This window comes from Cylas formicarius, unplaced genomic scaffold (genome assembly GCF_029955315.1).
Source record: "Cylas formicarius isolate icCylForm1 unplaced genomic scaffold, icCylForm1.1 PGA_scaffold_6__28_contigs__length_40554024, whole genome shotgun sequence".
In the NCBI taxonomy this organism is placed as follows: domain Eukaryota; kingdom Metazoa; phylum Arthropoda; class Insecta; order Coleoptera; family Brentidae; genus Cylas; species Cylas formicarius.
The window spans coordinates 1821-71867 of NW_026844347.1; the positions used below are offsets into that span (position 1 = coordinate 1821).

At 33.7% G+C, this 70047-nt stretch overlaps 3 protein-coding genes across 4 annotated transcripts; 2 read left to right on the plus strand and 1 right to left on the minus strand.

Moving 5' to 3' along the window:
* Positions 1-23198: 23198 nt before the first annotated feature.
* Positions 23199-30965, plus strand: LOC132704075 (enolase-like). Of its 2 annotated transcripts, none has more exons than XM_060673760.1 (5): positions 23199-23364; positions 24718-25091; positions 26847-27111; positions 29628-29982; positions 30782-30965. In XM_060673760.1, the coding sequence occupies exons 1-5, from the start codon at positions 23199-23201 to the stop codon at positions 30963-30965; spliced, it is 1344 nt and encodes a 447-aa protein (XP_060529743.1). The 2 variants fall into 2 exon arrangements, with proteins under 2 accessions (XP_060529743.1, XP_060529742.1); XM_060673759.1 differs by lacking the exon at positions 23199-23364 and adding an exon at positions 23694-23927.
* A 2799-nt stretch (positions 30966-33764) lies between these two features.
* Positions 33765-56550, minus strand: LOC132703294 (facilitated trehalose transporter Tret1-like). The gene is made up of 7 exons (XM_060672451.1): positions 56430-56550; positions 55943-56054; positions 55133-55268; positions 47801-48009; positions 39500-39629; positions 35386-35525; positions 33765-34649 (listed from the first exon to the last, which is right to left on the minus strand). The coding sequence occupies exons 1-7, from the start codon at positions 56456-56458 to the stop codon at positions 33870-33872; spliced, it is 1536 nt and encodes a 511-aa protein (XP_060528434.1). The 5' UTR covers positions 56459-56550; the 3' UTR covers positions 33765-33869.
* On the plus strand, positions 43547-44401 carry LOC132703295 (uncharacterized). The gene has a single exon (XM_060672452.1). The coding sequence runs from the start codon at positions 43706-43708 to the stop codon at positions 44237-44239; it is 534 nt and encodes a 177-aa protein (XP_060528435.1). The 5' UTR covers positions 43547-43705; the 3' UTR covers positions 44240-44401.
* Positions 56551-70047: the final 13497 nt, after the last annotated feature.

Below are 70047 nucleotides of genomic sequence, written 5' to 3' on the forward strand. Positions count from 1 at the left end.
CCAAAACTAACCAAAACTAACCAAAACTAACCAAAACTAACCAAAACTAACCAAAACTAACCAAAACTAACCAAAACTAACCAAAACTAACCAAAACTAACCAAAACTAACCAAAACTAACCAAAACTAACCAAAACTAACCAAAACTAACCAAAACTAACCAAAACTAACCAAAACTAACCAAAACTAACCAAAACTAACCAAAACTAACCAAAACTAACCAAAACTAACCAAAAACTAACCAAAACTAACCAAAACTAACCAAAACTAACCAAAACTAACCAAAACTAACCAAAACTAACCAAAACTAACCAAAACTAACCAAAACTAACCAAAACTAACCAAAACTAACCAAAACTAACCAAAACTAACCAAAACTAACCAAAACTAACCAAAACTAACCAAAACTAACCAAAACTAACCAAAACTAACCAAAACTAACCAAAACTAACCAAAACTAACCAAAACTAACCAAAACTAACCAAAACTAACCAAAACTAACCAAAACTAACCAAAACTAACCAAAACTAACCAAAACTAACCAAAACTAACCAAAACTAACCAAAACTAACCAAAACTAACCAAAACTAACCAAAACTAACCAAAACTAACCAAAACTAACCAAAACTAACCAAAACTAACCAAAACTAACCAAAACTAACCAAAACTAACCAAAACTAACCAAAACTAACCAAAACTAACCAAAACTAACCAAAACTAACCAAAACTAACCAAAACTAACCAAAACTAACCAAAACTACCAAACTAACCAAACTAACCAAAACTAACCAAAACTAACCAAAACTAACCAAAACTAACCAAAACTAACCAAAACTAACCAAAACTAACCAAAACTAACCAAAACTAACCAAAACTAACCAAAACTAACCAAAACTAACCAAAACTAACCAAAACTAACCAAAACTAACCAAAACTAACCAAAACTAACCAAAACTAACCAAAACTAACCAAAACTAACCAAAACTAACCAAAACTAACCAAAACTAACCAAAACTAACCAAAACTAACCAAAACTAACCAAAACTAACCAAAACTAACCAAAACTAACCAAAACTAACCAAAAACTAACCAAAACTAACCAAAACTAACCAAAACTAACCAAAACTAACCAAAACTAACCAAAACTAACCAAAACTAACCAAAACTAACCAAAACTAACCAAAACTAACCAAAACTAACCAAAACTAACCAAAACTAACCAAAACTAACCAAAACTAACCAAAACTAACCAAAACTAACCAAAACTAACCAAAACTAACCAAAACTAACCAAAACTAACCAAAACTAACCAAACTAACCAAAACTAACCAAAACTAACCAAAACTAACCAAAACTAACCAAAACTAACCAAAACTAACCAAAACTAACCAAAACTAACCAAAACTAACCAAAACTAACCAAAACTAACCAAAACTAACCAAAACTAACCAAAACTAACCAAAACTAACCAAAACTAACCAAAACTAACCAAAACTAACCAAAACTAACCAAAACTAACCAAAACTAACCAAAACTAACCAAAACTAACCAAAACTAACCAAAACTAACCAAAACTAACCAAAACTAACCAAAACTAACCAAAACTAACCAAAACTAACCAAAACTAACCAAAACTAACCATTGGTTTTCGCATGGTAATGATTAATAGGAGCGGATGGGGGCATTCGTATTGCGACGTTAGAGGTGAAATTCTTGGATCGTCGCAAGACGGACGGAAGCGAAAGCATTTGCCAAAAACGTTTTCATTGATCAAGAACAAAAGTTAGAGGCTCGAAGGCGATCAGATACCGCCCTAGTTCTAACTGTAAATATGCGAGCCAGCGATCCGCCGAAGTTGACTCGGCGGGACGCTTCCGGGAAACCAAAGGTTTTGGGTTCCGGGGGAAGTATGGTTGCGAAGCTGAAACTTAAAGGAATCGATGGAGGGGCAACACCAGCAGTGGAGTCTGCAGCAAATTTGATTCGAAAGGGGAAAACCCCGCCTTTCCCGGACTCCGAAGGGATGGACAGATTAGAGCTCATTCTTGATTCGGTGGGTGGTGGTGCATGGCCGTTTTTAGTTAATCGAGCGATTAATTTCTATAACGAACGAGACTCTAGCCTGCTAATTTTTACCGTCTGCGGACCAATATTTCTTAGAGCGACAAAGCGGCCTTTGGCTGCACGAGATTGAGCAATAACAGATCTGTGATGCCTTTGGATGTTCTGGGCCGCACGCGCGCTACACTGAAGGAATCAGCGCGCAGTCTCTGGGTGAGAGGCCCGGGTAACCCGTGGAAAATCCTTCGTGCTAGGGATTGGGGTTCCTAATTGTTCCCCAAAAAAGAGGAATTCCCAGTAAGCGCGAGTCATAAGCTCGCGTTGATTACGTCCCTGCCCTTTGTTCACACCGCCCGTCGTTACCACCGATTGAATGATTTAACGAGGTCTTCGAACCGAACCGCCGATATGTTCCGACGTCGTCGATGTGTTCGGAAAGTTGACCGTACTTAATCATTAGGATCGTTGTAGTATTAAAAAAATAACTTGTACATTGTACTCGCTGAGTCGATAATTTCTAATTATACGTACGAAGTCAGTGGAAGCGAAGACATTTCGGGTACCTGGACGAGCTAAAAGCGCGAGACCTAGCTTTGCGCTTACCGTCGACAAGGTGTGAAGGATTTTCGCCCGAGAATGTATATACATATACGTTAAAAGTTAGGCGCGGGTCGTCTGGAAATAAAAGTTCTTTCGGATAGACCGGCCCTAAAAATTAAAAGTTTGACTTCGAAGACCACTCTGCTCTTCCGTAGAGATACAAGTTGAAAATAAGGCGCAGGTCGTCTGAATACCAAACTTCGTTCGGATAGAACGGCCCTGGTCAGAAAAATTTTACTTCCAAAGCGAATGGATGCTCTTCCGTAAATATATATAATACGAGAGAAACCGCACTCCCGAACTAAGCCAAAAAGGCTTAAAATAATGTGCGCCGGTGGTCGCACCATTCCTTGTGGATTCTTATCAGTATGACGAGACCCCTGTAACAGGGAAAAATGACACAAAGGCATATGGCGAACGTAAAAGAAAAACTTTTGCGTTCGCCCTTTTTTTTAAATAGTTTTTTTTGAGACCTTACTTGCTTTTAGCGATCGTCGTTAGTACCCTCAATGTACTTAAGGTGACTCATCAAATTGGTGGTCCCTTTCTTCCGATAATAATCCTGCCCTTAGTGCTAGAGGATCCGCATTTCGAAAACAGAAAAATGTATGGCGAACGTAAAAGGAAAACTTTTGCGTTCGCCCTTTTTTTTTAATTTTTTGTCACCGTCGTTAGCACCCTCACTGTACTTAAGGTGTATCACCCTGTTGGTGTCCCGTTGCTGCGATTAAAGACCGAAAAATACATAGCGAACGTAAAAGGAAAACTTTTGTGTTCGCCCTTTTTTCAGTTTTGTTGAGACCTTACTTGATACAATGTACTTAAGGTGACATCCTATTGGTGTTACGTTGTTGCGATAATAATCCTGTCCATAGCACTTCGAAGGCAGAAAGATAGATATGCGTGCTAGTGCGAGTGGAAGGACCTTGTCAACGGACTTTATTTTGATATAGTAAATACGTTTGCGAGCAGTTTTTGTTACAATCTCACACCAACCATCTCAGTGGGCGACGATTCATTGATATATTTTTATTCTTGTTTTTTCGCTAAACGCATTTACACGGTACGCCCTACGTAGCAGTCGTCAATTGAGAAATTTAGTCGTTTTTATTTTTATTTAAATCGTCGTTCTTCTTCTTTTCTTTTATACTGTGCAAGGATGGGTTCAAACTTATTTTAGTACCGTGAATTTTGACAGCAACTTTTCAAGTTGTCGTTGGATTTTGTTGATGTAACTTTTCGAAATTTCGGTTCCAGAAACATATGAGTGTTGGGCATGTTTAGTGACTGTTGATTTCCCCTCGATCTGCCCGGTAAACTTTCTCATGTCGATTATCAAGTAAAGTTGCATTCCCTTCAATACGAACTATAGTTGAGTTCGTATTAACTTTAGAACCACGCAGCTACAATCTTCAGCCTAGTTAGCCGCCCGTTTTGTGTGTTACTTGCCAATGTTGCCACGACTACTACTCCGCCGTCCCTCTGCAATAACACTTTTGCTAAGTGAGTGCTATCCACTTATTGAATTTGAAATGCTGCCCCAAGGCAATCATTCACAAGTGCAGTGAACCAATGCATTGGACCACTTGGTACATTTTATCACCACGGGGATGTAGCGCTCCAGGTTAGGCCAAGGCACAGCCAAAATGAAAGCGACAGGAATTGCAAATTCGGAAATTTGTTGCTCGGACTCCCGCAAAGAAAACTTTACTGATGAAGACATCCCGGAACATAAAGAAAAAAAATAAAAGTCCTTTTCGGGACCTCTGTATATTTCTTTATTAAAAGAATTCGTTTTACATTTACCCACTACGCAGTACACATTGGTAGAAAATATAGACCTTTTTGGGCGGTTGTCCTTGCGCTTCAGACAGTTTTGTTTATTTTCTCTACCAGAAAACTCGGGTAAGATTACAAATGACCCGTAGAAGGAAAAGTGGTAAAAGGTTTGGGAAAAGGCGGTGCCAAACGACATTACAAAGTGTTGAGGGATAACATTCAGGGAATAACCAAGGGGGGCCGTTAGAAGATTAACCCGTCGCGGAGGCGTGAAATGAATTTCTGGATTAATTTACGAAAAACAGTAACTGAAAGTGAAATAATAAAACGGTTCTTTTCAGAATCACAAAAACACGTTACAAAGATAATTCGTTTATCGAGGATTATTCGCAACAAACAATTATTTTCGTCACATTAAGGCAAAGTTAGAATGTGCTTTTGGTTTTTATTTTCTTTAGTGTTATAGTGATTATTAAAATGAAAATGAAAGAATCAAGTCAATTTTGCCTAACAAAACCCCATGAAAATGGTAAACGTGCTTTAATAAAAACAAACTGTTGGCGGTTCCACGTAAAACAAATTTTGTAAAAAATATATCCGTTTAAATAAAACGGTATCTCAACTAGAAAAGTTTTCATCGCGGCCATTTTTAATTAGATTTGTTGTCAGTTTTCTTGGGCGGATCGCCAGTTGTAAATGGTATATATATATATATATATATATATATATATATATATATATATATATATATATATTCTCACGTATTGATTCACGGATGGAAAAATGTGATGACACTATATTCCGGGATATCATCCGTTCGCTCGTTGAACTCCGACTGGAATCCTGCATCCGACTGGAATCCTGCAAATCTTGCATCCGACTGGAATCCTGCAGACGTTTCGCCAAAATCTCACTTGGCATCTTCAATGCTCGCGCTCCGAAAACACTTCGAGTGTTTTCGGAGCGCGAGCATTGAAGATGCCAAGTGAGATTTTGGCGAAACGTCTGCAGGATTCCAGTCGGATGCAAGATTTGCAGGATTCCAGTCGGATGCAGGATTCCAGTCGGAGTTCAACGAGCGAACGGATGATATCCCGGAATATAGTGTCATCATATATATATATATATATATATATATATATATATATATATATATATATATATATATATATATATATATATATATATATACATATAAGTCCAATATATTTTTATAAATTTACGTACTCTATCCCCATATTTGAGAAAATTTTCTGGGCTAAATCTGTTTGAAAGTCGAACTATTTCTGGTGATGTGCCATGCGTTAAAATATAAGTCCATTATATTTTTATAAATTTACGTACTCAATCCCCATATTTCAGAAAAATTTCTGGGCTGAGCTGTTAATTAAAAAATATATATTTCAAGCAAAACAATGGCTGTTTGCAGTAGGTAGGTTTCGAACCTACGCTGCCATAGAGAATCTGATTTCAAGTCAGACGCCTTAACTGACAGACCAAGGCTAAATCTGTTTGAAAGTCGAACTATTTCTGGTGATGTGCCATGCGTTGAAATATAAGTCTATTATATTTTTATAAATTTACGTACTCAATCCCCATATATGAGAAAAATTTCTGGGCTGAGCTGTTAATTAAAAAATATATATTTCAAGCAAAATAATGATCGTTTGCAGTAGGTAGGTTTCGAACCTACGCTGCCATGGAGAATCTGATTTCTAGTCAGACGCCTTAACCGAGAGACCAAAGCTAAATCTGTTTGAAAGTCGAACTATTTCTGGTAATGTGCCATGCGTTGAAATATAAGTCCATTATATTTTTATAAATTTATGAACTCAATCCCCATATTTGAGAAAAATTTCTGAGCTGAGCTGTTAATTAAAAAATATATATTTCACGCAAAACAATTGCCGTTTGCATTAGGTAGGTATCGAACTTACGCTGCCATTTAGAATCTGATTTCTTGTCAGACGCCTTAACTGACAGACCAGGGCTAAACCTGTTTGAAAGTAGGACTATTACTGGTGATGTGCCATTTGAAATATAAGGGCATATGTATGCATATTATTTTAAATTTATGCACTCAATCCCCATAATTGACAAAATTTTCTGGGCTGAGCTGTTAATTAAAAAATATATATTTCAAGCAAAACAATGGTCGTTTGCAGTAGGAAGGTTTCGAACCTATGCTGATAGAGAATCTGATTTTTAGTCAGACGCCTTAACCGACAGACCAAGGCTAAATCTGTTTGAAAGTCGAACTATTCCTGGTGATGTGCCATGCGTTGAAATATAAGGCCATTATATTTTTATAAATTTATGTATTCAATCCCCATATTTGAGAAAAATTTCTGGGCTAACCTGTTAATTAAAAAATATATATTTCAAGCAAAGCAATGGCCGTTTGCAGTAGGTATATTTCGAACATACGCTGCCATAGAGAATCTGACTTCTAGTCAGACGCCTTAACCGGCAGACCAATGCTAAATCTGTTTGAAAGTAGGACTATTTCTGGTGATGTGCCATTTGAAATATAAGGGCATATATATGCATATTATTTTAAATTTATTCACTCAATCCCCATATTTTGACAAAATTTTCTGGGCTGACCTGTTAATTAAAAAATATATATTTCAAGCAAAATAATGGCCGTTTGCAGTAGGTAGGTTTCGAACCTACGCTGCCATGGCGAATCTGATTTCTAGAGAGACGCCTTAACCGACAGAACAAGGTTAAATCTGTTTGAAAGTCGAACTATTTCTGGTGATGTGCCATTTGAAATATAAGGGCAATATATTGTTTTAAATGTATGCACTCAATCTCCATAATTGACAAAATTTTCTGGACTGAGCTGCTAATTACAAAAATTATATTTCAAGCAAAACAAATGGTCGTTTGCAGTAGGTAGGTTTCGAACCTACGCTGCCATGGAGAATCTGATTTCTAGTCAGACGCCTCAACCGAGAGACCAAGGCTATATCTGTTTGAAAGTCGAACTACTTCTGGTAATGTGCCATGCGTTGAAATATAAGTTCATTATATTTTTATAAATTTATGTACTCAATCTCCATATTTGAGAAAAATTTCTGAGCTGAGCTGTTAATTAACAAATATATATTTCACGCAAAACAATTTGCGTTTGCGGTATGTACGTTTCGAACCTACGCTGCCATAGAGAATCTGATTTCTAGTCAGACGCCTTAACCGACAGACCAGGGCTAAATCTGTTTGAAAGTCGAACTATTTCTGGTGACGTGCCATGCGTTGAAATATAAGTCCAATATATTTTTATAAATTTACGTACTCTATCCCCACATTTGAGAAAAATTTCTGGGCTAAATCTGTTTGAAAGTCGAACTATTTCTGGTGATGTGCCATGCGTTAAAATACAAGTCCATTATATTTTTATAAATTTACGTACTCAATCCCCATATTTGAGAAAAATTTCTGGGCTGAGCTGTTAATTAAAAAATATATATTTCAAGCAAAACAATGGCCGTTTGCAGTAGGTAGGTTTCGAACCTACGCTGCCATAGAGAATCTGATTTCTAGTCAGACGCCTTAACCGACAGACCAAGGCTAAATCTGTTTGAAAGTCGAACTATTTCTGGTGATGTGCCATGCGTTGAAATATAAGTCTATTATATTTTTATAAATTTACGTACTCAATCCCCATATATGAGAAAAATTTCTGGGCTGAGCTGTTAATTAAAAAATATATATTTCAAGCAAAATAATGATCGTTTGCAGTAAGTAGGTTTCGAACCTGTACTGATAGAGAATCTGATTTCTAGTCAGACGCCTTAACCGACAGACCAAGGCTAAATCTGTTTGAAAGTCGAACTATTTCTGGTGATGTGTAATGCGTTGAAATATAAGGCCATTATATTCTTATAAATTTATGTAATCAATCCCCGTATTTGAGAAAAAATTCTGGGCTGAGCTGTTAATTAAAAAATACATATTTCAAGCAAAACAATTTGCGTTTGCGGTATGTACGTTTCGAACCTATGCTGCCATAGAGAATCTGATTTCTACTCAGACGCCTTAACCGACAGACCAGGGCTAAATCTGTTAGAAAGTCGAACTATTTCTGGTGATGTGCCATGCGTTGAAATATAAGTCCAATATATTTTTATAAATTTACGTACTCTATCCCCATATTTGAGAAAAATTTCTGGGCTAAATCTGCTTGAAAGTCGAACTATTTCTGGTGATGTGCCATGCGTTAAAATATAAGTCCATTATATTTTTATAAATTTACGTAATCAATCCCCATATTTGAGAAAAATTTCTGGGTTGAGCTGTTAATTAAAAAATATATATTTCAAGCAAAACAATGGCCGTTTGCAGTAGGTAGGTTTCGAACCTACGCTGCCATAGAGAATCTGATTTCTAGTCAGACGCCTTAACCGACAGACCAGTGCTAAATCTGTTTGAAAGTAGGACTATTTCTGGTGATGTGCCATTTGAAATATAAGGGCATATGTATGCATATTGTTTTAAATTTATGCACTCAATCCCCATAATTGACAAAATTTTCTGGTCTGAGCTGCTAATATCAAAAATTATATTTCAATCAAAATAATGGCCGTTTGCAGTAGGTAGGTTTCAAACCTACGCTGCCATGGAGAATATAATTTCTAGTCAGACGCCTTAACTGACAGACCAAGGCTAAATCTGTTTGAAAGTCGAACTATTTCTGGTGATGTGCCATGCGTTGAAATATGTCTATTATATTTTTATAAATTTACGTACTCAATCCCCATATATGAGAAAAATTTCTGCGCTGAGCTGTTAATTAACAAATATATATTTCAAGCAAAATAATGACCGTTTGCAGTAGGTAGGTTTCGAAACTACGCTGCCATGGAGAATCTGATTTCTAGTCAGACGCCTTAACCGAGAGACCAAAGCTAAATCTGTTTGAAAGTCGAACTATTTCTGGTAATGTGCCATGCGTTGAAATATAAGTCCATTATATTTTTATAAATTTATGAACTCAATCTCCATATTTGAGAAAAATTTCTGAGCTGAGCTGTTAATTAAAAAATATATATTTCACGCAAAACAATTGCCGTTTGCATTAGGTAGGTATCGAACCTACGCTGCCATTTAGAATCTGATTTCTTGTCAGACGCCTTAACTGACAGACCAGGGCTAAATCTGTTTGAAAGTAAATATAAGGGCATATGTATGCATATTATTTTAAATTTATGCACTCAATCCCCATAATTGACAAAATTTTCTGGGCTGAGCTGTTAATTAAAAAATATATATTTCAAGCAAAACAATGGTCGTTTGCAGTAGGAAGGTTTCGAACCTATGCTGATAGAGAATCTGATTTTTAGTCAGACGCCTTAACCGACAGACCAAGGCTAAATCTGTTTGAAAGTCGAACTATTCCTGGTGATGTGCCATGCGTTGAAATATAAGGCCATTATATTTTTATAAATTTATGTATTCAATCCCCATATTTGAGAAAAATTTCTGGGCTAACCTGTTAATAAAAAAATATATATTTCAAGCAAAGCAATGGCCGTTTGCAGTAGGTATATTTCGAACATACGCTGCCATAGAGAATCTGACTTCTAGTCAGACGCCTTAACCGGCAGACCAATGCTAAATCTGTTTGAAAGTAGGACTATTTCTGGTGATGTGCCATTTGAAATATAAGGGCATATGTATGCATATTATTTTAAATTTATTCACTCAATCCCCATATTTTGACAAAATTTTCTGGGCTGAGCTGTTAATTAAAAAATATATATTTCAAGCAAAGCAATGGCCATTTGCAGTAGGTAGGTTTCGAACCTACGCTGCCATAGAGAATCTGACTTCTAGTCAGACGATTTAACCGGCAGACCAGGGCTAAATCTGTTTGAAAGTAGGACTATTTCTGGTGATGTGCCATTTGAAATATAAGGGCAATATATTGTTTTAAATGTATGCACTCAATCTCCATAATTGACAAAATTTTCTGGACTGAGCTGCTAATTACAAAAATTATATTTCAAGCAAAACAAATGGTCGTTTGCAGTAGGTAGGTTTCGAACCTACGCTGCCATGGAGAATTTGATTTCTAGTCAGACGCCTCAATCGAGAGACCAAGGCTATATCTGTTTGAAAGTCGAACTATTTCTGGTAATGTGCCATGCGTTGAAATATAAGTCCATTATATTTTTATAAATTTATGTACTCAATCCCCATATTTGAGAAAAATTTCTGGGCTGAGCTGTTAATTAAAAAATATATATTTCAAGCAAAACAATGGCCGTTTGCAGTAGGTAGGTTTCGAACCTTCGCTGCCATAGGGAATCTGATTTCTAGTCAGACGCCTTAACCGACAGACCAACTCTAAATCTGTTTGAAAGTCGAATTATTTCTGTTGATGTGCCATACGTTGAAATATTATTCCATTATATTTTTATAAATTTATGTAATCAATCCCCGTATTTGAGAAAAATTTCTGAGCTGAGCTGTTAATTAAAAAATATATATTTCACGCAAAACAATTGCCGTTTGCATTAAGTAGGTATCGAACCTACGCTGCCATTTAGAATCTGATTTCTTGCCAGACGCCTTAACTGACAGACCAGGGCTAAATCTGTTTGAAAGTAGGACTATTTCTGGTGATGTGCCATTTGAAATATAAGGGCACATGTATGCATATTGTTTTAAATTTATGCGCTCAATCCCCATAATTGACAAAATTTTCTGAGCTGAGCTGCTAATTACAAAAATTATATTTCAAGCAAAACAAATGGTCGTTTGCAGCAGGTAGGTTTTGAACCTATGCTGATAGAGAATCTGATTTCTAGTCAGACGCCTTAACCGACAGACCAAGGCTAAATCTGTTTGAAAGTCGAACTATTTCTGGTGATGTGCCATGCGTTGAAATATAAGGCCATTATATTTTTATAAATTTATATATTCAATCCCCATATTTGAGAAAAATTTCTGGGCTGAGCTGTTAATTAAAAAATATATATTTCAAGCAAAACAATGGCCGTTTGCAGTAGGTAGGTTTCGAACCTACGCTGCCATAGGGAATCTGATTTCTAGTCAGACGCCTTAACCGACAGACCAACTCTAAATCTGTTTGAAAGTCGAATTATTTCTGTTGATGTGCCATACGTTGAAATATTATTCCATTATATTTTTATAAATTTATGTAATCAATCCCCGTATTTGAGAAAAATTTCTGAGCTGAGCTGTTAATTAAAAAATATATATTTCACGCAAAACAATTGCCGTTTGCATTAGGTAGGTATCGAACCTACGCTGCCATTTAGAATCTGATTTCTTGCCAGACGCCTTAACTGACAGACCAGGGCTAAATCTGTTTGAAAGTAGGACTATTTCTGGTGATGTGCCATTTGAAATATAAGGGCACATGTATGCATATTGTTTTAAATTTATGCGCTCAATCCCCATAATTGACAAAATTTTCTGAGCTGAGCTGCTAATTACAAAAATTATATTTCAAGCAAAACAAATGGTCGTTTGCAGCAGGTAGGTTTTGAACCTATGCTGATAGAGAATCTGATTTCTAGTCAGACGCCTTAACCGACAGACCAAGGCTAAATCTGTTTGAAAGTCGAACTATTTCTGGTGATGTGCCATGCGTTGAAATATAAGGCCATTATATTTTTATAAATTTATGTACTCAATCCCCATATTTGAGAAAAATTTCTGGGCTGAGCTGTTAATTAAAAAATATATATTTCAAGCAAAACAATGGCCGTTTGCAGTAGGTAGGTTTCGAACCTACGCTGCCATAGGGAATCTGATTTCTAGTCAGACGCCTTAACCGACAGACCAACTCTAAATCTGTTTGAAAGTCGAATTATTTCTGTTGATGTGCCATACGTTGAAATATTATTCCATTATATTTTTATAAATTTATGTAATCAATCCCCGTATTTGAGAAAAATTTCTGAGCTGAGCTGTTAATTAAAAAATATATATTTCACCCAAAACAATTGCCGTGTGCATTAGGTAGGTATCGAACCTACGCTGCCATTTAGAATCTGATTTCTTGCCAGACGCCTTAACTGACAGACCAGGGCTAAATCTGTTTGAAAGTAGGACTATTTCTGGTGATGTGCCATTTGAAATATAAGGGCACATGTATGCATATTGTTTTAAATTTATGCGCTCAATCCCCATAATTGACAAAATTTTCTGAGCTGAGCTGCTAATTACAAAAATTATATTTCAAGCAAAACAAATGGTCGTTTGCAGCAGGTAGGTTTTGAACCTATGCTGATAGAGAATCTGATTTCTAGTCAGACGCCTTAACCGACAGACCAAGGCTAAATCTGTTTGAAAGTCGAACTATTTCTGGTGATGTGCCATGCGTTGAAATATAAGGCCATTATATTTTTATAAATTTATATATTCAATCCCCATATTTGAGAAAAATTTCTGGGCTGAGCTGTTAATTAAAAAATATATATTTCAAGCAAAACAATGGTCGTTTGCAGTAGGTAGGTTTCGAACCTATGCTGATAGAGAATATGATTTCTAGTCGGACGCCTTAACCGACAGACCTGGGCTAAATCTGTTTGAAAGTCGAACTATTTCTGGTGATGTGCCATGCGCTGAAATATAAGGCCATTATATTTTTTTAAATTTATGTAGTCAATCCCCATATTTGAGATAAATTTCTGGGCTGAGCTTTTAATTAAAAAATATATATTTCAAGCAAAACCATGGCCGTTTGCAGTAGGTAGGTTTCGAACCTACGCTGAAATAGAGAATCTGACTTCTAGTCAGACGCCTTAACCGACAGACCAATGCTAAATCTGTTTGAAAGTAGGACTATTTCTGGTGATGTGCAATTTTAAATATAAGGGCATATGTATGCATATTATTTTAAATTTATGCACTCAATCCCCATAATTGACAAAATTTTCTGGGCTGAGCTGTTAATTAAAAAATATATATTTCAAGCAAAACAATGGTCGTTTACAGTAGGAAGGTTTCGAACCTATGCTGATAGAGGATCTGATTTTTAGTCAGACGCCTTAACAGACAGACCAAGGCTAAATCTGTTTGTAAGTCGAACTAGTCCTGGTGATGTGCCATGCGTTGAAATATAAGGCCATTATATTTTTATAAATTTATGTATTCAATCCCCATATTTGAGAAAAATTTCTGGGCTAACCTGTTAATTAAAAAATATATATTTTTCAGCAAAGCAATGGCCGTTTGCAGTAGGTATATTTCGAACATACGCTGCCATAGAGAATCTGACTTCTAGTCAGACGCCTTAACCGGCAGACCAATGCTAAATCTGTTTGAAAGTAGGACTATTTCTGGTGATGTGCCATTTGAAATATAAGGGCATATGTATGCATATTATTTTAAATTTATTCACTCAATCCCCATATTTTGACAAAATTTTCTGGGCTGAGCCGTTAACTAAAAAATATATATTTCAAGCAAAATAATGGCCGTTTGCAGTAGGTAGGTTTCGAACCTACGCTGCCATGGCGAATCTGATTTCTAGAGAGACGCCTTAACCGACAGAACAAGGTTAAATCTGTTTGAAAGTCGAACTATTTCTGGTGATGTGCCATTTGAAATATAAGGGCAATATATTGTTTTAAATGTATGGACTCAATCTCCATAATTGACAAAATTTTCTGGACTGAGCTGCTAATTACAAAAATTATATTTCAAGCAAAACAAATGGTCGTTTGCAGTAGGTAGGTTTCGAACCTACGCTGCCATGGAGAATCTGATTTCTAGTCAGACGCCTCAACCGAGAGACCAAGGCTATATCTGTTTGAAAGTCGAACTATTTCTGGTAATGTACCATGCTTTTAAATATAAGTCCATTATATTTTTATAAATTTATGTACTCAATCCCCATATTTGAGAAAAATTTCTGAGCTGAGCTGTTAATTAACAAATATATATTTCACGCAAAACAATTTGCGTTTGCGGTATGTACGTTTCGAACCTACGCTGCCATAGAGAATCTGATTTCTAGTCAGACGCCTTAACAGACAGACCAGGGCTAAATCTGTTTGAAAGTCGAACTATTTCTGGTGACGTGCCATGCGTTGAAATATAAGTCCAATATATTTTTATAAATTTACGTACTCAATCCCCATATTTGAGAAAAATTTCTGGGCTGAGCTGTTAATTAAAAAATATATATTTCAAGCAAAACAATGGCCGTTTGCAGTAGGTAGGTTTCGAACCTACGCTGCCATAGGGAATCTGATTTCTAGTCAGACGCCTTAACCGACAGACCAACTCTAAATCTGTTTGAAAGTCGAATTATTTCTGTTGATGTGCCATACGTTGAAATATTATTCCATTATATTTTTATAAATTTATGTAATCAATCCCCGTATTTGAGAAAAATTTCTGAGCTGAGCTGTTAATTAAAAAATATATATTTCACGCAAAACAATTGCCGTTTGCATTAGGTAGGTATCGAACCTACGCTGCCATTTAGAATCTGATTTCTTCTCAGACGCCTTAACTGACAGACCAGGGCTAAACCTGTTTGAAAGTAGGACTATTTCTGGTGATGTGCCATGCGTTGAAATATAAGTCTATTATATTTTTATAAATTTACGTACTCAATCCCCATATATGAGAAAAATTTCTGGGCTGAGCTGTTAATTAAAAAATATATATTTCAAGCAAAATAATGATCGTTTGCAGTAGGTAGGTTTCGAACCTACGCTGCCATGGAGAATCTGATTTCTAGTCAGACGCCTTAACCGAGAGACCAAAGCTAAATCTGTTTGAAAGTCGAACTATTTCTGGTAATGTGCCATGCGTTGAAATATAAGTCCATTATATTTTTATAAATTTATGAACTCAATCCCCATATTTGAGAAAAATTTCTGAGCTGAGCTGTTAATTAAAAAATATATATTTCACGCAAAACAATTGCCGTTTGCATTAGGTAGGTATCGAACCTACGCTGCCATTTAGAATCTGATTTCTTGTCAGACGCCTTAACTGACAGACCAGGGCTAAACCTGTTTGAAAGTAGGACTATTTCTGGTGATGTGCCATTTGAAATATAAGGGCACATCTATGCATATTGTTTTAAATTTATGCGCTCAATCCCCATAATTGACAAAATTTTCTGGGCTGAGCTGCTAATTACAAAAATTATATTTCAAGCAAAACAAATGGTCGTTTGCAGCAGGTAGGTTTTGAACCTATGCTGATAGAGAATCTGATTTCTAGTCAGACGCCTTAACCGAGAGACCAAGGCTAAATCTGTTTGAAAGTCGAACTATTTCTGGTGATGTGCCATGCGTTGAAATATAAGGCCATTATATTTTTATAAATTTATATATTCAATCCCCATATTTGAGAAAAATTTCTGGGCTGAGCTGTTAATTAAAAAATATATATTTCAAGCAAAACAATGGTCGTTTGCAGTAGGTAGGTTTCGAACCTATGCTGATAGAGAATATGATTTCTAGTCGGACGCCTTAACCGACAGACCTGGGCTAAATCTGTTTGAAAGTCGAACTATTTCTGGTGATGTGCCATGCGCTGAAATATAAGGCCATTATATTTTTTTAAATTTATGTAGTCAATCCCCATAATTGACAAAATTTTCTGGGCTGAGCTGTTAATTAAAAAATATATATTTCAAGCAAAACAATGGTCGTTTGCAGTAGGAAGGTTTCGAACCTATGCTGATAGAGAATCTGATTTTTAGTCAGACGCCTTAACCGACAGACCAAGGCCATATTTGTTTGAAAGTCGAACTATTTCTGGTAATGTGCCATGCGTTGAAATATAAGTCCATTATATTTTTATAAATTTATGTACTCAATCCCCATATTTGAGAAAAATTTCTGAGCTGAGCTGTTAATTAACAAATATATATTTCACGCAAAACAATGGCCGTTTGCAGTAGGTAGGTATCGAACCTACGCTGCCATAGAGAATCTGACTTCTAGTCAGACGCCTTAACCGGCAGACCAGGGCTAAATCTGTTTGAAAGTAGGACTATTTCTGGTGATGTGCCATTTGAAATATAAGGGCATATGTATGCATATTACTTTAAATTTATGCACTCAATCCCCATAATTGACAAAATTTTCTGGGCTGAGCTGTTAATTAAAAAATATATATTTCAAGCAAAATAATGGTCGTTTGCAGTAGGTAGGTTTCGAACCTATGCTGATAGAGAATCTGATTTCTAGTCAGACGCCTTAACCGACAGACCAGGGCTAAATCTGTTTGAAATTAGAACTATTTCTGGTGATGTGCCATTTGAAATATAAGGGCGTTATATTGTTATAAATTGATGCATACATATGTCCTTATATTTCAAATGGCACATCACCAGAAATAGTCCTACTTTCAAACAGATTTAGCCCTGGTCTGCCGGTTAAGGCGTCTGACTAGAAGTCAGATTCTCTATGGCAGCGTAGGTTCGAAATATACCTACTGCAAACGACAATTGTTTTGCTTGAAATATAATGTTTGTACAAACAGACTTAGCCTTGGTCTGTCGGTTAAGGCGTCTGACTAGAAATGAGATTCTCCATGGCAGCGTAGGTTCGAATTCTACTTACTGCAAACGACCATTGTTTTGCTTGAAATATAATTTTTGTAATTAGCAGCTCAGCCCAAAAAATTTGGTCAATTATGGGGATTGAGTGCATCAATTTATAACAATATAATGCCCTTATATTTCAAATGGCACATCACCAGAAATAGTTCGACTTTCAAACAGATTTAGCCTTGGTCTGTCGGTTAAGGCGTCTGTCTAGAAATCAGATTCTCTATGGCAGCGTAGGTTCGAAACCTACCTACTGCAAACGACAATTGTTTTGCTTGAAATATAATGTTTGTACAAACAGACTTAGCCTTGGTCTGTCGGTTAAGGCGTCTGACTAGAAATGAGATTCTCCATGGCAGCGTAGGTTCGAATTCTACTTACTGCAAACGACCATTGTTTTGCTTGAAATATAATTTTTGTAATTAGCAGCTCAGCCCAAAAAATTTGGTCAATTATGGGGATTGAGTGCATCAATTTATAACAATATAACGCCCTTATATTTCAAATGGCACATCACCAGAAATAGTTCTACTTTCAAACAGATTTAGCCCTGGTCTGTCGGTTAAGGCGTCTGACTAGAAATCAGATTCTCTATGGCAGCGTAGGTTCGAAACCTACCTGCTGCAAACGGCCATTGTTTTGCTTGAAATATATATTTTTTAATTAACAGCTCAGCTCAGAAATTCTTCTCAAAAATGGGGATTGAGTGCATAAATTTATAAAAATATAATGGCCTTATATTTCAAACGCATGCCACATCACCAGAAACTATGGGGATTGAGTTCATAAATTTATAACAACATAATGCCCTTATTTTTCAAATGGCACATCACCAGAAATAGATCTACTTTCAAACAGATTTAGCCCTGGTCTGTCGGTTAAGGCGTCTGACTAGAAATCAGATTCTCTCTGGCAGCGTAGGTTCGAAAAATACCTACTGCAAACGGCCATTGCTCAGCTCAGAAATTCTTCTCAAATATGGGGATTGAGTGCATAAATTTATAAAAATATAATGGCCTTATATTTCAAACGCATGCCACATCACCAGAAATAGTTTGACTTTCAAACAGAGAGAGCCTTGGTCTGTCGGTTAAGGCATCTGACTGGAAATCAGATTCTCTATCAGCATAGGTTCGAAACCTACCTATTGAAAACGACCATTGTTTTGTTTGAAATATAATTTTCGTAAATAGCAGCTTATCCCAGAAAATTTTGTCAATTACGGGGACTGAGTGCATAAATCTATAACAATGTAATGCCCTTATATTTCATATGGCACATCACCAGAAATAGTTCTACTTTCAAACAGATTTAGCCCTGGGCTGTCGGTTAAGGCATCTGACTAGAAATCAGATTCTCTATGGCAGCGTAGGTTCGAAACCTACCTACTGCAAACGGCCATTGCTCAGCTCAGAAATTCTTCTCAAATATGGGGATTGAGTGCATAAATTTATAAAAATATAATGGCCTTATATTTCAAACGCATGCCACATCACCAGAAATAGTTCGACTTTCAAACAGATTTAGCCCTGGTCTGTCGGTTGAGGCGTCTGACCAGAAATCAGATTCTCCATGGCAGCGTAGGTTCGAAACTTACCTGCTGCAAACGACCATTGTTTTGCTTGAAATATAATTTTTGTAAATAGCAGCTTATCCCAGAAAATTTTGTCAATTACGGGGACTGAGTGCATAAATCTATAACAATGTAATGCCCTTATATTTCATATGGCACATCACCAGAAATAGTTCTACTTTCAAACAGATTTAGCCCTGGGCTGTCGGTTAAGGCATCTGACTAGAAATCAGATTCTCTATGGCAGCGTAGGTTCGAAACCTACCTACTGCAAACGGCCATTGCTCAGCTCAGAAATTCTTCTCAAATATGGGGATTGAGTGCATAAATTTATAAAAATATAATGGCCTTATATTTCAAACGCATGCCACATCACCAGAAATAGTTCGACTTTCAAACAGATTTAGCCCTGGTCTGTCGGTTGAGGCGTCTGACCAGAAATCAGATTCTCCATGGCAGCGTAGGTTCGAAACTTACCTGCTGCAAACGACCATTGTTTTGCTTGAAATATAATTTTTGTAATAAGCAGCTCAGCCCAGAAAATTTTGTCAATTATGGGGATTGAGTGCATAAATTTATAACAATATAATGCCCTTATATTTCAAATGGCACATCACCAGAATTAAGGCGTCTGTCTAGAAATCGGATTCTCTATTTCAGCGTAGGTTCGAAACCTACCTACTGCAAACGGGCATTGTTTTGCTTGAAATATATATTTTTTATTTAACAGCTCAGCTCAGAAATTCTTCTCAAATATGGGGATTGAGTGCATAAATTTATAAAAATATAATGGCCTTATATTTCAAACGCATGCCACCTCACCAGAAATTATGGGGATTGAGTGCATAAATTTATAACAATATAATGCCCTTATTTTTCAAATGGCACATCACCAGAAATAGATCTACTTTCAAACAGATTTAGCCCTGGTCTACAGTGGAGTGGAAAAACATGCTATAGCTAAAAGGGGAGTATCTATCGTAGTACACAAGAAACTCAAAAAAATATTAAGGCCTGGGAAGAAATAGATGAGCAAATATTAAAATTACAATTACAAATAAATGGACATTACATTATGATCCTCGCCAGTATATGCCCTTAGTGAAGATGCTGGCACACAAAATAAAGACGAGTTTTATGAAAAACTTAACGATACATTAATGAACATCAAGGAAGATAATGAAATAGTTATTATGGGAGATCTAAATTCACGTACAGGCAGCAAGGAGGGCGATGCAACAGCAGATATGGTGTCGTTGAAGATTATGAATGGCTTCTTTCCTCATGAAAACATCCACACGTTCACATGGACACAACCTACTAGAGGGCTTTCCTCAATAATTCATTACATAATTATGAAACAAAAATCTAGAATAAATAACCTGGACGTAAGGGTCTATCGGGATGTGGAATGCGGCTCAGATCATCACTTAGTAGTAACAAGACTAGTAGTAAATTACAGAAGAAAAATCAACATAAAAAAAGAGGACGAAGAAAAAAAATAATAACACACAATTCGAACGAAGATATAACAGACAGTTTTTGAGATGAATCTACAAAATTTTAATACAAAGTAAGGTTAGCTAACAAACTACAACGAGTAAGAAAGGAACAGAGAGCGAGAGAACTATACAATGACATAAAAAGATATATACACGAGGCAGCAGAGGAAGCCTTGGGCCGCAAAAGGAAACAGCAGAACAACCCAGAATGGTGGACAAAATAAGTGGAGGATATAATTAAAGAGAAGAAGAAGGCATATCACCACTGGCTAAATACTAAAAGGGATGAAGATAGATAGGTGGATTACCATAAAGACACCACAGCTGATTTATTTGAAAGTTGGTTTCAAAACAAACTAGTTCCAAACATTCCACATAATAGCGTAATCGTAATGGACAATGCAAGTTATCACAGTAGACAGTTGCAGTGCAGTGCAGAACTAAATAAAGAAGCAAAAAGACTAGTTGGAAGAAGTAAAAATGAACGCTGGGAAAGGACATGCGAAGAATTAGGTAGATTCACGGCCAGCACAAGAGTATCGGAAGCATAATATAACAATAAAGAATCTAAGAAAAAGTACAAAGGAAACTAGTAAATTTAACCTAATTGGAGTGGAAACATATCGAATGTATTATAAAACGCTACTAACTGAAAATAGAATTCCAAATGGACGATATAGACAAAATCATAGACGATCATGTACATAAAATCACAATAACTGAAATCAATAAAGCCCTAAAGGAATCGAAAAATAAAAAAGCCGCTGGACCCGGAGACATGCCCATAGAGCTAATAAAGAATGCACCAGAACTATTAGAAACTATTCAATAAATGTATACACGGAGATCAATTACCCGAGGACTGGAATTTAGGATATATTAGTTCTATATATAAAAAGGAGATAAAAGGTGTGTCATAATTAAAGAGGCATAACGGTTATTAGCTCAATGGGGAGGTGTACAGTCGAATACTTAAAACAAGAATAGAAGACAACTTCCAAGAAATAGAAGAACGAAGCGGTTTTCTAACGGGAAGATCCTGTATAGATAATATATTTGTCTTGCGACAAGTAATGGAAAAATGTAGAGCTCACAACTGAACTCTTGATCTTGAAAAAGCATACGCCACGGTACCCTTGAAGAAAATGTTTGAAGTATTAATGACAACCGGACTCAACAATGTATATATGAGAGCTATCTAGAACCTTTATAAAGATGCGACGGGTGTACATAGATCGAACCGTTTTTCAGTGAACAAAGGATTAAAACAAGGCTGTAGCATGTCCTCTACTCTATTCGAAATATATATTCAGGAACCCCCAAGAGAGTGGAGGGAAAAAATGGCAAATATGGGGGTAGATTTAGATGACAAATATTTGACGAGCCTCTTTTTGCAGACGATCAAGTGATTATAGCTTGTGATGAAGACGACGCAGATTACATGCTGAGAAAACTGAAAGAACACTATGAGAATTGGGGACCGAATATGCGGAAGACTGTAGGGGGAAAACACGAAGATGAAGATCCTGAACTATATATGTATGTATGTATGAAAATTAGAATATATGAAGCAGTTGTGGAACCCATCTTCGTACGGCGCAGAATACTGGCAAATGACGACGCACGACAAGAAAGTTATCGACACAGTAGAAATGGATTTCTTGAGAAGAGCATGCCAAGTGTCGAGAGTAGAATACATCAGGAATGAAGAAATACGAAGAAGAACAGGGAGAATACATACCAGCACTGACCGAATAGAAACTAGACACCTTATATGGTATGGGCACGTACAGAGAATGAACGATGAGAGATTACCAAAAAGAGGACTAAAATATATCCCCAAAAACAGAAAGAAAAAAGGAAGACCTCATGGACCGATGGTATAAGAAATATAATGAAGGTCAGAGCAGTTAAAGAAGATGAATGGAGGAATAAAGATAAATGGCGGTCGATTTGATGCTTGTTAGTTCTGAGAGTCTTGTCACTGGTATTGTACCCAAAAACTAATGGACCATGGTAAAACATAGTAGCAAAACTTTGATAAATTTCTTCTGTAACTTTGCGCTGCAGCCGTGCCAAAACAAACTCGTGACTCATGGTTTCTAATATGAAAATAGCATATTAAGCAACATAGACCCTAAAAGGTGTAAAAACAGTTTGCCAAGGAAAAATTTGTTTATGTTTAAAATGCACAGAATTGAAAGGTGTAGCAAACATTCGAAACCAATCGTGATACTGGTCGCATAGTTGGTCGTTTCTATTAAATTCGGTTAAATATATTTGGACAGCTACAAGGTTACTAAATTTCAGGAACTCATGTCGTGCTGGGGAATTACCCTCACCTGACCTACTTTTGAGGTATAGACACAAGCGTTTGCGGTTCCATTTTTGTAGTTGGCAAACTACATAACTTACAAAAAAATTACATTAGTTTTAGTAAACAGAGAACAAAATTTGCATTCCGCTCCGCATTTGCACATGCCTCATAATCTAATTTCAATATGCAGGGTCTATAATGAATAATTTTAAAATTCATTTCATTTCAATTCGCTATCAACCACCGTTTTAAATTACTTTTACGCCCTAGATACAATCAAAATCTGGTATGACTGATTATATGCTGCTAATTTTTCTTGTGTAATTAATCATTATCTAATAAATAGCTAAATTATAATCATTATTTATTGTCTAACATCTATTTTAATAAAATTTATGGCTGCATAGGATTCGATCAAAGTTTCTTCAATGTTATTGTCTTCTTCAGAAAACGTTCTGATTATTTGCTGGTTTATACATGCGATGACGATCTATCGATCTAAAATCCTTTGAACTGTTGAACGTCGCCGCTTGTTTAAACGATTAGGAGGATATTATTACATTTTTTGTGTGCAATACTTCCCTATATCTGTTTAGTAAACTGATATACACATATCAGTGGCATCAAATATTTATAAATTGAAGCTTCTTGCTTCTCTTGTTTCATTGTTGTTTCATTCGGATGTAGGTTTCTTCAGTAGACATTTTTTTGTTTCCTTTCAGCGACTTTTAATAGACAGGTTAGACTTGAAAAATTTAACTTAATTTCAATAAAAATCGAAATCTTTCACTGTCAACCGTGCTGAAAATGTCCTGTCAGAGGAGGTGCGAAAATGCTGGAAAAACTTCTAAATCTATCCGAAGTATATTTGCTAGAACGATTTTTGACTCACGCGGAAATCCTACTGTAGAAGTTGATCTTATTAGCGAGTTAGGATTATTTAGAGCTGCTGTACCATCCGGGGCTAGTACTGGTAAGAGCGTATTTAGTAGGAGGAATTGAAGAAATTATTCATCAGAACATATTTATTCGACGAGGTAGTATCTAATTTTATTTCATTCTCATCAAATATGTATATATATGTCGAGTATGAACAAAAATCTTTTGAGGTTATCGATCAAGGGAAATTGTTCGAAATATTTTTTATTGGCAGGTTTCAATATTTACTTTTACAGCATATAGTCCAAAATTTAGTTAATAAATGCCTTTGCGAACTCTGGTATGTCTTTGTTAGACACCAGATATTTTTTGCGACTTGGCAGATCAACAACTATATTATCTAAAAAGTCATAAACACGTAAGTGTCACATTTTGGAACAGATGCGTCTTAAAATTTCCGTGTTTGCAAAGTAATACCGCAACTCAAAATGGCATGTAAAACCAAAGATGAATGCAAACGAGAAGCAGGCTCTAAACCTATTTACGACGTGAGAGCGAGAACTATTTTCGATTCCCGCGGGAACCCGACGGTCGAAGTGGACCTGTTTACTAATTTGGGGATATTTCGAGCGGCCGTTCCTTCTGGAGCAAGCACGGGTAAACTTTTCTGGGAGAGAAAAAGGCGTATTTTCCCTTTCACAGAAAATTCAATCTGCATATGTGAAGGGAGCAATAAAATAAGGATCTTTGTAATACGAATTTAAATGTAAATATTTCGCATTTGCCTGGCATAGGAATTGTAGCACCAAGTAAATGTGAATGTATTTTATATTAATATCTTTTGAAGTACTTGGGATAAACGTGATTCAACAACCGATTATATTTTCAAACAAATTCATTGAGAAGAATTCTTAAAAATTCAAGATTGGGTTGCGCGTCCGCGAATTAGATGAAGGAAAATTCTTCAAGAATAGCTGTGACTTTACCTATCATATCCTGTATATGTTCAATTAGCGATAACTCTGGTGATCTTATGGACCACGGTAGAAAGGTTACATTAGCTTTTAGGAGTAAGTTTTTAGTAACTGCAGCGTTATGGTTCTTTCAGTAGCGGAAAGTAGGGCAATGTGAGACGTTATCGCACAATTTATATTTTAGAGTGGCGTGTTGAAAATTAAACTTTCATTTTTCCACATGGATTGTAAATATGCAATGTTACTAATTAAGGGTCCATTCTGTTAAGTAAATATCAACGGAGTATTAAGAAGTTCTTGAATGAGACTAGTTTAAAGCTACTTCGAGAAAAGTCTATGTCTTAGTAATTTTGTTTCTCACAAGTTGTGTTGAATATTTTTTCTTCCCCCATCCCTAGATTCTTGTCGTATAATGCACAATTTCTACGGACTTTCCATATATCCAAAATAATTAAAATGATCTTTTCCACTAGGTATTCACGAAGCCTTAGAACTTCGAGACAATGTCCCGACGGAATTCCAAGGCAAAGGTGTCTCCAAAGCGGTTAGCAACGTGAACGATATCATCGGACCGGCATTAGTCAAACAAAATTTTGATGTCATGCAACAGGAAGAAATTGACGAGTTCATGATTAAACTCGATGGAACTGACAACAAAGCAAATTTGGGGGCTAATTCTATCTTAGGGGTGTCGCTAGCTGTTTGTAAAGCTGGTGCGGCGAAAAGAGGTCTTCCATTGTACAGACATATAGCGGATTTGGCAGGGGTGAAGGAGTTGGTATTACCGGTACCCGCACTGAATGTCATCAATGGCGGATCGCACGCGGGAAACAAGTTGGCGATGCAGGTAAATATTTTGGTTATACGCGAGATATTTTCATTTTCATATGTGCTGCTGCTACAATTCACGTTGCAAATATACCGGGTGTTAGAAATTGAATCCTCGCTTGTGATTTAAGTAGCTGTATCAGATAAGTAACTTTCTAAGCCCTTTTGAAATGAAACACATTTTATTAATTCCAAAAAAAAAACAAAAAGGCATATGCCTTTCTTATTGTGTCTTGAGTTTATTTTATGAGATATTAATAAATAAGACAAACTTTCTACAAGAATAAATTTGAAATCGGACTTTTCATGTTGGTGACATATAAAGCCACCATTTTTTAAAATAGGAATCTGCTTCATCTGTTTTCTGCGTGAGTTTAGGAAAAAATATAAAAGAAATGGCGATTTTTGCTTTCTTCTGGATATCTTAGAAAAATGCTACGAATTTTCTCAATTTCAAAATTGTTTTTTTTTAAGATTTAAGTGATTTATGTCTTATAGTTGCTGATATACGAATAGGAAAAAGCGATTTTGTGACATCCCATTGATGAAATTGGAACTGAAAGTAAAAATATAAAAGTCAGTTCAAAATTCAAATTTTGAATTGCAGATGCGGAATATGAAACAATAAAAACTCTTACAGGACAATAAATTTTAATTTTGAAAACACTCTAGGCTATGATTTTTATCTGTTTAGTTAGTTTTTTTCAGTCCACCGAAAACTACCTTGAAGCCTTAAAACACAAATTTTTGAATCAAAAGTTTCAATTCAACATTATATAGATTCTAAAATTAATATGAATCTTAACAGAACATCTTGTCTTATATAACGAAATATATTATATTTAATATTATACAAAAATAAACAAAACAAAAGCAAAGCAAAAATTTTATGCATAGATACAGGTACCAATGAACATACAATTCATTGTCCTATCTGAGTGCTCTAGATTTGTTTGATGGAGCTTATTGCACATTGGTTTATCGGAAAAACTATGAGTATTAAAAAGTTTGATTTTAAGAAGAATAAGAAAAGTGTGTAGTATTGCATTCGAGAAAATGATTAATTTTTAACCATATTCGAATTAGTTTAAAGAAAAAGTACCACAATAAAAAAAAGTGTCGACGTCGACATTTATTCACCAATGTACTATACTATATTGGAGTAGTAAATTGAATAGAAAAAAACAAACTACTCTATATTAATTTTATATTAAATTCTTTATTATAAAAAGGCGCCATTACGTCAATAAATATTTTAAGCACCCAAGTGCTCATCTGCTATACAGCTTCCCACCTTGGGCAAATGGGCTAATATGCTAATACTTTTAATTATAGTAAATTAGGGTAAGTTTCGTTATTGTTTCGTGGGTAAAAATGTGATAGAAAGGCCGGGGGTTCATTTAATGTGATTTTGGCGTCGGACCAGGGCCACGGAACATCTCAGTTTCTATGCCTTTTTACTTCCTTCTTAGGTTACGGTTTCTGCTCAGGGTGACATGCTGTTATTATTTTCTTTATTATAAGAATGCAGATCGGTTCTTTTCACTTTTATAAGTAATTTTTCATACTGGTTCCCTGATGTTTACTTTTATTAATGGAGAACTATTGGATGCTCTGATTGTACTTTGCTTTCGCCAAACTCAAATTGTAAATCCTGTCCAAGTTCCCGTTCCACCAGTTCTCTCAATGAGATATACGGTACGCTTAATTCTTTTTGCTTCTAACTGTAATATTCCATGATAAAACGAAAACACAGTGTATGTTATTCTTAAAGGAGTTTATGATTTTGCCAACCGGTGCGTCCTCGTTCCACGATGCTATGAAGATGGGCGCCGAAACTTATCAGATGCTGAAGAAAATGATCAAAGACAAGTACGGCTTGGATGCTACTGCGGTTGGTGACGAAGGGGGTTTCGCGCCAAATATACAAAACAACAAGGAAGTGCTGACCATATTAAATGAAGCTATTGCGAAGGCCGGGTATACTGGCAGGATCGAAATAGGGATGGATGTGGCTGCGTCAGAATTTTATAAAGACGGTAAAAACACGGTATTTTGTTTGTTACTTAGTTACTGGCGCTTGAATGAGAGACCTACCATGAACAATCACTTTACATTTTCAGCATTTGCTCACAAATAGTTAACCAAATCATTATCATCATAATACGTTTTTCCAAAACATCGTTTTGCACAGTGCTAACTATTATTGCCATTCATAGCCAAATTTCACCGAAGTGAATGTTTCCCAAACATAATTTACCAATAACGATTAAGTTATTGAAACTGTCTATTAAATTAATTAAATTTTGTAAGTAGTTGCAATTGGATAAGCTCATTTCACCATCAATGTTCCAATGTCTCTAGTTGCCCTAGACTATAGACCGTACACGGAATATCGATATACACTAGTTATTCGAATTTGAGTAATATTCTATTGTGCAAAATATGTGTTGCTTATTCTTTCAACGTCTGCTTGAAAACAGTGACTTCAGAATTTTTTCATAAGTGTTCTTTTACCTTTCAATATTCCAGGAGATTTTTAACTTAACCTCGATAAAGTTAATATCCACAAAATACTTTCGCTTATCTTTGTTTAATGGGGGAAGTCCATATCAAGAATTTTTCCGGGAGGTTATTATTTTATTTATTGCTGTAGTAGAGTCGAATGCAAAAATCACTTTTAGAAAAAAAAATGCAATGCTGCATAATTGGTCCTACAACGTTTAAAAGCGAAATGCGAATCATCTAGGCTGACAATGAACGAGCTTCATTAATTTTCCAGTTTTGCAATATTGTGAAAATTAATCTCAGAATTGTGATGGGTGGCGTAATAAAGAAGCCGAAATCTTGCGTCGAGTTGATTCTTTAATATTTAGTGGGTATGTTAATGTCCCTCTTGAAGAGGGATGGACGTTGTAATGCAAATGCGAACGTTCCGCAGCAAAGTTTAAGACTTATTGCTCCATTTAAATTTTCAATGGACGCCGCTAACAGGATGCTGTTAGTCTTCTTGAACTAGTGAAATGTAGAACGCTACATGAATGCATATGAAAAATATACTACAAAATTAACGACCTTATACATGCAAGAGTCATTAGTTAAAAACTCAGTTTAACATATCCAACAAATATGTTGAGATTTGGTATGATCTGTGTGTTGAGTGGTAGAATCGTTTAAGTAAATTAGAGTGCATTTAAAGATTATTGAAAGATCTGAAAGGAAGAACATGTTATTGAAACAAAAAATACCAAATTTTAGTTTGAAATGTTGACACTGACTGACAAAGATTGACGTAATTTTTCAGAGGTCGTGCTAGCAATAAATAATACTGGCATTACAAACCACTCTAACTTCATCGACTTGTCGAACCTACACAACAGCACTCGTAGGTCTGAGCCCTACTGTCATGACTTGCATTTAGAAAGTTCAAATGGGGAGTCGGCAGTCCAAAGAACAACTAACTACACAAGTTTCGCTTTAAGAGACGGGAGTCCTAGGACAAGTCGTCTGACAAGTCAGATAAGAAAGTACTTGCAAAGTTTTTAACCAGTGGAGGGTTAAGAGTCAATAGCTGCTGATATTTTGAATGCTCAATCATTAAATAGTCAAATTCCTGCTCACTAGGCGTTCCGTTAATGCACAGTCTAGTTAATAATGGTTTGTTAGTTTGGACTTTATTGCACGAATTTTATTTATAAACCCTGTTTAGTGGTATTACAGCGAATTTTATTGACCTCTGAACTACCATGAAGCGACATTTGCGGAATTTCATTAGTTCAAAGACGAAATAGCTCTCAATAGCGTGGTAGTAATAGATAATGCAGTTTTAGATTTTTCATCAGAGAGTAGCCTCGCCTACTCGAAACTCTTTCTATTTTGAGTTCATCCTCCAGTATTAAAATTGAAGGACTATTGACTATAACTTGGAATGGAATAGAATATTTTTTAATACGGTTTCGTTGATATCGACATTTCAGTTCTAAATAATAGTACGTAGACCACATAACACCTTAGCTTCCATACATTCCGTACATTCAAAGTCGAACACGATCGTGTCAAAGTATATGAATGTTTATACTGTTCTTACCGTTTGACTGTTAAACTGTGAAATAGTCGCGGGATAACGTTCCTGCTCAAATTTTTCGTATATTTAAGGAGGTTGGGATAACGATTTCTGCGAATTGTTGATTACTTTGGATATTTCTGAAGGAATTTTGTCAGTCAGTCAGTCTAATTCTATCTGCAATTATTGGCTATGCAGTGACATATTCCGTTGCCTATGTATCATTGCATTTTTTTATATTCTCTCCTTCTATTTTGTTACATTGAGTGAGTTGAATTATTTGTTTGATTCTTCTTCGACTTCATATAATTTGCAAGATGTTTTGTACAATTCAATTTTTACGAATTTTTTTTATTTCTTTAAGGTTTGCTCACAAACGGTGTTGATTACCTCTGTACATCCTTTTCATCATTTAATTTCATCCCAAAGGCGCAAATACTGATTGGCAGCGTTTAAGTCCTATTTGAACTTTTGTTTGAACGTTTATTACAGGATTATACGACTTGGATTTCAAGAACCCCAAGAGCGACAAGAAGAACTGGATTAAATCTGACAAACTGCTTGCGATTTATCAAGACTTTATAAAATCTTTCCCCGTATGTTCCATTGAGGACCCATTCGACCAAGACGATTGGGAGGCTTGGGCCAGTATAACTGCCAATACAACCATTCAAATTGTCGGTGACGATCTCACCGTTACAAATCCGAAACGCATTCGGACGGCCGTTGACAAAAAGGCATGCAACTGTTTACTGCTGAAAGTAAACCAGATTGGTACTGTGACCGAATCTATCAGGGCTCATTTGTTGGCCAAACAGAATGGTTGGGGTACCATGGTATCTCACAGGTTTGTTTCCTCTATCGTGTTTTCTGTTAAACGTTTTATACATTTTGTAAAATACCTTGGCATTATTTTTCAATAAAAATAGTTAAGTTAATCGCAAATTCAAGATTAAGTAATCTATAACCGAGTACTATGAAGGGTCTAAACCCAAGTGTGCTGAATATATTGTCGAAAGTTTATTATTATGAATGTTTTACTGTCATAAGAATTTTTTTTTTGAAATTTTAAACAGGTACTTCACATCGTTGCAGCAAACGTCTTTGCCAAATACTTTAAAAATCTAACTTAATTTTGGAAATATGTTTATTTAGATCAAATATTAAAAAAACATTTTCATAAACATTCACCAACATTCGTCAATAGACAAAAATTTCACTTATGTTCCACACCATTGTATACCATTAATAAGCATGTAGTGTTTGTTGGGTGATTTGAGAAATTTGCTTGACGATGTTGACCTTATATCGTACGAACTCCACTTTTTGAATTATTATTGAATTAAATTGTTATACAGAACTTACGAATTTTCTGTGTGCGTAGCAATTAGTACGTTACTTGACCACTTCTAGAGCTTTCAATTAATTTCTTTATTGTGCATATGAATATTTCTTAATAATTATAATTGCTTTCTAAATTTGTAGCTTTATATATATTATAGATTTAACTTAATAATTCGAGGTGAGCAATAATTAAACAAGGACTTAAGCTATGTATTACATTATTTGAGAAAATGCATTTGCTTAAAAATTGTTTGCGGCCGATGACGAAAAGTAACTTTAATGAAAGGATTTCTGAATTCCAGATCTGGTGAAACCGAAGATACTTTTATAGCCGACTTGGTAGTGGGTTTATCTACAGGTCAGATAAAGACAGGCGCGCCTTGCAGATCCGAACGTTTAGCAAAATATAATCAAATACTTAGAATCGAGGAGGAGTTGGGACCGAACGTGAGATATGCAGGAAAAGCATTTAGGAAACCTTTATAAAATTAATTAATAAATGAATTATTATTATTACGTAATGAGTTTCCGTCCAGGGCTTTCGATGGTTCATTTAATGAATAACCAGTTGGACGTTCAAATTAAACGGAATGTTCGACAAATTGGAATTTTCTACAGCTGCTTAGTGGTCCTTCCTTTTTTTTCTATTGTGATTTGTAACAATTTAATCAAAGGTAGTCAAGTGTTCCTGAACGAATGAATTTCGATTTAATAGCTGATGTGCGCTAATATTTGGTAATCGATAATTTTTCAACCAACAACCTTCACAACTTCCATATGTAAAATGACTGTATGACTTAATTGAAGTCGGGCCAAGAAGATTAGCTAAAACAGCTTTAGCATTTTTTTTGCTCAGCTTAGCATTTATGGGATCTTGAATAAAGGAACACTTTGTATAGTTTCTGAGATATTTTCTACAATTTTAATTACATTTGCGTCCCATATTTCGAATAAAAAGTTCTATCGTTTGAAGACGTAAATTCTGTTTTATTCGTTTTATGAAAGGCTCCCCATCATCAGTGGGTTGGGGTGTAGGATCATGTTCAGTGATATTGAATAATTTGTGTATTCAATATTTAAAGGCACCTTTGATCAATTCTATAATTTTGCAGATATTCCAACCATATCATAGCATGTTATTTTTATAATATTAACTGGTCTCGATTTGGATGTGTCATCCTTTACTACAGATCGCAAAAACAATTCAGGAAGTCTATTAAACCGGTACCAATCGGAGAACTCTTAGATGACAATTTTGTGTCAAAAACATTTTCAAATTGTTTTCCATTCGGTTTGACGTTATTTCCAATATCATTTTCCATTTGTCACCATTTTATTTTCCATTCCGTGATATTGGCGGATCGACAACTTTATCAAAATCCGGAAACCGCTTCTCTATTGTGACGACCTCAATTTCCACCGAATCGGTTACGAAAGCAATCGCCCCTTTTTTGTGGTATTTGTTACAAATTGATATGGTGTTTTCTTCTTTTATTATTGGGATGATATAATCTCCGAGAAAATAATACATTTCTGCCTGATCGATCGTGTAATAGAATTGACTTTTTAGAACATCTATCTCTTTCATCATGGATATCATGATGTTTTTTTTTTCAAAATTAATCATATGAGCTCAAGTTAGGAGAAAAAATAATGAACAGCACTGAACGGTATATCCGGCTGACGTTTTTTAATTCCGACTACCTTAATTTGCCACTTAAAAATGATTGCCAATTGAATTAAAAGCTGGTTAAACAATGGCAAAATCAACTCTATGAACAATTTAAACTAATTGATTGCGGAGCTATGGTCGGTCAAAAGGAACGAAACAAATGGCGCTCTTGAAAAAAATGGGTGAAAAACTGGTCTTTTAATTGAGGTTTCTACAATTAACGCTAGAGGCGCCGCCGTATTCTAACTGACTCCCCACCCCCCGATTAAACCACAATTCTGCGTAACTTACTAAATAAATTACGATTTCTTATGAGCTTATAACTATAAATGACTAATTCAGAATCATTTTTTATTTAGGGTAGGCGCCTTGAAGAGATTGAAACCGATTTTAGCTGATAGTTTCTTCACTTTCATTCATTTATAAATACTTATTAAAAAACGAAATATAAATGTTTAAGTGACAATTGATTTTATTTAAATATCAAATATCAATTCTACTGTCAATAAGGTAAAAATGTATTAGAAGACTGGCGTGTCCCAACTTTTACTTTGAGTCGCCAACCGTTCACCCATGTTCACATATCAAAAAAATCTTCTAATAAAAGTAATTTGAATTAGTATCTTGCACGATATTTCGTTTTTTTAGTAGTTCTACTTTAAGACGGGCAATCGCATGTTTCCAATAGTAGCTTGTATTTTCAATTTCTCTGTGATATTCATAAGAAAACAACTTACCGTAACTGAAGCGGCTATGCTCATGATTACTTGTCTTTTTTTCAAATTGAAGTGTTCGAATCATTGTCAGAATAACTACCGCGTGTTTGTCTGGTTCGCTTTTACTTTCGTTGTATGTTTTAAATAACAAATATTTTCAAAACAATATGAATTACACATTTATAAATAAAATAGTACTTGTGTAAATGTGCAAAAACTTAAATAGATTTTCATTTTTCTACCTTGGGTTAAGATGTTTTAGTCAAAATAAATATTATTTCATCTTATAAACATTAAAGAGAAGCTATAGAATTAAAATACTCAATTTTATTCTTTAAGTTATTATTTCACGCCGTGTTTGATAACTTTATAGTACTAAAATATTAAAAATGTTAAAAATTAGAAATAAAAGATATTTTGTTATTTAAAAAAATGCTATAGAGTATTTACAAAAATTCTTTTCTATTAAGAAATATTAAAAAAATACAGGGTAAGCAGTTAGAACCTATAAACTAAAAGCTAAGGCACTTTATTTGTATATAGGCCGTAACACCAGAGATTTCGTCGATCAGTTGTGAGAAAACCTTTATAATTTCTTGCAGGAAAAGGCTGTTTTAACAAATTCAGCACTTTTTTAAAGCTCTATGGATGGATTAATAATTTATATACATAACTGAGAGTGAATTTTGTTTAGTTTTGTTAAATTTGCTGTTTGTCTCCAATTTTTTTTTTTAATGAAAGAAATATTATTCTATTATATTATTATAATTTCAATTCCTTGTGGGAAAAGGCCCTCAATTAGTTTCTTTATGCGAGCGAATTTTGTTTAGTTTTGTTAATTCGTTGTTTCTCTTCGATTTTCTCTTTAATGAAAGAAATATCATTCTCAATCCGCATTCGAAATTTTTTATTAATAATTATTACAAAACAACATAAATTACCTTATACCCTAAACAATAACAGCCATTTTAACTTAATATTACAAAACGAAATAAATAAGTCCTAAACGTTCAGCCTTTCAGTCTCGTTACGGTTGAAAAATTTATTTTCCCAGTTTTTGTCCCTTCTTATCCAGATTAAGTTGTTCTGCTGGAAGTAATCCTCGATATAACTTAGTGACTTGCCCTTCGTTTCGGGCAGCATCAAATACAGGAAGAGGCTGGCGAGAAGGGACGATGCGCCAAAGGTCCAGAATACCCCAGATATGCCGATCGTGCTTTTAACAAAAGGAAATATTTTTGCTACGCCGAAGAGAACGAAATTGAAGATCATGAAGGTAAAACCTCCCGCATGACCTCTGACTTTCGCGGGAAATAACTCCCCCAACATTACTCCTGGCAACACAAAAAATCCTATCGTGTTGGATGCCACATAGAACAGAACGAAGAGCGCCATTAGGAGGTTGTTTTCTTTACAACTCTGATGGAGAACAACACCCAGGCATAAGGCTGAAAGCGAAGTTCCGATTCCCGATGTCAGTGAAAGGGTGCGTCGTCCCACCACGCCTAGTAGCAAAGTGGAAATAATGGTGAAGAGAAAACGAACACAGGCCGTGAGCGATGCGGCAAGAAAATGGTCAAAGCTTTCACCATTTAGATGACTCAATATGTCTACCGCGTAGAATACTATCAAATATGTACCCGAAAGGATTTGAAGGATGTTGAAGAGATTTATTATGAGAAGCGGTTTTAGCACTTGCGGCTTTAGCAAAGCTTTTAGGGAAGTTTTGGTTTCCGTTTCTTGTTGGAGTCGCTGTACCAAATGGTCCGTTTCTTCTTTTGCCTGCGGGGAATATGACAGCGTTAAATGAATGAAAATGGTAGTGTATATCTAACATGCCTCAAATAAAACTAGAAGTAAATTGAAAAGTTTAACCTATATAATTTTATATATACCCTTATAATTATAAATTCTTTATTTTGAACCGTTTTGATATTGTATTGAGGTTCTTTATAACAGAGATTTAGATTTAGTGCCACCTCTGTGCCGTCTATTACTTAATTTTCAGGAAACATTAAATATATGTATACTTAGATTCTAGTTTAATAAATGACCATGAGGCCTTTCTTAAACCGAGTAATAAAGGAAATTAGAAAGGGAATTCAAAAATCAAAAAATATTTGGGGTGTGGGAATTTTAAATTTACAAAAACGAAAAATAAAAACTAACACAACTAGATACGAAAAAAAAGGACAAAAAAGATTCTCTCTATATATGGTTTCTTAATCCATAAAATAATATAATAAATTTAAAAAAAGTCGGTGGGTCGCATTTTTTGCTGCTGCCTCACTACCATAAATTCCACTGGAAAATTTAAACATCCGTCTAGAAAATGAGATATTTATGAAAGACTACATATTGTTTAAGTAAACCCACCAAAACTATTTATAATCACATTTACCGGAAAATTGACAACCAGCTTTTTAGGTTCTATTTGAGTTAATCATGTAATATTTAATGAAGTATGAGGATGTTAAGTACGCTAATGGAAAACAATTAATTAAGTTTATCTATTTACCTGAAGGTGATTGCCTCCCCGCAGCCAAGTTAAAGCTTCTCCTGCTTTTTCAATCTTGTTATGCCTCACCAACCACACAGGACTTTCAGGCAGAAAAAGAAATACGAGTATGGCCGTAAATGGCAATATCGTACTCAACCCTGCGAACAAGAAATGCCCATGAAACAATTCCGAATAACGACCACATTATATTCGGAGAATGTGCGAGCAACCTCTAACGCATTGCGCACAGGAAGGTCAATTGTAGATGCATTTTATTTTGTTGTACTAAATTGTACGAAAATATTAACATGATTTCATTTATTTGTTGACTGTCTAACAGCCATCAAGTAATAAATTAAATTAAATTCTTCCACTTATTGTTTGGCATATTTTTCTCAGAAGCTCTATGCGCATAATGTCCTGATTTTTCTTTTCAAAGAAACATGATGGGCGAAAAGTCAGCACTTTCGGTTTATCAACAGCCGATGCAGGAGGAAATCCAGAAATTTTGTAAACAGCATAATGTTCATCATTAAGATATATGCATCGATTTAATTAGTTAAATTGGAAATGGTAATAGTCGATCATGTCAGGTTATTTTCAAACTTAAAACCTGTTTTCACAGAAATACTTTAAAAATAAAGAGTAGAGCAGTACCAGAAGTACTTCAATTTGTTATGGTTTAATATTCCTTTTGATCGTAAAGCGTTAACAACCTTGTTCTGAACCTTGAAAACGTAAAGACAAGATAAGTTTAAGCGACATAAATATAATATATAATAATAAACAAAAAATTTGAGACTTTAACGGCACTTGTGTTATCATTGACTGCCGGAGCGGACTGCCCAATGAAATGGCCATCGTAATTTATGGTACCTATACCAATCTAATATGAAAGGCGTTATTCTTCTTTAAACTTTTCTTAGTTTTACTACCTAACAAACCCCATACTAGTTTCGTTTTTCGCTATCCATTTCTTGATGACCATCTGCGTTGCAGTCCAATTCCTTTTTATTTTCAGAATTAATGAAAAAATTGCTTGGAATCTGATGCTAATATTTTATTTTTTAAAATTTTATTGTTGAGGTGAACAAATGGTTAATGATGAGTTTATAATATAAAATTAACAATGAACAACTATAATTTATTTGTTCAATGTAAAGAACACATATGGAACATAGCCCAACTTTTCTTTCTTTCTTTCAAAATAAATAAGAACTAAAAGTTCAGACTTTCAGACAATTATTTCGACAACACCGTGTCTTTATCAAATGTAATATTTACAAACTACCTGCTACTATATGACACCGAAAAATGACACTAAAACCTTAATTAATGTTGTTGTGAAAATTTAAGTTCAATAAAGGAGAGGTATTTAAAATTAATTGATCGTTAATACATTTGAATGTCTCATTTTGTTAATCTCCATCGCTTCCTCAAAATTGTGTTTTTCTGTGTTTAAGGGTGTAGCATAATTGGAATCTGGATTATTGTTTTTAAACGCTCTTTTACATTCGTTAATGCGTTTCTTGAAGGATCTTCCTGTCTGTCCAATATAAATTTTAGGACAAGATATTGTGTTGTTAGTTCTGAAAGCTATTTTTAAACCACATTTTGATAAATGTTTTGAAACTTTTTCACCGGGTTCTCCTAATTGTAATTGTAATTAATTTAAATTGTTCGTGTTCTGCATTAGGTTTCGGATAAATAAAGTTTACTATTGTCTAGATATGTGTTTTATTTATAATTTTATTTATAATGGACGGATTGTAGCCGTTGTTGAATGCAATTTGTTTAATGATATCAAATTCTTTGTTGTAATTTTCTGTTGAGAGTGGCGTATTAAGAAGTCTGTGTATAAAAAGTGAAATGCAGCCATTTTGTGTGTATAAGAGTGATTTGAGCTGTTATGTATGACTGTGCCCGTGTGTGACGGTTTATGGTAAATGGAAAAATCTAATTTGTTTTTAATAGAGTTATCCTGTTCAATCTCGATAGTGAATTTTGTACGATTATGTAATGAGTTAATATAATTTAAAAAAGAATTCAATTGTCTGTCCGCAAGCAAAGACATCATCCACGTATCTATACCACCATAGAAATCTTTTACTTAAAGGATGTTCTAGTATGATATTTTTCAAATTATCGCCGGTTTTTGCAAATTCGACTCAGCAAAAACCGATGCAGGAGAAATCCAGAAGTTTTGTAAAAAGTATTACAGTAGGCTGTCGAAGTTTCTTTGAAAAATTAGATGAATCTGGATGTTATATAGTGATTTATGGCTTAATTTATTTTTATAAACCAATGCAACCAATGTAACTTCTTATTTGACAGTTAATAATTCTTTGTTTCATGAACGTGTCACGCTCTCTCTCGAAACCGTTTTTACTGGTGTGAACAATAAATAGTACTAAAAACAATAGTGGACGCAACCTATTGACAAATAAAAGTTAATGCTTATTAAAATGATCTGAATAACTCACTCATAACAAAACAATATTCATGCGTGTTGATAAATTGACGGTAGTGAGGGGCTAATTTCAAAGGATTTAATTTTTTTTATACATATAATTTAAACAATTTACGAAAATTTATAGGAGATCAGACGGACTCTTAAAAGGCTCGGTCCGCCCTTGATGGACCACTTAAATGATCAGTTTTGATAATTTTGTTATAGACATGTCTTCACTCTTTAAGAAAGTAAATTGTAAGAAACAGACTTAGCCAGATTCTTCAACCTATTCATATTGAACTATATGATTAAAACAATTTTACTATTCGGAGATTCGCTCTGCACTCTAAGGAGGCTAAGCAATATTTAGAAATTTAGCAAATGAACTTGCAGATCTGACATTATATCACCGCACTACTGTTTTAAAATAGTTTATACCGCAAGTTGTTAATCTCTGATTATGCTGGTTACGACTGTAATATAATTTTAATGTCCGTCCCAGGAAACAATTGAGACAATAAAATTTCGAAGTGTAGAATTTTATATTATGGTCTATAACACATATTAAATTATATGCATCCTGTGTTATGCGGTTTATTTGCCAGCTCGTACCGGTCGATTGCGGTTTTTATTCGAAACAATGCTTTATGGGATGTTTGAAAGGAGTCACGTTCGCCGTAGAGACTATATTTCAAAGCAGAGACATAAGTATTATGACTGTGGCAAATTAATTGCGCCTTAAACATTTCAAGCCCGCAATCTTATTACTAAATATAATACATAATACACGGAACACTACCAGTGCTAATATAGATGAATATTTTACATACGATGACGTCCATATTAAACATCAAGACATCAAGGGATGGAGTTTTTATTATTGCATTGCCACTTTTAAGTAAGTGAATGCCGTTCCAGATAGCTATTTGATTGGGGTTTAATATAGACTAAATTTGTTTCGGCAATATGCAGTGAATCAATTTAAGGTTTCACGGTAACTTTTGAACTTTATAAAGCATATCTGATATTTTTTTAACAATTTTGATGCAGTATATTATTTTCCACTAATTAAATATTTTAATTATTATTGATTATTTAATTATTATCATTATTTTAGAGGATGTTTGCAGGTTAGTGTTAAATATAATAAACTAATAGGAGGAAACGGCTCTATCGTAAAAGAAACTGTTGAATCCAAAATGTAGAAAACACCGGGTGTGCTATTCAAAAATCAAAACTAATTTTCATTTCTAAAATGCAAACTTTTGAAAAATATCCTTGCAACAAATACATCACGTATTAACGTGTGCATGTGCGTGTTGCAAAATAAAATTTAAATTGAGTGTTTCTGATTTATAATTTCATATTATTAAGGCCCAGTATTTTTCTTGTCAAAAATCTTTAAACCAGACAGAAAGGCTGTCCAAACGTGAACATAATAGTAAAACTGTATATTACAGGAAAGGCAGTAACCAACTAATGTTTCCAACTGGGTATTTCGGCCTCACCGCTGACAATATTGAACAAATTTCCACCACCATGACCATAAACTTTGGTTATATTTTCGGGCCATACTCGCCTCAATGTCGGAGATATAAATATATTTAACAAACATTAATGTACCAATATCGTTCTATTAAAATTTAAGTCTAAAACAGTAATAAACAGTAATAAACTCACCAGCCACGTATCGCCAAGGAAGTATAGACCCTAGAGCGTAAACCAATAAAATTCCGAACGAGTAGCTCACAAAGGGGCCGCTCGACAGCATTCCTCTGAGATGGGGCTCTGTAATTTCTCCTATTAACACCTGAAAAACAATCTTATTTACAACTAAGCATTTTTAATTTTATTTCTTGGATTTATTTTCGCACAGCGGCCGCTTTGATTGGATACGTGTCCGTGAAATGTGCATTTTTTCATGTTTTAGACAGTTTTTGGTTTGTTATATAGCGCCAGTCAATAGTCAATTGATTTTCTTGCCAAGAAAAAAAAAGAAAACATGGAAATAGTATATTATGGAACAAGTGCAGTAAACTGTATTTGACTCACGAGTTACTTAAAAAGTTTACCGAACGTGTTGCATACTATACTTTTTCTACGAGAGTTAGTTTTAGGGAAATATATCCGAAAACTTCCGATTGCTCCCAAACCCGTGCGGTAAAATCCCGGAAATGTCCGAAGTACCTCGCTTCCGTGGGAAACAAAACTGACGTAGTAAAGTGGCGCTTCCCGCACGCTAGATCGGTGTGTAATTAGGCAAAATTAAAAAAGACGATCTCCATTTCAAAAGTTTCAAAACTAAGTTTTACATGTTTTAAATGAGATATATTAAGCAGTACCATATTTTTTAAAAATTAGCATTGTATTTTTCATTGTTTTCAATTTCACCAACTACATGGCGAGCAAACAACAATTCTAACTTGTTTAAACAAAGCGAGATATGACGTTGGTGTATATAACAGTAAGTATAAATTCGAATAGAAAAATTAAATGGAATGAAATTATTGTTCGTGAAAAGTAATTCGCGATTTATCAACTATTTACGAGTAGATAAATGCTATCGATTTGTTCAAGGTTACATGTTAATTCGCAATTTTAATTTAGGCAACCTGCGTATTCGATGGGGATTTTTATTTTATCTCAATACGTCGGTGTTATTGATAAACTAATTGCATTAATTTATGAATGGCACTGACGGCTGTTGAAATATTATCGATGCTTTTGTTTTAATTGCCCCTGCAAACAAAAATTAATTTGGAAATTGTGAGGAAAATACGTGCCTTTATATTTATCATTTTTGAAATAAAATCTCCTCCATGTATTGTTTGAATTGTTCCATCAAAATAAAAGTATGTTTAAATAACTTCTGTGCCTCCAGATCTTGGATTTTTTGTCAAAAGGTGACTTAATTTTATTGTTTCGAATATTAGCAAATTTTAGAAAAAAAAGTGTGTTTTTATTATTCAAAAAAAGTTTATTCTAATTTAATAATAACTTTGATTGCCGGTAACTTGTTAATTTTTATAGAATGGACTAATATTTTTACACCGGAGAAATGTACTTTTTAATTATTTATCGAACGCATTGCACACAATAAGCCAAATTATTATGGTTTTTGCATCTAAAGATGTGTTTCATCCACTTATCTGAATGAAGTATTAAATTCAGATCAATTCAAATTCTACTTTTAACAAATACAAGTATCAACAACCAACGCTATTGGATTATGAATTTCATTTGAAAATATTTTTACAAATTGGCAGATAGCTGAAACGTAACGCATAAACCACGACTTGCCAATGCAAAATATATACTATTTGTAATTGTCACGTAGGGAAAAGTTTTAAACGCTCTCGGCTACATTTTTTGTAAGTGTTCGAAAGGTATTTTCGTATTTTCTGGTTTTCTTGGAATGGTATTGCATGCACGAGGATGTTATTGAACACAGACGCCCTAACACATTCTTTGGTTAGTAAAAAATTTGCCTAATACTGCTAGGTTTAATTAATGAAGCAGTAAAAATTTTGAATGTAATGTAAAAAGTACACTTCAAGCGAAGTCCTCAAATTAAATGGTAATGAATCGCAAAAAATATGTTTTTTGCTTATAATAAAAGGATGCCAACAAAAAAGTATATCATTAATGTTCAATGTAAATAACAAAACATTAACTTCAAGGATAATACTACGATTAAAATTTGGCGAAATACTTCAAGCATTTCGGAAACTGAAACAGCAAAATAAACACAATACGGATATATTTATCGACTCATGGTGTATAAAACTTTGAAATGCACAACAAACTGTTATAACTTCGTTCTGCGATACATAGAATACTGCATAACAGCATCAAATACTTCTAATTAATTACTGCGTGTGAAATGACTTGAAATCAAATTAATCAATTAATTTAATTACCCTACAAAATAATTAGGTGAGCGGGACGAATTTTGATATTTAACGGGATCCCAAATTATATTAGCAATATAACAGCAACAAACCTTGATTTTAAAAAATGTTATTGGTCATATCACGAATTGGATGGCGGTATTTTTTATTAAGTGCGTAAATTATAACCAAAACTTTTGCGAATTTTCACTTTCAATTCTAATTCTACTAATAATAGTAATTTATCGATCAAACAATGCGGCAATACGGTCGGGAGCACTTGGCCATGGTCACTGTCGATTAGTATTTGCAAGCAAAATACACCGACGCACAATAAATTCTACCTACTCGTGTTTTGATAATTAATTTTGAGCATTTAATTTTATTCCTTAGGATGTATTGATGTATTCCATAGTAATAGTCGCCCTGCCTAGAATTTGTTTATTATTACTTACTAGTTTTTAAAAAGCAGTAATATACTTAATGAAATGAATAATTAATATGTTGTATGAGGGTTGTTGTGTCCAGCGAAATTAATAAGAATAATGTTTTCAGAAACCTTTACATTGTAACCTTTAAAACCAATTTTTCTTATAAATGACAGCTCATTGTGACCTACTATGTATATAATTTTTAGAATGAACTTATGAAATTCATCGAGCCAATTCCTTAGGTTCAACAAGAACTAAAATAAATGAAATCTGAAAAAAAATATATGAACGATGAAAAATATCCAAAATATCCTAGTCCAGATTTTAAAAAAGTAGTCACATTGTACACCAGAATGATAGTAAATAGCAAGTTAAAGCTCACAAACCGAACACGGTTTCTTTCAAATGTGTGATTTATAGACCATAATAGAACAATTATGGAAATTGTTCTCAGTATCTCAATTTTTTTGCAAAAAAACCAAGACAGTAATTATAATTCAAAAAAAAATGTGCCAACTTAAACTTGACTAAAATTTTACCATTATTATTCTGATAATTTATAACAGTTTCAAATTTTTGCAAACATCAGTAGCGTTTTTCTTGCTTCAAAAAAACTTAAATTCTCCATATTTAATTAGGAAAGTTAAAACAGTAGCAAGCTTTATGTTGATTTTGAAAGAACCATTTCTATAGAATTAGGAACAACAATTTCCTATTGCGAGGTTAGTGCTGCTATATTATAAATTCGCAATAAACTAAAAGAATAATAATAAATGAAAATTGAATACTTCAAGAACTAGCTTAAAGAATACATAAAATAAATGTACCCGCAGTTGTACATTAATTACAACCATTAATAAATGTTTATAAACTTATACACCCTATAAATTAGCTTAAAGTAAAGAGAAGTCAATTTTTTATTGCAACCAAAATGACTTTAAATTTGATAATATTTTAGTTGCAAAGGGTTAATATTTATATAAAAACTGAATACGGTTGGAAATTGTTTACTTCCGGTCTACTGCTGAAAAATGTCCCTTAGGTCCAAAATGTCCATTGGGTCAACACTTTTTGCCCACCCGCAATCTAACCGGTTTGTCAACGACCAAAAGAGATTTAACTGAGTAGCGACTCCGGTCTTGTTTTCTTCCAAAAATTTCAATATCTGTGTTGCCGAAATTAAAACGAGTGTGACTAGTCGTTGTTTGCTGAGAACTTGGTTCCGTTTCTTTATACATATATTTCGTCAAAGAAATCCCCCAGCCGACCATGCTCTAGTGACTAATTAATTCGACGACAAGCGTAACTAAACGTACAGCTTGCGCGAAGTGATTCCCCATTCGGATAAAATGAGCCGGCGTTCCGACTTGGCGCGTGCTACTATTGTTTCGTCAACAGTTGAAAAAACGATCCCACCAACCGATTCGAGTCGACTGTGAATAACCGTGGTACCTCCCCCGTCACGTATTTAACATGGCCACGCTCCTTTTTAGAAATCAGAAGGTTTACTTCGATCGCAACGAACGTTACGTGGTGCCGCAAAGCTTGCTAGCCGTTTTAGCAAAATGGTCATACCTATCGATAAGAGACATTTGGACAACAGCGAAGACAAGAAATATATCGGAAACAACCTTAAGCTGACGTTCTTGCAGAACAGCGGCAACATTCTAGTGACTGGTAATAACTGCGTCATCCAAGTGGCGGACAATAGGGGCTCAGTAAAGGTGGTGGGCAATAACTGTAGAGTCAAAGTGAATGAGTGCAAGGGGCTGATAGACTATGTGGGAAACAACGGCAAGATAACCATAGATGAACAATGCAGAGACGATGCCATCACATATATTGGTAACAACGGTCAAGTCATCAGGAGCAGCAAAAATAGCTCGGAGATCATATGTGGCGCTCCAAATACTGCGTCGCTAGCATCAAATTTTACCAAAAGCAGATCGGCGGAGAAGCTTTTGGCTCACTCTAGTTTCGTATCGGACACGCAATTTAAAGTAATGCTCCCAAACTTGTCTATAGAGCTAAGCTCTTTTCTAGCTTCAAAAGCGACTCTAGTTCGAGTATCGAATACAGAAAAGCGTGTTAGCCTTTAAGTTTTATTGTAATGCAGTGAGAAATGATTAAGTTCCTGTAAGTGTAGTTGCCATGTCAGTATTATATTTGTCAGACTGGAAACTCTTATTTATTTGTGTCGTTCGTGTTATTTATATTAATGTTATTTTATTCATTTAATAAAGGTCGCACTTTCTACAAAATAGTTGTACTGATCTATTCTTGTCTATACCTAATTGAAAGTATGTTATCAACCTGGAACAGTGAAGATAGTTGTCTAATGAAGAGCTGAATTATGCAAAATTTAAAAAGTGTAAATTTTATGCCAACAAAAGGATGCTTATCATAAAAATCGTAAGAATTAGTTTTGTCCTTTTGAAACAGGTAATGCAGGTAAAATACAACAGTAAAATACAACAAAAATTATAACGAAGCGTCTGCCCAAATATTTACATTTTTAATTCAATTATCGGATATTTTGAAAAGTCGCTCCGAGTTAGCTCCGTTTTTATCTAAATCTAAGCAATTTTTGAAACATGTGAGCAAAGTATGCTTTTGGCTACTGGAGCGATTTGAAAAGTGTGAGCAAAGTGGGCCATTTCACACAAGTTAAGAAAAAGTCGAATTACGGTTGTTTTCATTGGCTTATAGCAATTCAAAGAATAGCGTATGTCTCTGGGTTTAGAAAGTAAAACCGTTTCTCTCTACCATTTAACAAAAAAAATATTACATTTTCTTAGAAAGAATATAAATCGATTTATGTAGAGGTCATTAAGCTAAAGAACATATGACCCAGTTTCCTGATTTTTTTATATTTTTCAATAGCGAGTGTCGTTTGTTTCAATATTCTATGATTTGATACATTGCTAAGGCATTCTCGAGGTCTTGTAAAAATTGACTCTCCTGGAAAATTTTTATTCAAATTCTGCAGTGGGAGGGTTGAATTGTCCTAACTAACTAACCCTGTGTCGATATGTACACAGATAAAAGTAGAAACCCTTCAATAATGGTTCAGTTATTCACTATTGCCGTGCAGGTTCCGTTTTATAACTGTCTGCAATTTTCGTATTTGTTAGGGGAAAATTGCAAAGTTCTTGCTTTTTTATTTATGAAAACGCCGTAGAAATCGAGAGGGATAGCGATCCCACAGCCGGGGGGCGTGAAGGTAAAGCTTTTTTCCGAAGAAAAAAACATGAATAAAAAATTGTATAATTTGGTTTTCATTCAGTTTGTTAAAAGGACATTTTCCCCGTTTCCTTGCATATGCTTGTATAAATTATTTTTCTAGTTACCCACTTTTACCCACTATTAATTCTCCCGAAACTTATCCAGTTGTGATAATGAGATACTGGCACTCCGGTATATATTGTATTATTTATTATTTATATTTATATTATATATCTAATCGCTTTAAAATAATAAACAAGAATTTTTAATAATTCATTATTAATTAATAATTTTAAATATTTACCATTTTTCTATTTGTCAACAATTATATCACACATTTATATTGGAAATTTTAGAGATGCCATAGCAATTTATTTTGATATTAATGCATAATAGCTTCAAAATGCCTTCCATAGGAGAATGAAATCTTGAAGTTTATTAAATGCAATAAATACATATGAATTTTAAAAGCATTATAAGTAATTAAAATTGTATATTTATTTTAAACCAAATAATTCAATTATTATTAAAGTTATCGCATAATATATTTTCAAGAATTTGTTTTACCAGGTTTTTCGGACTTCCTATAGATTATTTCTTAAATGATCGATATAGTAGATATTAAATTGATTAGATTTGCATTTCAAGTTTTTATTTTATATGAAAGCTCGAGCTGATGCTTTATGTATTTTTTTTATTGGCACATCTCAACGCGACAGTTTTAAGGGTAGCAAAATAATTGAATGTGTTGCTAAGGAACCCCATTTTAACTGTTACCTAACGTGACACGTGACGTGAGACTAATATTAATCGCGCAATAGCCGTAAACACACATGTTGCACGAATGATTGATAACACCAAATTAGTACAAATTCCAAATGACTACAACCACAGTTCAAAAGAAAAGTATTTTCTCTGACCTCAAAAATAAATTTTTCCCCGTCGAGAACCAAACTAAATTATTCCTTCCCGGAAACCACAGCGGAATTCGGAATTTTAATTACCGCCTCGCTTTCCAGGAAATGTTAAAAATAAAAAAATACATTTTTGAATTTTGCGTTTAATTGAAAAATCGGATACAATTTTCGACTTTAAAACTTGCGATTGCCACATCATTATGTGTAATCTAGTATAAAAACGCGTGTTACATTTTTAATTGGCATAAATATTTATTAACGGTACATAATAAATATTTTTTCCTTTATAAAAGTAAATTTTTTAGACTTCTGTCTAATATTTTAAGGACTAACGTTGTTTTCACATAGTCACAATTTCAAATAAAAAATGTCCAAAATGGTTTTTTATTGGTTTAGTAACAAACACATTTAAATTGCTAAAAAAATCTAATAATATAAATAATATTGGGGTTTCTGACACCGAAGCATATGTAAGGTATTAGCAAAATTTACAATATTCACAAAATTTTTAATCTATTCGGTACAACGCTGAAAAATACGACAGAAAGCCATGACATCACTCTTCTCTTTTCTCATAATTCTATCTAACAAGGTATTTACTAACTCGTTACCCAATAAGTAAAAGTCATCATACTACATATACTTGAATGTATTTTTAGATTTATTTGTAATTTTTAAACACACCTGTGATACAGACTTCTCTATATAAAATGAATTCATTGGAGGTTGATGTATATTATGCATAAATATTCAACTTACTTGGCATCCAAACTTTGCAGTTATTAATATTTTGGTAATGGGAGTTATATTTCCAAAAAGCAAAATGAAAATGATTGGAAAGCGATAACAGATCGGAAAGTATACTATTATATGGATTATGCATAAAAATCTAAGTAACTTTTATTATAAAACACATATACCCCATCCAGAATCCAAATTTAGCAGTTATTTTAGATTTGCATAAAATATCGGGTAACTTTTGTTATAAAATAACCTCTACTTATCCCATTTTTTAAAAATACATTAATTTCATATTAAAAAAAAAATCTCTATGTATAAAAAGTTTAATATTTACGTTTGCAAGTAAACTAGAAAATGAAAACGAAATAGTTAAATAGAAAATACATGTGTTTAAGAGTTCCACATTTCCACAAAAATATATAGGTTTTTCCCAAATTTAATAATGATGAAAACTATTTCTTGTTAAACGGAAAATCCTATAACTTACTTAACAAAATGTTAAACAGGTGTAATTATTGTGAGTGGGTCTTTGTACACGGGGAAATATCTATAAATATAGGGGATATATTCCAGGCTAGCTATTGCCTTATTCAAAATGCATAATAAAATGCTTTTGAAAACTCAGATTTTTCAGCATTTCTAAATTTACGTAGAAATTAAGACTATTATGACAATCCCAAGAAAAAAATTAGCGTTCTTAGTTAGTTAGGCTACTTTATATATTTTTTTTAAAAAACCAAGGGAATAAAATAAAAATGAATAGAAAATAACATTTACCTGTCCAGCAGCGGCACTGAGACCTGCTGACAATCCCGCTACGGCTCGTCCCAACAACAAAAAGGTGTGGTTCTGCGCAAAACCGATTAATATCCATCCTAGTATGAGCGGTACAGAGGCAAACTGAAGGACCAGTTTCCGGCCGCAGCGGTCCATCAACATGCCGCTGACGAGGGAGCCGAATGGGGTTGCCGCCGAATGAACGCTGGCTGAAAGAATTAATAGGTCATTATTAATCGAAGTTAGTTGATTGTCGCAATTAACCTGAGCAGCATCTCATGGAAAAATGCATTTTTTACCTTTCAATAACGTAAGTGCGTATTTTCAGAGCTCAACAAAACATTAAGTTTTTCAAATTCAAATCTTTGCTTTAATTATCTAACCTAACGAAACTCAATTGGCCTGTGAAAAATGTCGGTGTATTAAAGTTATTGTTACATATCTGTAATTTTTATTTAGTTACACTTTAAATTTATTATTTGTTCTTGTGAAAATATAGCGCAAAAAAACTATATTACATTTGCGGTGAATGCGCCGGTCTGTTGAATCAAATTTTAACCAACAACTAATTGTTTTTATCAGGTTAACTGAAACGAATGGTATTACTGAATTTCAGAAATATTTTATATTATTAAATTTAATTTATATCTGTTGCTTCAAAACTCACTTTATTCTTAATATCAATCAAAGCAGTTCTACTGTTCTAACACATATGTATTATATCATAATTTTTTGAATTTCCCTTTTGCTTGTGTTTCTCCGGACAACATATTTAAGCAAATAACGTTTCATCATGAATGTGACATGATAGATTGATTCAAATATATTCCGAATTTCTCAGAAATGATGTTGATACATGAAACAAGATAATGTTGGTATTGTTGCAGCGCCGAAGTATCCAATTTAAACCAGTACGCACGGGTTTGGGAGCAATTGGATGTTTTCGGAAATATTTCCCACGCCTTGAACTTTGACGTTTGTTAGTTCTGCGAAAATGTAACCAAAAACTAAATGTCGCAGAAATAGCAACACATTCGGTAAACTTTTCTTTCTACTTCCGTCTGTAAAATACCTAATTACCCACCGATTTAGCGTACGGGAAGCGTCACTTTACCACGTCAGTTTCTTTTCCCATGAATTCGAGCCATTTCGGACATTTGCGGAATTTTACCGCACGGATTGTCAATTCTGACGGTCATGTCAGTATTTGTGTTGTTTTGCGAAAATGTACACAAAAACTAATAGTCGTAGAAAAAGTATAGTATGAAACACGTTTGGTAACCTTTTTAACCGACTTGTTTATTAAAAACTCGCTCCGCTGCGCTCCGCTCGTGTCAAATAAACTCGTGAGTCAAATGCCGTTTACCGCACTTGTTGCATAATATACTATAATTACAGACGAATCTATCGTGCTGGAAGCGTCACTTTGCCACGTGAGTTTCATTCCCACGAATCCGAGCTACTTCGGACATTTCCGGGATATTTATCGAAGATATGTCCTATGCTTTAAATTTTGGCGATTGTGCATTCTGACGGTCATTTTAATGAATGTATTCGAGTTGTTTTGCGAAAATATACCCAAGAACTAACGGTCGTGGAAAAAGTATAGTATGCAACACGTTCGGTAAACTTTTTAAGTCACTCGTTTATTAAACACTCGCTCCGCTGGTGTCAAATAAACTCGTGAGTCAAATGCCGTTTATCGCACTTGTTGCATAATATACTATAGGTCACTCGTTTATTAAACAATCAAACAGTCAAATGCTGTTTACTGCACTTGTTGCATGATATACTATTAATACTAATTTGAAATATATTCTTTTGTTATCTGTATCTTTATAAATCAATGGTAAATGACCAAGTTCGAATAGAAAGCTTTTATTTGAAGGAGCTTTGGTTTGGGGCTTATTGAATCGCTTATCGTTTTTTGGAATTTTTATAGGTCTATGCGTAATATATGCCCTATATATTGCTTTCTCGAATTTAAATTATCCTCGCCCTGGGATTATATTTCTTGGTTTTTCATTAACAGTTGTGTTTTATTTATAATTCGATATTTAAGAATCCATCTCTTGGTACATGAAAATATTGTTTCCGTTTACCGGAAGTATCTTTTTTATAGTGAGACGGTCGCGGTGATTTTTTAGTGCAAAATAACCAAAACATTCAGAGTGTAGGATATTTGAAATTTTCAACAGTAGGTTTTATTCAGAACTCATACCTACAGTGCCATAAGCTATGACTGGCCATCCTTTGGATGATAGTCGAATACTGATTCTGAAATGATTTGTGTGTATTCGTAGCGGCTGATAAAAAAAGGTGGTTTGGCACTAGTCTGCTTTAAATTAACATGTAAATGATTCCTGTTTTGCATAACTGTCGTTAACCCATCACTTTTTATTTCAACAATCGTTGTTCAAGATAATTACTTTCCAGCGATTACCGCTAACCCACTACAAAATGGTTAATTCACTTTATTTACCTAAGCATTTAGTTTAGTTATTTACTGCTTTTCTTTGCTTTTGTCGTTAAATTCCTGGACAAATAATTAAATGTAATTCTTATGCTTATGCAATCAGTGCCATCCAACATGTGAAAATGGGTACTTCAGGTTGGACACACATAATTAATGAAGTTCATATAATATATAAAATTTCTGCCACAAGTACGGCAAAGTCATAAATTTGCATTTTGTTTTTTTATTCATGCACAGTTATAAGAAATAAACTGATAACATTTATCGACACAAAAACACACATTCCTTGTTATAATTTATGGGTTGAATTATTTTGCAGATAAATTTAGTAAAGAATTAGGCAAAATATAAAATCAATGACCGCAAGCGTCGAAAGGTTTAAGCTTTCACCGCTGCCCGTAAACTCGAAATCCGGATACGAGAAATTGCGTTCGCAGCCGGCTCTCAGTTTATGTTCCCGATAAATTCGGACCTGCACAATGGACTTTCCGGAAATGGATTTCGTTGTCCATTTCTTTCGCTATCAACTATTCCGATAGGGATGAATGGGGATGAAAATATACGTCGCGCATTTAATATAGTTTATTGCAATGACGGAATTTCATTGTCAATTCAATTTAAAATTAAATTCTCACAAGCACAAGAATAACTTTTTTCTACTCCCGTCTGTAAAATACTTAATTACCTAGTGATCCAGCGTGCGGGATGTCTCACTTTACCACGTCAGTTTCGTTTCCCACGAATCCGAGCCAATTCGGATATTTCCGGGATTTTACCGCACGTGTTTGGGAGCGATCGGATGTTTTCGGAGATATTTCGCACGCTTTGAATTTTTACGTTTGTCAATTCTGACGGTCATGTCAGTGATATATTTGTGTTGTCTTGCGACAATATATTCAAAAACTAGAAAAAGTATAGTATGTAACTCGTCCGGTAAACTTTTTAACTCACTCGTTTATTAAAAACTTGCTCCGCTCATGTCAAATAAACTGGTGAGTCAAATGCCGTTTACCGTTGCATAATATACTATTATATACCAATCAAGAGATATTTAGCGTGGAATATTTGTAGGAAATTAAAATGGGGAAAAGAATATCAATTACACTAAGTGTAAAGGCATATTATTTGCTCTATTTTCAATTACTAAAAAAAAAAATATAATAAAACGAGCAAGGCTGCTGACTTGATATTCCCATTTGTTTCGAAAATTTTTATTAATTCTTTAAACTTGGTTCCATGTTAATTAGTTAATAGAACTTTAAAAGCAGATGTTGTTTACTAATATTAATAACTATTTTTGACCTGATAGTTTGGAGGTGTACTGGGTGGAAACCCACTCATGCGTGACTACTGCTATTTGTTGAATTTTGTATATTACTTTTACAAATAAATTAACCAAAGTAAATGAAAGCAATAATATTTGAAGTAATGAAAAAACACGTTTTTTTGTCATATACTTAAAACTCTAGATTTTTTATTAAAATCTATTTTAGAATCAAACTGCGTTTCTGGGTGCAAAATATTCTTAAAATTTTTATCAGTGACATCCGTAATGTTATGCTATTTGTAGTTTTACAAATAAAAATAATATACAGAACTCCGATTCAGTTTGGAGTAAATCTCATCTACTGTTTATTTTGCTGTAGTTTTTCATCTAACTTCAGGTCGATTGTTTAAAAATTTTCGCCATGATATTGGCCACTAGACATATCAAAATGTACGTCTAGGTTAGCGGACATTCTGGACCAACCTATATTTGCCATATATGGGAACGCTATATTTAGTATTATTCTTTTTCAATTATTTTTATACAAAAAATGTTCGCCACTAATTCTTCGTTTTTTTGTAGTTAGTTTTGTTTTGTTAAATAATTAAACGTTTTATGTACAATAACAAAAAATTGAAAAAAATTAAAAAGTTTTCTTTGAGAAAAAGGTGTTTGGGGTTTGATTTTTTTTTTAATAATATTAAGAGAACTAAATAAAGAATCTATTTTAGATTTAGCTGTTATAATGTAATCTTTATGAATACATACACGAATACATTCACTGATATGACCATCAGAATTGACAATCGTCAAAATTCATTCGTGCGGTAAAATCTCCGAATAAATCCTATTGATCCCAAACCCGTGCAGTAATATCCCGGAAATGTCCAAAGTGGCTCGGATCCGTGGAAAATGATACTGACGTGACGCTAGATATTAAGTTTAAAGCTTTTCAGCATATCTTTTAGGGGTGCCTATTGTTTATACTTTTTCGTTTAGATGTAGTGTGTGTGTGTGTGTAGTGGAACGCAAGAAAAAGTCCGAAAAAGTACCGATCTCATTCAGTAGTTTCGAATTTTTTTCAATCCGTCCCTTCACCATTTATTTCTACACGAAAGTTTTAACGTCCATCAGTAGTAGACCGTGTCGGTCAGGCCCGGTTTTTGTTCCGCCATATCTTCTTTTTTAGTTGAAAAGTTGACAGGCTATACGAGACTTTTAGCACACTGACTGTATATTTTAAATCTTTATTAGAAAGAACAGCGCCGGAATTATAAACGAAAACATCAATCAATCTTTCTCGTCTCAATGCCAAACAGATTGCATTGGAAGGTCATGCGGATTTATTGCACCTCATGTTACACTTGCATTAGACCGGCAATGTCGCCTGACGGGTACTCGAAGTTTCGATGACATTGAAAGAAGATCAACTGGATAAAATGTGTCAAGGGTATTACCTTAAAAAATTGTTAAAAACTTTTTTTGATGGAACGGCAAGACTTTAAAATTGTAGTTCGGTATGAACTAATAGAACAGAGTATTTTTTCTCTTTTCAACGATATAGGTGAAAGTTACATCTTTCACTGATTTTATCATAGCTGAGACATTTAACTCTCCGTGCAGCAGACGTGGATATAATTCAAAATGGTATGAAAAACATCTGTCCGTCAGATTTTTTTTAAAGTTTAGAAAGTAAAAAATGGATTTTTCGGTTCGACGTGGTTTCCATTATATATTGAATATATGATTGCTTTTTTTTTGTTTAAGATGGAAATTTTTAAACACTTCTAATTGTTTTTAAAGCGAAATTATTTTTTGAAAGAACGACTAAACATTTTGTACCAAATAAATCAAGTACCAAATTAATAATAATAATTAAATAAATTAAATACAAATTACCAATTTAGTGTTAATGTTCTAATATGAAGCAAAATATATTAATAATAAATTATCTTCTAGTGTATATAAAAACCAAGCAACAGACGTTTTTATTATGGAATAATAACCTCAAAGTCTTCAAATTAAAACTCTCGGCGATTATAGCTAAACAAGAAATCCACAAATCGAACCGAAAATTTGTACTTCAATATGTTTTTCATTTTCCGACGAAACGCTGGCTCTAAAGCGAATACTTGTCAACTACAAATCCCCTAAATTTACATTCACGGTAAAGCTTGTATTTATTTTGCCGATCGCTGTTTATGTCAGCGGCGGGATCCAAATGTATTCTGATATGATTTATTAGCGTCCCATAAAATGGCTGCGGTGTAGAGTGCAAGCAACGTCGTGCATTACTTAGGAAGATGCAATTCCATCCCTTAAAGTAAACAGCCTGGAATCAATCATTTTAAAGTGCTGCAACTGGAGGTAACGAAACTTTATGGTACGGTATAGAAGCATATTAGCATGGTCATAGGATTGCTATAAAGGTTAAGTTATTATTATTTCCAAGTGTTGCTTTTGCTGATTATAGAGAGAGAGGCTTTATTGAGTCTATGTTGACGGTGTAAGTTCATTGAAATGTACTTTTTGGGCCAGTATTGTAATGGCACGCCTATTTAACTATAATTCTCATCTGTTGAAACGCTTTATAATATTTTTGAGTGTTTCACAAAAATAAGTGAATATATGATGTGTAATCCCCTGTCATTAGGAAAACTTGAGCGTCCTACGGTTTAGTAGACTCTGTATCCTTTTTTTTATAAAACTTGAACATTCCATATGGAATCTAAAGAATCTAAATCTGAAATAGAATATAGAAAAGCCCATAGAACATTAAAGATTGTCCTGTATAATGAACGTTTCCTATCAAATAGACCGATTCTTTTAAAACCTGTGTTATGTTGGGCAAAGAATGAACATTGAAATGAAATTTTCGTTCCAATTTATTGCAACTTCATGGTTGAAACATGACTGCGTACTATTATGATTAATATCACAATTGAACAGGCAGCGTCCCCGTTTTCAATTAAAATCTGTTGAGAGGACATTCACTTCGTGCGGACGAAATTGATCTTGATATTATGTTACGTACAATGGATGGATCCTAGGTCAAGGGCTATTAAATAATTATAAATTAAAGGAAGCTGTCTCTGCGTAATTTGTGATACTGTCCGGAATATCGGAAAGTTAATTTGAGAAAAAGCATCCAACATAGCAGTGGATTTTACCAAAAATTGAGTAAGCTTCGATGTGTCTCTTCGTCAAGTGAAGGTGACTGGCTGGGAGAAACATATTCTGAGCGGGTTTTTGCCACCAAATAATATCAGGCTAAATAAGACGTAGATGGTTCGCAAGCAATTTCTATAGATTTAATAGTAGTTTTACTATGAAAGATCAAGATTCACTCTTGAAACTAAACGAAAAAAAATCTATTGTCGACTTGTTTTTTATGTTCATATTAGTTATTAACTAACTTACGAAAAAAGCGAATTATAAAAAGTTTAATTTATTGGGCCATTTCTACACAGACATACAGAATTCGATTATGAATTGATACAAAATTTGTTTTTGCTAATATCGGGTAATAACAGTACCGGGTTATTAGATAGTATAAAGACAATATTATTATCACCATTGTAATACTCACCGATCCAGGAAGCTAATTCGTCATTTATATTCATGCTGTCGTTGTTGTTTTGAAGTTGAGGAAGTAAAATAGCTGAATACCCGACGGGCATACCGCACCCTGCCGATGTCAGCATCGTCGCTCCTGTTACAAGAGTCTGAAATCGAAGTTATCATATAAGAGGTGGTGTTCCGGTCAAGACTAAAGCCACTGATATGAAAGTTGGGTATTTAATTGCAATGATTTTTACTTTTGTGAATGAAAGAATCGGATATCAGTTTGAATTAACTCGCCAGGCCGTCCATACTCATTAATGCTGTCAGTTAAACACTATTTGTTGCTTGTGCTGAGTTATTAATGTATGGAATGACGAAAATTGTATTCTCATATCTTTAATTCCTGTTTACTGTAAATAAAACAAACATGAAGTTCATTTTAGCTTCTTCCTATGTTTGTTTGTTTCGACCATTTAAGTAATATTATATAAAAGTATAAAAGTTTTCGATTCCTTTTAGTCACACGGTATCTAACTACATTGATTTCATTTACTTTTTGCTGTGATCCTGTCGTCTATTACACTATAATTTTTGTCGATTTCTTTGTCCATGTACCTTTTGAATCCAAAGTAGAAAAACTTTTTTTAAAATTTAATCTGTTTTTTTAATTAAATAAAAAATGCTCTTGTTTTTAACTTTTAAATCACAATGGACTGTCGATATGAAGACTATTCCCAGACATGCATTGCCAAAGCCAATATAACCAAAATTATATCAGGTTCAACTCGAATAACCCTGAAGATTAGTTTACCAGCTGTCAACAGTTCATTAATACCTGTGCTAAGATCCTTTTACGTGAAACAGTTTTGTTGCGGTACAGTTTGTACCCCAGCGGCGTATATTGATGTGACATAGCTTCGTGGGAGATTTCGCTGTCATCATCGGTGCTAAAAAGGAAACATCTCGTGTTATTCATGCACTAATACCGAAGTATTGAAAAAATGAGGTTGTGAAAACTTTTCATTTCATCAGAAAGTTTCAAAAGTAATTAAAATTGAAATTCTGAGAAAAATGTAGCCAATGATATTCTGGACAATCTTATCAGAACAAATGTAAGCATTAAGCATTAATTTTCCTCTGGTTATTTTATCGAGAGAAATTGTTTCGTGGTGGGAAAAATTTACCACATTTGCATATTATGGAAATATCTTCAATTGATAATTAATTATAGCATATATTCCTATACGCGCAGTTAAATGAAGTGCACCCGATTACTAAATTAATTAATCGATACGGACGATTTTCGTGCAAACTTTCCTCACCTATGATCCGATTTGTTATCTGCGCACATAATTCTTAAATGCACTTAGGAGTAGTAACGCACGTATACTTTAAATTCACGGTTCACTCTGTGGCCCAGCCTGAACATCAAATGTCTTCGGCAACAGATTTCTTTTTGTTTTATGTCGGCTATCCTCAAGTGTCATTAAAATTAAGATGCTCGCTTGAGTGTTCCCCACGCCTCTCAGACTGTCTAGCGCGTATCCTTGCTCTCTAAAGCGTTTTGATTCGCAGTCAATGTTAACCCCGCAAAAAGCAAATTAAAATATTTTTGCAAAGCGTTTCCGTTCTACTTTTCGCAAAGTTCGGGAACTAGGTCAACCTAATTTGTTTATTCGCTCTTGTCAATTTGGCAAATTTTCGGCTATTATGGCACATCGTTTGAACTATGTTTGGGGTTCAAATGTTCGTTGTCCTTAATATCTTCTATTAGGAAATTCGTATCTATTTGAGGAAGAATAATGAAGACAAGTAGAACATTAAGGATGAACAAGCATTATTTCGATTATTCTGGAATGGTGAAAAACTTCGTTGTTTTTTGTTCGAAATCAAATTTCGAATGAGTAGAGGAGATTGAAGTGGACTTCCCCTATATATGGAAAAAAATTAATCGCCATGTTTATTTAGAAAGTTTTTTTTTCAATAAAACAAAAATAAACACTTCATGTCGAATGGAATTGTTCTGGAGATAATGTATGACAATTGTAAAATTCTAAATTAATTACCTCAGAAGCGATTTTAACATTGTCCCCAGTGAAGTAATAACTGGTGTCACTTGAATGGGCTACCATTAAATAAAGAAAAATGCAAAATATATTTGTGTGTGCTACAATTGTAAATAAGGTTACAGCCCTGGAAATGCTATTTTCTCCGTATGTTAGAGCTGAGTGAGAATACGGTATAATATTTCGAATAGCTGTTTCAACCACTTTATCAAATTAAAAGCAGCAGGTTTTTGTGTGCGATGGTTGCAACTTCGCAGCTGCTGTTATCAAGATTAGGAATGCTCACCCTTAAGGTTAGAACTAATTACCTGGCACGATTCTTCTCCCACGAATCATGTAATAATGAAATTAAATGCTCAGAATTTGTGATTTGCTCAACGTTAATTATACTTATTTTTTCATTTCCACTTCAGCGAAGAGCGTTGTCAAATCGCGGTTTATGTGTTACGTTGTCTTGTTAATGAGTTTACAAAACCTATATTTCTATAATAGAATTGAAAAATTAGTATATTGTTTCCGTATTTTGCGAGCATCGAAAGAACTAGTATTTCTTTTATTTGTTTGATTCATTGCATCTTCCTGTTTACTTTCAAACATACTTGCTCTGCGTTCTACTTCGGATAAATAATTAAACCTTGATCTAAATGCATTTCTTTATCAGGGTCGAAAAAATGCGTTACGTAGTTGTTCACTGTCTTCGGATAGCGTGGGTAGACACTATAACAGTCATTTTTTAAAGAGTATATAAAATACGAAGTCCCGAAAAATATGCGAAAGGCGTTTATTGAATGATTGTGCGAATTTAATTATTATATGAGTTACGTATTTAATTTTGCAACAGATTTTTATCTGTGAACTTTATTGAAATCTATCAAGTGAGCATAGGAAAGTGATAATATAGTGGCATAAAAACTCATGGGCCGCAGGTGATCCAGTCAGATTTTGAGAAAATGGTGCCTTAAAAATGCAGCATTCCAACTTATTGACGATCTGTCACAGGTCATGTTGGCTATTGAACGCCGCAAGATCATTGGTTAAAATCAAGATTTTTTGTCATAGTTCAAAAGTTCAATTCCAGGTAGTTTATATGATTGGTCTCTATTTAAGCTTCATGCAAAACAACGGTAATGATGAACCAGAAAATGGCGTCTACCGCGACATCTGTACTGTGAGTTGCTCAATCCCAATATATTCAAAAAATTCAAATACGTTTATTTAGCAAAGGCCATGGATGAAAACAAAAAGTAAAAATTTTAATTATAATCTAGTTTTTTTGCTCTTAGAGATGTTCGTATCATGTTCCATCCGCTTCTAAATGATTTTAAGTGCGGGAAAACTAACTTTGCGCACTGACGAGAATGACTACTATTTTTTAGCACCTTTATCAAAATGGATTAAAATTCAACTCAAAATTGTATAATTGAGCATTTTTTACATGTGAGGAAAATATTCAAATACAAAGTTTTCACTGGATCATAGTTAGTGAAATTGTTTGGTTATATCATTTTACAAAAAAGTAATTCGCTTTTTAGGAAAAAAAAAAAACGTTTTTTGGCACAAAAAAAAAAACGCTTTTTTCTACAAAATTTCTCAAGCTCCTAGGTTTCTGGAGCCTATCTACTTGTAATCAATGGCAGTATTTTTTGATTACATTGACTATACATTAGAACAACAATGACCTTCGCATAGGTAATGATGTTTATATTATTTTAGCCGTTCCTTTAAACAGCTTCATCTCCACATTCTTATTGAGATTAAGTAACTTTAAATAATTTAATAGGCGATGGCCATGGGATTTTGGATCTGGGTCAATGGCCTAGTCATTTATCTTAAACTCAATGTAAATCACGCTAAAACTCTTTTAGTATTCGTTTTAAAACGTTGGAAATTGTACTTCGATAAACTTAAACAAGAAATCTCGGGGCTTTGGAAAGCTACTTATATTCGGGACTTTCTTTTTATAGCGAATCACGAGTATTTGGCAACTGGAATTTTAAAACACGAACTCTCAACCAAACGAAGCGAAAGTAATTTTAAACCTTCCAAATTGCCATAAATTTCTTGAAATGTGTATAAATATCAGTTTCGTAAGCTGGCAATTTAATTTGTAATTTATGTCCCTTGAATGTTATTTAATTTTGCACAATTTCCTGGAGAAAGTAGTTCCAATAATTCTAAAATCTTTCTTCTTCAATTTTGCGATTCCTCGGTTTCAAGGATATTTAAAACAATGTGTTTCTGGTATTTTTCGTATAATTAATGGCGCAAATATGATTTATTATATTCCCACTTAACCACCTACACCACTTCTTTGGGGGACTAAAATTTAAAGCTACAAGCTTAAAGTTTTCAGTTCAAAGTTTGAAGCTTCAACTCCAGTTTGTGCTTCGAAAATATATTATAATATATTCCCAAATAGTCTGTGCAAATTATTGTTTTTCTCAGTCTGGCATTGTCTTATACCTGTCTTAAATATTTTTGTTTTTTCTTGTTATTCTTCTTCATTTATTCTGTCTTCTTGTTTTATGTAATTACCAATTACTATTGTTATTATTACACTTATTATTATCAAAAACTGATTGTTACAATGTAAGATTGTTTTGTCATGGGACTGTTACACAATAAAGCGTTGGTATTGTTGAAAGGCATACTATCCACCATTTTGTCAAGACAAATAGGTAAATTTGATATTGAATGTTTTCTTACCTTAGGTGTATAAATTATTAGATAGAGAGTCTTAAGGCAGTGACTTGTTAGGTGGTTGAGTATTTAATTCCTCTAATTATAAAGTAATAAAATTTATTTAATCAATTTTTTTATTATGGTGAATTGGTTCGGTGATGGTATCTAATGCTTAGGCGAGTTCATTTAATTGGATTGGTGGCACTGTTCTAATAATAGTATAAATTTATTTTAATTTATTTAGTTATATTTGTGATGCTTAACTGTAAAACATTGTCACCTCTTTTTTGCTTGATTTTTTTATTTAATGGCATAATAGTATATTTGGTATGTAAGTTTTATAAAAATATTAAAATAATAAATAAATCACTAACAAATTTACATTCTGTAAAGAGATGAATACAGGACACATGTAGAACAATTAGAACTGATAAATATAAAAAACTGGTTTAAACATATACCGCAAACATCAGGTAGTTGTTCGCCCGTGACTAAGTATTGAAAGCTCTCAATTGGTTCTTGACAGTATTTAATGAACTTGACGTTTTAAATGTGGTATTTTAGAGAAGGGACTAAAAACAATTATTTAATGCGCTCCTCAGGTTAAATAAGTAATTTATTATAACTAATGTAGAAATTCGTGCTATTTGTAAGCACTCTATAAGTACTGTTGGCTTAGAAGTGAAAAAGAGAGACAATAGTTAGAGACATATATTATCAAAACCACGTATCAAAGTAAATTAACATATTTTTAATTATATTTAATAAATTTTCTGCTGCATCTTATCAGCGAATTAAGTTTTATAACTGGACTAGAACTTTTACATCGATTATAATTTTTTTTAGAACGGAGGGCATGTTTTTTTTACAATAAGAAGGAAATATATGACTTTTTATGCAGGTCAAAACATAAACATTTTGTTGCAATGAAACTAAGTAGAAAAGGTTACACATACGAATGCTTAAATTAAATTTTTTTACAGGATTTGTGAACAGAAATAAATAAATAATACTTGCTAAAATTCTTATTCTCACAACACATAGACACCCTCGATTCACAATCGTACTTTCCCAAACTAATAACAAAGGGCCATCAACGTTATAGAACCTACACAATTCGATTTTCCCTTCGAATTCGTCACTTTTGCACTTTTGGCTCCATTTCTCGCCTCTGTGTATTGCGGATCATCGTTTGGGAAATACAACACATCATCTTTCACTACACCATTTTCAGAGTAAATTATTTCGTAGTTCAAAGGTCCATTCTCCGCCGGCAGCTTTTGTTGCGAATCCGTATTCGTCAAATAATAGTGCCTTTCGTCAATAACCATGGCTCCCGCTGAAGCTACTATCACCATACTCAACACCATAGAAACGATACTCGTCATGGTGCTTGTCTGACTGATAATTTAACAAAACTGAACCGAATGTTTACTAAACAATTTCCTTTAAAAGTTTTCTGTAGTACGGTATTTTTCTTTTGGGTTTTCCGCTACTAGTTCGTCGGCGTAATGATTGTAAACAGCGTTTTGGTTTCGGGCGAAGCTGGATAAAATTTTTGATGACCTATAAAGCTGAAGATAACAATAATTGTCGCGATAAAGCTACGCAAAGTTCAGCCTGAGCTAAAATTTATGCGTCTACACGGGTCAGTTTTTTGAAAAATGTCGCGATCACGGTTCAAATGTCTACGAGGAACTTGTCTGAGATTATCTTATCCGGAAGTGAAGTCTACCTAATTAAGCAAAAATGGTGGCAGATTTAAGGCCTTATTTTCGCAATAGGGATGTTGGCACTAAGTTGTAGTTGTTATGTGTAAGGGATCGATGTTATTATTTTACTGAAAATATTTTTTAATGTAATAATGGTAAATTAAATAATAGTATATTATGTAACAAATATGATAAACTTCAATTTCGTGCATTCGTGCATTATTATTTTAGAGTAGGCAGTATTTTTTTCTGGGACAAACATTAGAACATGTTCTTGTTCAAAATGGATTTGTAATGACGCAGAGAAGTAATCAGTAATACGAAAGACTAAAAACTAAATGGGCTTTGACTTCATCGAAAGTCTCTCAGAAGTCGAGGTGGCAAAGTTTAGAGCTTACATATTTTTTTGAAATAGAACACCGTGCATATTATTTTTCTTTATATCGAGTGTTCCAGTAAGAGCAACGACCTGCGGTATTAGGGAAACAAATAGTGCCAAGAAATTAAGTATATTGACAAACAGAAAATGACTGGAATTAATTACTTTTATAATGACCACTAGAGGGCGTAATTGCCGATTTGGATTCTCTAAAAAGGGCTTTTCCTAAACTACCAACCGTGTTATGAATGAGGTCTATGATGATGGTGTACCTCGCCACCACATGACGTTTTCTAGCATAAATGCAAAACAAGATGGAAATTTTTTAATTTAACCTTCCACAAAAATATGGCATGACACACAAGAAACTGAAGGAAATTCTGAAAGGCAACCCTTAAAAATGACAGTCGTTTTATACAATTTAAATTTTTTAAATAATTTAAAATAATAAAATGTACTCAACTATAATTAAGTTTGTAGCTTAATTCAATCTTAATGCATTTTATATCTCGCAATGATGCTCTATATTTGTATTAATTTTGTTTCCATTAAAAAATTAAATTAATTCGTAAAAAGTATTAAATTTTAATCATATTTATTAAAATAACCATATAATAGGATACATTTTTGATAAGCTTACATATTATCAATCAGTGTCAATTCGAAAACTAACCAAAATGGTTATTGCCTTTCTTGAAGATTTTAGAAGATTGCGTTGGCTACTTTACGAAGTTTTACTACAGATCCGCATCGGGTTTTGTTGTTATCTTACATAACATGGTATAGAAAAAAACAAAATAGGAAAATTGCCAAAGGCGACACAAAAATTTTGCAAACAATTTAAAGAATTAGTAAAAGCCTAAGCCTAAAAACAAAAAAAAAGGATATAAAGATACATCAACGCGAATCAGGGTAATCCTTTTTAATAAAGAAAGTTTATGTTGCATTTATAATTATTTTGGCGTTCCAAGTTTCATTTCAAACGATAATTATTTATTGACTTAGGTTTATATAAGCTTTTGTGTTTGATTTTAAAAGTGTTAAAGTGGCTGTTAAAGTTCAACCATGCTAAATTGATAGGACTACAAAAATTGAGATAATCATTATGTTGGTCTTACACTATCACAGGAATTAAGATTAATTTTAAACAATAGAACCAGTAATAACATTTGAAATAATAATTATTGTTGTTGATATTTTTGTTCTTGGTTAAAGAGGTGGACAACGTTTCATTAGAAAGAGATTGTTTCGGGCAGTTGTACCACCACTCATTATCAAACGTAGACTATCTTGAAATTGTGTGAGTTAAAGAATAAAGATAATGAAAGTTCGGCAATCTTTTAGTATTGCTATCTCGGTAAATCAATCTTTTGACCGTTACCCCTAATTGAAATTTTTCCGTTACATTATTTTCTGCAAAAGGCAGTCAGATCCGGTAGAATAAAGATAAGGACCGGAATTGTCTCCGAGGAATAATCTCGACGGCCATTTCCCAAGCGCCGTGCGGTCAGTTTCTCCGATAAGAACCGGAGTCAAGGCAAAAGCATCAATAGGTAATCTTCGAAAATTGTTTTGTGTTAATCGGATTATAGGTTTTCGTAAACGAGATTAAAAAGGACTATTATAAAAATGTTCACACGGTTTGTGCATTATCAGTCCTAGTATTTTTAAGTGTTTCTCGAAAAAAGAGAAGTAACATAGCTTTAAAAATAATTTTCTCTAGTCGATTCCAGTGAATTCGTTCTAAACTGAAGTGACGAAGGCGCGATAGGAAAGTTAAGAAAATTTTACAAAAACATGAGGTGTTTTTGTTGAATTACTTTATTTAACCTACATAACTATTACTTCAACCTAAAAAACTGAGAGAATGCAAACCTATTGATAGAAAATTAAAAACAAAGCACATAAACGATTGAAAATATTTTATGAAAACGGGAAATATGTCGATTGTTATACCGACTTACTTATTTATTTTTTTATTTTTAAGTAATACGCACAATCATGTCATACAAACGATTAAATCAAATAAAAAAATATTTATTTTATAATCATATTTATTTATTTTGTTAATATACAGTTTATTATATGCAAGATCCTTTAAAATACCCAAAAAAGGTAGAAAAAGTTTAGAAATAATATAAAACAATCGCTTATTCCACTGATTTGCCTTAAGTATTAACATGTATCACAAAAATAATCGTCAATACTACCCGTCTCATATTGCATTACCGGAGAAACATTCCAGTTTATATGGATGAAAAGTTATCTGTCAAATCACTTTCAAAATATGTGGTTGAAACTACCAATAAGGTGGACTGGGTGGCTGACTGAGTTTTAGCTAATTTTGATCCTGGGGGTTAGTTTGTGAATAAGGAATAATAAATAAATCAATTTTTAACAAAATTAATTAAACATTTGCCTTTACATGTCAAAATTAATATTTTTAATTAAAATAGAACATTATGCAACAAGTGCGGTGAACGGCATTCGAGTCACTAGTGACTTAAAAAGTTTACCAAACTACTATACTTTTTCTACGACCGTTAATTTTTGGGGACATTTTTGCAAAACAAAGCATTCTGACATGACTGTCAGAATTGATAAATGTCAGAATTCAATAATATCCCGGAAATATCCGTAGGGGCTCAGGTCCGTGGGAAATGAAATTCACAAGGGAGTAGATATAGTATATTATGCAACAAGTGCGGTAAACGGCATTTAAATCACGAGTTTATTTGACACGAGCGGAGTGAGTGCTTAATAAATGAGTGACTTAAAAAGTTTACCGAACATGTTGCTTACTATACTTTCTCTACGACCGTTAGTTTTTGGGGACATTTTCGCAAAACAACACGAATACATTCACTGACATGACCGTCAGAATTGACAAACGTCAAAATTCAAAGTATGCGAAATATCTCCGAAAACATCCGATTGCTCCCAAATCCGTGCGGTAAAATCCTGGAAATGTCCGAAATGGCTCGGATTCATAGGAAACGAAACTGACGTGGTAAAGTGACGCTTCCCGCACGCTAGATCGGTAGGTAATCAGGTATTTTACAGACGGGAGTAGAAAAAACAGTTTTTTCCAGTTTTCTAGAAACGTGCCCATTTTCAAAGAAACCATATAAACTTGATTTTTTCAAGTTTGCCCAACCTAACTTTCTCTAGTACATTCTAATTTACATAAATGTGAATTCAACTACATAGATGGACTAGACTGAATAGTTTCAAAAAAAAGATTAAATTAATTTTATCATATATAAACATTTCAAACAAAATCTTCAAAGCACCTATAGAAATCGTGAAAGCGGATGCAAAGTTAATATGGTTTTAATATTTTATAACCAAATAAACTTGTTGTTGATTTTATTACAATTCAATTGAGGTAACTTAATTATTATTGTTTTTTTGCATTTCTTATGTCAGTCACGCATTAATAAAAAATGGATATGATGCGGAACTGGTGATGACACTGCATATATCGGCTAATATTACCGAATAATGGCCCTAGAAGTTTTTTGGCAAATTTATACCAGATATGAACCTCATTCCCACTATTGAATCAGTCGGCTTCATGAAAAAATAATTTCTAACGCGTAAAAGTCAAAATTAAGTATACTAGAGGAGTATACTAGACAGGTCTATAATTTACGCAACGTGACTTATCCTTCACATTCCTGATGATCACCAGACTTTCACCACTAATGGTTATACAGTCAACAGTGTTCGCTACCTGTTTCTATTTGGGCGTGTTAGCATCATGAAGTTAAACACCTTTCTTCGTACATTATAATACATACTACAACTGTTTGGAAATTTGATTAAATCTTACTTGATCTAATTTGCTCCACTGAAAAGGCTAATTGATTAACTGAATTTGGACACAAAAAGTTTCATTCGTGTATTCTTTTTTTTGTAATTGGTTAGAAAATCATAGCCAAACTTTCCTTACTCGGTTTGCAAAGCCACGTTGAGATGAATTAAATTTAAACCGCTTACTACACATAAACCGCATATTGCACGAAGCAATAAAAGTAACTCTGCTGGAAACGGATCGTCATTTCCTTTTATACATTATCTGGTTCTCTCTCTACATTTTATAAATCTTCGTCCGACGCGCCCCCATCGTTTGCCACCCCTTGGGAAATATTATCTACGTCCTGCATCAGCCGAGGATCAGCTTCAAGGAAAACTTTTATTTAGAATCGGTAGAAACCGTAAAAGTCTCTGATTTACAGACGCAATGTTCTTGACGGCTTCAATGTTTGATCAGTAATTTTATTTGTAAGTCAAATTATTTATGGTTCTTTATTTTTATTTGTTTTAGTCACTACGTACGTATTCGTAGATTTCGTTCTTGAAAATTTACGTCTTCTGACGATTAAATTTGTGTTTCTGAGTATTAAGATCGCTGTTGAGCTTCTGTTGAACTTTTTGTATGGTTTTATAATTAATTGATACGTAGAGTCCAAAGTCCTCAACTGGAAAGTGTATGTTTAATAAATTACTACGTGATCAGTAATAGTAGCGATGGTTTTTTTTTACAATAAATATCCATAGCTCAAAATTTTTGTTTTTTGTGTAGGGTATTGAAACTGTGGAGTAGCATCAACGCGATTTTGAATGTTGCCCAGAGGAGAGCTTTCATTATAGACCTCGACTATAGGGAGGATGTTTATAAAAATGGTCTAAGTGCCTTCTTCATTCATTAGCTTATTTATTGTTAAAGAAAACTTATATAATATAATATAATATAATTATACTATAAACTGAAATTGGCAGTTAACACATTATGTGACATAAAAGTAAGAAATCTAAAAAATATTTTTATTATAAATGTTAATATAATTTATTAAGCTGTTTTTGTTGGTATTGAAACAACATTAGAAAATATTTACAGAAAAATGAAAGTTCAACAGTAACAAATTTAATTAGGTATTCCTATTAACTCTTTAAAAATACATCAAGTTTATGTTCAACTTAAGTCTGTTTCAGAAATGCGAAAAGTAATAAAACTTGATTAAGTATGTAAGGGCTCTACAGAGTGACCTGACCAATAGTTAAGTCACTTTCGTCGGTTGGTGTTGATTTAATCGCGAAACGCGAAAAAAAAAATCGAGCATGCGATAAATGGTAACCACTATTGGCGTTTGACAATTTTTTATAAATCTTGTATATCATTGATAGCCAATCTCCTTGATGGTCAACCAAGCCGCAATTAAATAAGTATTTTAAATGTATGCAAAAAGGATATTAATTTTTATTTTACAGAAATTATTTAACTGAAAACATATAATTAAAATACAGTTAAACATTTGGTGAAAAATATCCAGACGGAGCAATACCTAATTTAATTTTTTTTTAGTTTTATTTATTTTATCCATTATTTTGTTTTTTGTTTATATAAAAATGACCATAACAATGGCATAAAACTATCAATCATCGATTTCCAAACCCTCAACAAGCGAAAAAGTGACGTTTGTGTAGTGCTCGATTGTTTTTCGCGCTGTTTCGTCGTCAAAGTATATCAAGAATGGAAAGGCGTTAATTAAAATTAAGTTTGTTAATGCAAAATGCAACAAAATTTTAAAAATGAGGGTTTTCTATTTGATAAGATGACATTTTCATTTTTTAATTTAAATTTTCAATGTATCGTTTTTATCACCCTGTATTTATTTATATCAACACATGCCACTAAAGTAGATCCTCTTTCTACAAAGAAATCAACTCAAAATATATAACAAAGTCTTTCAGTCGCAGAAATCGACAGATATATTTAGACCTGCAAACGTGAATTTTAATATAATATTCAAAATATGTCAGAAACGGTAAGGCTTATGAATAGGTTATTATAAATCAAATATTTCTAGAAAGTTCACAGGAACTCAAAACTGCACTAATATACATCTTGATTAATTTAAAATAAGAAATTTGTCTACAAAAAAAACACACACCTTTTATACATAACAGTAATAGTTGAAAAGTTTAAATGAAAGCAATTTCTGAGAAAAAAAATTATAATATAATATGTGGGACACCATGTGCCCTTTTTTATTAAACATTATACATAAATGAAATTATTAAAAAAAAACACCATATTCTTCATCACGTGAGGAACTATCATTTTTAGATGTTCTAATTAAAGGCCGACAGTTTGATCGATCATGTAGTCAAGATCCTTTTAATGACATGCTGGACTTCTCGCCAGTCCTCTGGCGTCACATCCTCAATGGTTTGGTCAAACAGTAGCTTAAGGTCCTTCATTTTGAATGTTGTGTTTCGTCTTGCTACTTGCTTTCTTTCACTTGTAATGCCATATCATTTACCGTATATAAAACGCTGTTTGGGTAAATTTGCTATATTGTCAAGTTATCTTCAAAGTCAATATTTTTGGTGGTAAATCGCTTGACCTGTTGTCTTTCTCTCTCGCAATAATTCAAAGGCGGTGGACTTTCCGATTTCAATCATTCGGGAATATCAGTCGACAGTTTCTTGTATTCACGTATTCATTCATTGATAGTCGAGAATTATTGGATTTTCGTTGATGTGAATCTCGCCATTTTATTACTAATCCGATAATGCTGAAGGTTACGACTTAACGGTCATGCACATACGAAAATTAGCCACTTTTGGTCAAATTGACTTTGTAAATTTTAGGTTTTTTTCTAATCACACTTTGGTATTTTGAAAGCGTTCTGAAATTCTTTTTTCTACTCCCTTCTCTCAAATATCCGATTATACACTGATCTAGAGTGCGGACAGTGTCTTTTTACAACGTCAATTTCGTTTCCCACCGATCCGAACCACTTCGGACATTTGCGAGATTTTACCGCACGGGTTTTGGAGCAATCGGATGTTTTCGGAGATATTTCTCACGGCTTGCATTTTGACGTTTGTCAATTCTGACGGTTATGTCAGACGTCAGTCAGTTCGTTGTTTTGCAATAATGTTCCCAACAACTGACGGTAAGGGAAAAGGTATGGTATGCAACAAGTATGGTATGATATAGCAAACTTTTTAAGTCACTCGTTTATTAAGCACTCGCTCCGCTGCACTCTGCTCGAGCCAAATAAACTCATGTCTCGAATTCCGTTTAATAGCCTTGTTGCATGATATACTATTGTGGGTCTTACATTGGTTAGCCACAAGACTGCATAGTGTTTAAGTCAGACAAATCAACTTACAATGTCCTAAATATATATTTAATTCAGTTGTGCATGAAAATATGTTTCTTGTTTTTTTTTATGATTTTGAATATATCATATAAGGGTGACCTTTTTATTTTTACTTTTTCGAAAGTTATGATTTATCCATTTGCTTTGGTAAAAAAATTTGATAAAGACGAAAACAATTTTATGATTTATGGCATTAATATATCTTTTGAAAACAATGACGACAATTTCTCCTGTATTTCATCATCTCCATTTATGCAACCTACGCAGTAAATTGATGATTTAATTAGTACTCAAGAAGGTGCCTAAATGACCAATATCGGAAAAGTTAGTACAAGATTGATAATATGGTGACAATTTCAATTTCAACCAGGTATTATTTACACGTAATCAGAAAGACAAAAACAGTTGCGTTTTCTATCAGAGAATAAAACATATTAACTATTTCTTTGGTTCTTTCTAACGGGAACAGTTAACAAAAAACGCAGATAGTTGATAATCAGTTTTAAAGTTTGACGCAAAAAACTGAAATCATTTGTTTTTCTTTTATAACTAATTTTTTTGTTGAACAATGTTAACGAGGTTGACCACATCTTCATTTTCGATCTTAAACGTTCTTTGAAAAAATCAAACAATTAAGGAGCCATGACTACCGGGTTTTCGTTGCCTCAAGTTTGGCAAATCATATACAAACCTAACGAGCTTCATTTTAAGTTTTAAACTTTTAGAGGTACAAAGTAACTATACACAGAATGCCAACATGTGTCTAATTGAAGTCGGTATGCATCTGCTTTCGTAAAGGAGATTAAATTTTTAATCTCGAATTGATTCGAAAATGCCCCCACATATATGGCTGGAAACATAAATTCTTGCACTTTTGGTATGCCCTTCATTCTGCTTAAAAAAAGCGAGCCGATTTATCATAT

Bases quoted from the DNA above. Each gene is read 5' to 3' on its own strand.
- LOC132704075 (XM_060673759.1), top strand. From the start codon at position 23,759: ATGGCATGTAAAACCAAAGATGAATGCAAACGAGAAGCAGGCTCTAAA. The intron at 23,928-24,717 runs GTAAACTTTTCT...CTTTTCCACTAG, and splicing joins TCCTTCTGGAGCAAGCACGG to GTATTCACGAAGCCTTAGAA. The intron at 29,983-30,781 runs GTTTGTTTCCTC...TCTGAATTCCAG, and splicing joins GGTACCATGGTATCTCACAG to ATCTGGTGAAACCGAAGATA.
- LOC132703295 (XM_060672452.1), top strand. From the start codon at position 43,706: ATGGTCATACCTATCGATAAGAGACATTTGGACAACAGCGAAGACAAG.
- LOC132703294 (XM_060672451.1), bottom strand. From the start codon at position 56,458: ATGTGCGCAGATAACAAATCGGATCATAG. The intron at 55,269-55,942 runs GTATTAATGAAC...CTTCGATTTCAG, and splicing joins GTAAAAGGATCTTAGCACAG to ACTCTTGTAACAGGAGCGAC. The intron at 48,010-55,132 runs GTGAGTATTACA...TAATTCTTTCAG, and splicing joins CGAATTAGCTTCCTGGATCG to CCAGCGTTCATTCGGCGGCA.